Source organism: Perna viridis, chromosome 15 (assembly GCF_037379345.1).
Source record: "Perna viridis isolate PV_CMFRI_1.1 ecotype Kerala chromosome 15, ASM3737934v1, whole genome shotgun sequence".
Taxonomy (NCBI): domain Eukaryota; kingdom Metazoa; phylum Mollusca; class Bivalvia; order Mytilida; family Mytilidae; genus Perna; species Perna viridis.
Window position 1 is genome coordinate 12,764,146 of NC_142459.1, and position 72,089 is coordinate 12,836,234.

General features: G+C 31.6%; 2 protein-coding genes, 1 long non-coding RNA gene and 2 pseudogenes across 4 annotated transcripts; 3 read left to right on the forward strand and 2 right to left on the reverse strand.

The window, feature by feature from the left end:
* Positions 1-10,771: 10,771 nt before the first annotated feature.
* Positions 10,772-26,587, reverse strand: LOC148596976 (uncharacterized). Its single transcript, XR_015919119.1, has 5 exons — positions 26,451-26,587; positions 25,471-25,692; positions 24,010-24,140; positions 23,218-23,275; positions 10,772-12,640 (listed from the first exon to the last, which is right to left on the reverse strand). It is a non-coding gene; the product is annotated as an uncharacterized LOC148596976 (long non-coding RNA).
* Positions 26,588-28,924: 2,337 nt separating this feature from the next.
* LOC148596977 (uncharacterized) lies at positions 28,925-31,079 on the forward strand (annotated as a pseudogene).
* A 5,149-nt stretch (positions 31,080-36,228) lies between these two features.
* On the reverse strand, positions 36,229-37,984 carry LOC148596978 (uncharacterized; annotated as a pseudogene).
* Positions 37,985-38,792: 808 nt separating this feature from the next.
* LOC148596979 (neuropeptide S receptor-like) lies at positions 38,793-47,213 on the forward strand. The gene is made up of 6 exons (XM_088563831.1): positions 38,793-39,154; positions 40,683-40,818; positions 41,098-41,432; positions 42,177-42,279; positions 43,372-43,446; positions 45,100-47,213. The coding sequence occupies exons 1-6, from the start codon at positions 39,101-39,103 to the stop codon at positions 45,348-45,350; spliced, it is 954 nt and encodes a 317-aa protein (XP_088419957.1). The 5' UTR covers positions 38,793-39,100; the 3' UTR covers positions 45,351-47,213.
* Positions 47,214-56,444: 9,231 nt separating this feature from the next.
* LOC148596980 (oxytocin receptor B-like) lies at positions 56,445-70,332 on the forward strand. 2 transcript variants are annotated; one of them, XM_088563861.1, is made up of 6 exons: positions 56,445-57,255; positions 67,109-67,244; positions 67,508-67,842; positions 68,441-68,543; positions 69,362-69,436; positions 69,963-70,332. In XM_088563861.1, exons 1-6 carry the CDS (start codon positions 57,235-57,237, stop codon positions 70,211-70,213), a joined length of 921 nt encoding a protein of 306 aa, XP_088419987.1. In that variant the 5' UTR covers positions 56,445-57,234; the 3' UTR covers positions 70,214-70,332. The 2 variants fall into 2 exon arrangements, with proteins under 2 accessions (XP_088419987.1, XP_088419986.1); XM_088563860.1 differs by lacking the exon at positions 56,445-57,255 and adding an exon at positions 65,138-65,963.
* Positions 70,333-72,089: the final 1,757 nt, after the last annotated feature.

A 72,089-nucleotide genomic window follows, 5' to 3' on the forward strand; every position in this document is an offset into this window, starting at 1 on the left:
TCAAGGGAACCAAGATATTAGTGGAAATCGAAAGAATGTAATCCGGGAACAAAAATCAGACATGGAAAACAGACAAACACAACAAAGAACATAAAGTAACTAAAATAGTACATACTAAGAAACAAAAGTAAATGAGCAACTTGGACTCCACTTAAAACCGGAAGTATAGACTAGGTACCTCTACTTTTCTAGAAACACCCACCGAGTTGCTAATAAAAAGTGAAGTCCGGGGTAGACGGAAGAGGAAAGGAAAACTATAACACGTTGAACAAATCTGTTTGTTCATGATGCAGATTGATACACCGTAACGATCAATGATTACGACCATAAAACTTCTGTAGTGATGACCCCAATCTTGTAACAACATAACGCTGTTCGGGAAGCCTATTTGATAGAATTCTAGCGCGATACAAAAAGTCTGCGTAGTTCATGATGACGACCATAAAACGTCTGCAGTGATGAAGTACAAAAACCAAGGAAACTGCAGTTGATTTTCTATATCAATTAACCAAAGCATTTATATAAATCAGTGACAGACAAAGTTTCATTCATAATATATCCCAAGAAAGCTATTGACGCTTATCATTTTAATGTTCAGACACACTAATACCATTTGATTAATAATTGAAATGTCTCTTCAAATAGTTAACATACGCAAAAATTGACGTGTGTTTAGAAATGATAAAATGTTCAGAGAGGTACCAGTAAGAAGCAAGTAAGGAGGTAGACTTAGGTTAACGGACACAACTCTTAAAAATCATTGGAACGTTTGTATGCAGCATTGTACATCCATCTTATGCAACCATCAAATCAACTTGGATTCATTTTATTCTGCTTCAAAGCTTGAGATGCTTTGGTGAAATTGGATATGATACAAACATATCACTGATTTCAAGAGTTATGTCCCTTACCCTAGATCTACCTCCTTAAGTGTCCTTCATATACTTTTAATACATGCTTGATCCATCACTGTTACTATTGAATTTTACATTTACAAAATATGATTACGTGACAACTTATTCTCTGTCGTACCGTCATATTTACACCCGGACCTCCAGGAACTAATACATGTAATTAACCATTGTAGACAGGAAATTTATGCCATTGAAAGTGACAATTATGTACCTGCCTGTATAATGCTTAAATGTGCATATTTTGTATAATACAACTGTGAAAAAATAAAAGGACTTCTAATGACATTGTATTTCTACTGAACAACAATCAATATATTGACATTATATGATGATTATTCTCCGCATAAAACGCCGTAACTATGACGAACATCCTATTTGTCGAGGTGTTGTTATCGGGGTGACTAATTGAGAAGAAATGTAGTTCATGAAGTATAAACATCGTATAGACCCATAAAACAACTTAATTACAAACATAAAAATATGTAGCCTTTTTTTTGGGATGTATCACGTTTTTCAGATTTTGCATGATGCTTACAAAAACAGCTACTAAAATATAATTTCATGTATATAAATAATTTTTATACCTCTATAGCTGTTCTCCCATTGCAAACTCCCCACCCCTAATCCCCATTCAATCTGATCCATTGCTAATATTTCCATATACCATAGTAGAAGAAGTCTACCCATACACGTTCTGAACACACAGGAATGAAAAAGGAAGTTTTTGTTTTGTCCTGAAGGAATTGGGAATGTTGTAACTACTTGAATCTATCACTTATTACACTATTTATGGTTTTTCGTCAAATAATGTATTGGTATCATTAGCTATTCGAATGATGTTCAAATCTTTACCGGTGTTCCTTGTTCCAGTTTAATCAATGCAGATGATTCGTGTTTGAACGTGTTTAACTGCTTTCCCGCATGCATTACAATATTTGGAAATAGAATTTGAAACATGGCAGATCCGTTTTTTTTTATTTTATCTAATATCATACTATTTTAGCAAACAATCTGAAAGGAACGTCATCTTTTTGATGTGTTGCATAAGACGGTTGTTCAAAGCATACCTAATAAACTATTTTCATGAAAATTTTATTTGCTGACATTTCACATCACAAATGATTTCATGTTTAATAAAAAAAAGAAAAAAACAAGAGTGGTATGAAAATATTTTGGCGTAAATACCCGCAATATCAGAAGATAATGAACAATTCTCAATAGGAATCATAATAATCTGTATCTGTCATTTATGTGTGCTATATAACCAACGGGGTTAGGTTGTATTATGGTAAAGGGAAAGCTCGCTATCTTGAGGGATTAAATTTAAATATCATGAAAATATAAATGGGATAAAGTAGTACCATGTTGATTCTAAGACTGTTAATGTTGTACATTCGGGAAATACAATCGGCTTGTAATATATAATGGCAGAGTTCTAATTATAAATTTTGATAACTTTCATCGAGACTCAAGCAATGACATCATATTAAAATCGATATTAGATGGTATATTTATTACCACTATGTGGATATTCTAGGCATTAAGTTAATTGCTCTACTGAATTATTTTTTTTTTCGACAACACCCTATTTACAATTATATAATTCATATATATACATCCAAACCCTCCTCGCCTTTCTAACTTTTTTAATTCGTTTTTTTTTAAGTTATTTACCTTTTGCTTCCATTATGATATTGTTGGTTTTAATATTTTTTTTATACTGAATACTTTTTATATTGTCCTTTTAAATATTGAACTTGAAGTTTTTGATATTCATGCTGCAAATGATAAATTACTCCTGAAACTCTACTGCAGCTTAACAAATTTGCAATCAAATTCTGTTATTTGTATTTTTGTTGATTACTGTTCTTGTCATATCTATTACATAGGTATTAAGTTTTTTACTTCCATCCAGCTGAGATTGTGGTATTTGTTCCCTTAGGCCAGGAATATACTTTGTGTTCTCGAGTGAAAAAGATGGAATCATTTCATTCAAAACTTTTCACTTATGAAAAGGGAGATATGTGTGTATAGAGTTAGTGGTGTCCGTCTGTCCGTCCGTACCTCCTTCCTGGCGTTACGGAATAGGTATCTATCTCGTATTAGTTATTTTTTGAAACCACTAAATAGAATTTACTGGAACTTACATATAATATTTATTGAATATGTTCATTTTACAACTTCTATGTAAGGATCGCTTGCATTTTTTTCCAGTTTCCTATTTATTCCACAGTATATATCATAAATAAAATGTTGATAATATAATGCGATGGTTATTGAAAATGAGTTATGATTTTGAAATTGGCATTCCCCATTCTCCCCATCTCCATTCACTTATCCCTTATCTAATTCATACTGTATGTTCTCTTTATAACATATCTACATTGTAATTTGTTAACAGAAATCCCCATTTTTTTAATTTGTTTTATAAATTTGTATATAAATAAATACTTAAAAATATATTTCTAAAAACAACTCCATTTAAAATCCCTATTTCCAATCTTTACACCCAACATCCATTTTCCCAAACAAGTAATTTCTTTTTGTGGAATGGTTAAGTCAATACACCTTATCTGTGTTACGATAAAATTTATAAATATAATGATAATCTTGATTTAAGGTTTTTGTTTTTGTTTTGTTTGTTTTTTTGTTTTCTTTAAATTATAACATGTATTTTTGTTATAATGTTTTCAACTACACTTTCAAAAACAATTAATAACTATGACGCACTTTTTTAATACAATATTTATATTTAGATATGTACTATTTCTGGCTCCGTGAAGCTTCCTTTTTAGCCAAAGTTGTTAAATATCCCAAATCTTGAGTTATTACATGTAGGCAATCAAATGATCGTATAAAATGACCACATATTGAAGAGTGTCTTTGTTTACTTAAAAATAATCAAACACTTAAAAAATTGGCAATGTAATACGGTTAATGCTATAATCATATATCCATGTCTGTATTACAACCAACAGTGTTTGTATTGCGATTTTAGTCTCAGAAAAAAATCTGAATTGTAAAATGAAACGGTAGAAATTTCGTTTTTACCGAGCTGCGTATGTATTCCGACAAGATCGAAGTCATCAAGCATTTAGTAAAAACAAACCTAAGTTTACTTTGTATTGTAGCCAGTTAAAATAAACCTCAAACTGATTTATTCTTCAAGTCCTTTCTCAACTTGAAATTTTACCAATCAAATAACTTTACCATCTGTACGGGAAAAAATGTTCATTATTTATTTTCTTGATCTTAAAATCAAATTGTTGCATGGAGAAATTGGTATTTAAATATTTACATTTTTTTTTGGTATTTTTGGACGGATTATAAGTGCAGTCACAATTATTACACTGACCCAATCCTTGTTGGTAGAGTATAAACAGTGCCTATTGTAGTAAGGAAAGGAAAAGTATCAGTTTTGCTGGCAACACCAATACATTGCTCTACAGTTAATCGTGACGCATCACTGTCCACATTGATGGCAGGAGACATTGACACACTATCCAATGACCGCGACATATTATTACCAACATTGATGGCAGGACACATCAATGCATCGTTCTCCAGCTAGTTAAGAAATTTCATTGTCCACATTGATCTGAATGTAACACTGCCTTAATAGACGTATCGATATCTTGGTTTGATTTCGAAAACACACCACTTTAGCCGACAAACCCAAACATTTTATGATGCCATAAAATATCATAAGAATAGGTATGGTGTATATGTCAAAAAGACGAAACCCCATCGGGATGAAAATGTAAGCCCAAGGCCAAAAGTTTACCAACTCGATCAAAACTAAAGAAAAAAAAACAAAAACAAAAACAAAAAACAAAACAAAAGCAAAAACAAAACAAAAAAAAACCCCAAAAAATCAAACAAACAAACGAAAAACAAAATAGAAACAAAAACACTGCGGTCTAGCTGACCTTATCTCTGTATTAAAAAGTTAGTAGAAATCAGTACGCTTCGTTTTATAAAAAAAGAAGTTTCATCACGTGGTAAAACGGGTTCAAAACATAGTAAAACACGGAAATCATTTATCATCCTATGACAGTAAGTAACGACTTATTATTTTTGAAAATTGTGTGTTATGCTTCGTTTTTTTTTTAAACTAGTAACAGTAACAATGGTTTAAATATCGATAAAGTAATTGGGTTATATGTAATGGAATCTACATTTCATACTTGATTTTCAAAATGTTGGCTCGAGATTCGTTGATAATTCGAATTAATTTAATTAAAATTTTAATTAAAATGGTTAATTAACCACTGATAATTCATCTCCTTGCATTAAACATGGAACTGTAACAGTATAGCTCATTTGAAATACCCTGTTGGAACTTACCGATACTAGATTTGACTTCCTATTTCGATATATATGTATGTGTGTTAAAATGCTTATTGTAAACAATAACTTTTTAAAATTTTTTTATCATGAACTTCCTTTTTTATTTTACTCTAATGTACCAGGTAAGAGATTGCTCGTTGAAACATGTGTACAGAATAGACAAATTTGCAGTAGTTTTATGATTAATTTTGCATTTTCTATTTTTATCAGCTTTTGTATATAGCAATCACCGTTCATAAACCATACACAACATCCAACGTCTTTGCATGTTTTAAAGGACTTTTTGTCATGATATATAGATGTCATTGATGACCCATTGCTAGAGAAGGATATGAAAGGAAAAAAAATGTGTTCTCTCCTTTAACGAAATAATAACCAATTTTTTAATTTACTTTTTTCTTTAACAAAAGTTTCCATGTCCTTTAAACAAAGTGCTGATTTAGCATTTGTATTTAGGCTAGAAAGTCAATTATATGCATACAGAAACAAACTCTCGCAAGCAAACAATTTCAAAGAGCTAATTGCATCAGAACCGATCCTTTTAAGAAAAAGTTAAAAAGCGTCATTATAAAACATTGCTTGGGTTTCCATTGCAATAATTACACGATGCTTTTAAACCACTCTGAAGCTGACGAAATTTGATAACAATTGTGTTTCCAAAAGGAGAACTTAAATGATCGAAATTTAGGAGCAGATATTCCAAGCTAGATCTAATTCATAGATTGGTTTCACTAATTTAGTTTGCTGAGGACCTCAGAAGCCGTACTTTACAGAGGAAAAGAAAATATTTCACAAAAACACAAATGTCATTTTATGACCCCAGTGCAGCAAAACTTATATCGAATACTTAAGTATGAGAAAAGTCCATACTGTTTATGACGTGCTCAGTCTGAAAGACTTTAATTGGAGTTACCATGAAAGTTAGGATTATTCTTGGATTTCAGTGATGTTTTTAACTTGTGTGGCGCTTGAGCCTGGATTTTCATGAACAACAACATCACTGTGATTAATGTGTCAGGTTAAAATATGACAAACAAATAAATTGATGTTCTACCCATCAGCATGTTTTCAACGTCATTTTTATATTGTAACATCGATTATTTTCTTTGTCACAAAAGTAATATTCGATGAAGAGTAGACATTTTTTGTGAAATAGAAATCTTGCAGAAATCTACATAACACTATGACAAACGTATTACATGTAGCTTACTTTAGCCTGACAATGCAACACTGACTTACTGCATATCAACACTAATGAAGACTGTTTACAAACACAAAATACATCTGGAACATATAATGAAGAAAAAAACATACTACAGAGTACATGTAGTTTGTCCTGAAGTTCTGATTTTGTTTGGAATTTGAATCAACTGCTTTTGCTTAAAAAACAATGGACATTAAAAACCAGACCTACTATTCTTTTTTTAACAGTAAGCCAATTATTTGGTGCTCTATGTAGATTCACAAAGAAAATAGATATTAACATCTTCCATGGGGAGGTGTTTTTTGGTTACACTACACTGCTGCTGTACAAACTAAGCGACAGTTTGAGAATCTGAAAACAAAAAACAAAAACAAAAACAAAAACAAAAACAAAACAAAACAAAAAACAAAAAAACCCCAAAAAAAACCCCAAAAAAAACCAGACAAACAAACAAACAAAGAATAAAAACCAATATAATTTCAAGATAGAACAGCAATAACGTCACTTCAGGAATAAGACCTAATTCGAAAAAAATGCAAACAATAAATTCATATTTCATGTGTCAAGACTGTGCATGTAATATCGTAATTGTTCAGTGCATTGTGTGCAGTTGTTAAATTGTGATGTTCTTTGGCATTCTTTATCATACATCAAAATAATGATAATTAAGGTTGTTATTTTTATAATCCACTTTAAATGGGATGATATAGTTATTGATAAAATGATCAGCTGCTAACTGAATTATTAATGCTCAATGCAATTACAGAAAAAAAAATTAACATTGCATTTAACAAAGCATACAGATGAACCAAGATGTGTATTCAGTTAAGGTTAGTTATACCAAAGGGTTGAAAGTGCCGTCTAAGCTTATAACGCATGCGTTAATAGATGCATCTATTATAAAACTCCCAAAGTAAGATTTTATTCCAGAACTCAGGACGCCTTTCCTTCCGGATCATCTGATGTCAGTCCTGGTTTTTCTGTCATATAGTAAGTGCTTAAGATTTTTTTGTAATTACATCTTGTTTTCCTCAAATTTTAAGACGCAGTCCATGCAAAAACCAATCAGCTGGTGATATATGACCAAATCTGTTTTCAAAACATTGTCATCTATTTCAAATTGCAAATGCATCTTTTCGCAAATTGAAGTTAAATGTAAATTTTAGATTAACTTCAACGATTAAAAAAAAAAAATACATTGAAGTTCATTGAAAAGGGGAAAAACACTTTATTTCGTGCACATTTTGGTTGATTTTAACTTACAATATTTTTCTGTTTGTTTTCCCCATTGTTGATTCAAAAAAACTTTATATAATTTGACTAATATTTAATATTAACATTAAGAGTTAATCAAGACTCTAGCGGAAACTAAAGGAATGTAATCCAGGGACAAAGACCAGACATGGAAAAAAGACAATTAAAAACAAGAACACAAACAAAAAACTAAAATACTACATACACAGTAGCAAATGTAACTGTGCAACTTGGTCTTCACTAGAAACTGGGAGTATGGACCAAGTGCATCGATAGGTTAAGCGTCGTTTGCTTTTCTAGACACATCGGAACAAAATATTCATTGCAAAAAAAATTTGTTGTGCGGTCATATCATATGGATTGCCTAATGTTTACATGGCCTATTTTAAATGAACACTGTTCATATCGGTAGGCTACATAGAGTATGTGAATCTCCTTTGTAAAATTGTCAATTAAAACTGAAAATAATCCAGGAGGCTTCCGGTCAAACTATTGAAAAACAGATGATGATGGATTTGCATTTTGATTGTCCGTAATGTACTGCTTAGTAATGAAAAAGAAATCTGTCTGCACATCATGTGGCAATTTTAAAAATCGCAACTGTCATATTTTGTTAGCCATTTTACAAGCCAGAATTATTGATAAAGACGGAGTACAAAATATAAATATTCTTGTTCTACACTTTCAAATACAATCTTTGAATTCATACATTCTAACAAATTCTAAGTTTTACACAAAACTTACATCATATTAAAAGTTGTATGTACGAAATAAAAAGAAGATGTAAATTGATTCGGAATAATGAAGGGCATTGTACGGTGAGGCACCTTTTTGCCCTCCCCCTTATTTCAGAAAAACATACCAATTAAAAGAAGAAAAAGAAGGCCAAACATCTCAATTTTGTCATATGCCTAGTATTTTAAGTTTCACTTAAGTCCATCTTGTAAGACGTCAAAACACCTTAGAAACGGAAAATGAGGGGAAAAATGCGGTTTTCGTCAAAAACTTCTTTTTTTTAATACCTCCGCCAACGTGACCCACAGAAAACAAAATTTCTTTGGGCACTTCTCGTAACGCAGAATTATATTCAAAATACTTTATCGTGGCTCACATTGGCGGAGATCCTCAAAAGTTGAAAAATCGCAGCTGAAAAATGGACTTCCTTTGATATCACTGTAATAACGGAACGTACCCGGTGACGGGGCGGCACTTTTCCGAAGCGATGTCAACATGTACGTCTGATTAGTAAGTGGCTAATTAAAATATTAACTGTTTAAGGATTTTCACCACCAGAATCGCTTTTTATTTAATGGAATCCATAATCTGGTAGTTTTTTAGCATGATATATTTAAACGCGACATAGAAATGGTCAAAGGATATTTTTTACGGGGAATAAATGTGGTGAAAAATCATGGTCTTCCGTTTTTATATCTTTTTAGACATACCAATGCTAGAGATATGCAATCGCTTGAAACAGAGAGTGATGGACATTTTTATCATCAAAATACATTAAAGCGATTGACCGATACTTGTTATGTATCAACATCAATGAGGTTTTAAAATGGCCATTTGATAAAACATGCACATTTTGTCGGAAAAAAATATCACAATAATGGTTCGTTCCTATGATAATTAGAGGTTGCTATGTAATTTTTTTGGTAACCATGGAACACCTTGTTCATAGAAATAGTGTTTTGACAAAGTAATTAGGAGCTTATACTATTTTACTGATGTAATAAAAATATATTGTTTAACACTCAATAAAAATATATTTAAAAAAAGCATGAAAGAAATGATTGCTGGTTGCCATGAACATGAATGGTTGCTATGCGAAAAAGAAACGAGTTTGATATTATCCAATATCTAAAATCAAGAAGGATTTTTCTGAAGTATCATGGTATACATTAAAATCCGTTGCTAGGCAACTAAAGATTTTCATAAACAAGAAGAAATTGTCATTTTGTAGGGCTACTATACCTTGACTTTAATATGGAAAGTATAAAGTTATTTGAAGAGGGGACCAAAAATGGCCCTTATTGTACCTTCTCTTTTACTCAACCATTACATTTACGTCCCATTAACACAATAGCCCACTTAGTCCCCATTGCTTTCATTCAATTTCACACTGAGTCCTACTTTTTTTCTAAATTTATTGCCTTATAATTTTAAATCCCTTTTGCAAGATTCTTTAACATTTGAATGTATTCTTTTAATAAGGATTATTTATTCGATGTCCCCATCCTCCGCATTTAAAAGTGACATCCTGCAACTGGAATTTTTATCCTCTATTTCCAACTCCTTCTATCTAACATTTCCCAAATACCATATATTTGAATAATTACCCGAAACAAATTCTGTAGGAGAATACAGCGTACCATTATTTTATCATCAAGACGCATGCAAAAGGCATCTGTTTTGATAACCTGATTGTCTTGTAATGCTTGCTTCATCTGATGAAATGGATTGTTTAAATATATATGGAGACAAGATTGTATTTTTGTGACCGACAAAGCGAAACGAAACTTTTTATGAGCAACTCGGCGGGTGTTTCTAGAAAAGCAGAGGACGCTTACCCTACCGGTGCATCTGGTCCATGCTCCCAGTTTTTAGTGGAGTCCGAGTTGCTCATTCACTTTTGTTACTTTGTATGAATGATTTTAGTTACTTCGTGTTCTTTGTTGTGTATGTCGGTTTCCCACGTCTTGTCTTTGTCCCTGGATTACATTCATTTGATTACCGCTATAACCTTGGTTCCCTTGATTACTCTTTCACACTTGATTGTGATGATACATTGGCCACAATGATAGGTCATGATCAGTTGTACCATATTCAAACATTTGAATAATCAGAAAACAACCTGGAAGTGCGAAAAAGACCAGCTTTTCTCATGCAAGCCTGGAAATTTTCAGATACTCTTGGTATAATAGTTATCTAAAGAACTAATAAATATACCCTCGGGTGACCCAGATCTTAGATATTGTATTCTTAAAAAAAGCATTAAATGTGAATTATCGCTTCTAATAGGCCAGAAAATAATGAAACTAAAACATTAATTCTGAAAATAGTGATGATGACGCTAAATCATTTTGTAATGCATGCACAACTCATTTATTATTTCGGAAAAACAGAAAACTGTAGAATTTGTACTTGTTTAATGGTTCTTGTCTCTATTTCGAAAAAAAAAAAAAAACAAAAACAAAACAAAACAAAAAAAAAGAACAATTACATTGCCAATAGTAAATTGTTACACTTTTTGTCGTTAAAAAATAAAACGTCAATACCAAAAACAGCTACTAACTATTAAAATCTATTTTAGAGTCTTAGAAGTACAATAAATCTAAAAGGATAATCACCTTAGGTATCAAATCTAAGTGTTGCATTATGATATAGTTTTGATCTAAATATCAACATATCATTATTATGTAACTGTGTTATTTTAAGCACAACTTAACCACGTTGCACGTGTTTATATCGCCCCCAAAGTAAAATAGCTAAAACATCATAACATGATGAAGTTTAAATTAGTTAATCTACAAAACGTATGTTTTTGTTATCACTCTTTTTGCTATATTTTTAGAATTTTCGATGATTTACCATTATGACTGTTTCTATTTCAATTGTACACTAAAACTAAGAAACCTGATATGTCACACTTATTCTGCCTTCTTGTATGCTTCTCGTTTGGCAGGGGAATAGCATTTGCTACGGCTATGACAATACCTAATATCATTGTCAAAAATAAAAAAAATAAACAGGTATAAAATGGTAGATTTATAAACTTCATTTTTATAGGCTGTAATTAATTTTACGAAAAGGCATACTTGTACCCTATTTGAGGTTTATTTAAGTAGGTTACATATGAGAGAATAACATTGTTCAAAATTATGGGGCCGTGCGTATCGTACACGATATAGGTGAGGACTATTATTGTATCTGTATGCAGTATTTCAGAGAAGTGAAAAAAAATTGTTTAAAGTAATTTCGATAACATAAGAAAATGTGAATAAGTCCTGTATGAATCAATTTTAAATGTTGAAATGTCCTTTATATGATTTTAGGGGTTTTAAGCGATATAATCACAGTTGCCTTGTTTAAAATACATGAATTACTCAACCTTCTGTAATATTTGAAATCATTTTGAATTAAAATAAATATGAAAACATCACTTTCCATTTGTTTCACCATTCATACTTTTATAAAACATATTCAGCATCTACTTGATGTAAAGGTTTAGTATCTTTGTGGCTTTTGGTCGAATGACATGCATTATTTCACCCTTGTTCGAGATATGATTTCGTTTACTTTCTGGTTAGTATGCGAACATTTTCGTATATTAGCTTGTTTGCAAAAATCACAGGCAATCCGTGGTTTTAGTTTTAATTTTCGTTTTATTTGTCAATTATAAAATCAGCCCGCTATCGGCTAATTTTATGTTCATAATCTGAATAAAATATATGTAAGAATCTTTGACCTTTACCTGATAAGATTAAAACCTGAGTTTGCTCAGTACATATACCATTATAAATTTATCGAAAAACTTTGGCATTTGTCTTGAAACAGATCCGTATTCATAAACTCTTTGATTAATACCTTTGCTTTTGCTTTAATTTGGTGATTTGTACATTTCAGTTCAGTTATGCATTACATATTCACATCATTTGCTGTTTGTATCGTAAATGTGAGGCTGTGTTTTATTTATGGAATACATATAATTAATATATTTCTATACAATTGTTCATGTAAGAAAATTCCTAAAAGCTGGGTCTGATATAAACTTTGATTAAATTATACATTTTTATACTGTCTATTCAAACGATTAGCGTATATAAACATAGTTGATCATCAGCCGACATGGTAGTTACTACTTTGTGCTGTAAATGTTTGGCAAAATAAAATGTTCTCCCGTAATCAGGTCAGTCTACAAAACAAAATATCATTATTAAGTCTTCATTGCCAAAACATAGGGAATCAGAAAAGACATAAAGTTGTAAATATGTATATTAAGTGCAAAGTGCAAAATGCGCACTAAAATGCCATACATATAGAAAAAAACTATGCTGTACATAAGCCTTTATAAAGCAAGAGTAAATTTGTTGCGACCAAGCATTTCATTATATTTACAATTCCTAGTATGAGTCATCCAGTTTTTCCATTGTCGAAAAATCAATTGCGGGAATGTGATATTAACAGGCTGTTCAAATAAATCAGACCTTGAGCATACCAGGGAATAATAAAAAGAAACAATATTTTCATTTTTGTTGCATGCATGATGATGTCATAAGTGTTTAAGATTACGTTTGTCTTGTTTCAGACAAAATGTGTCCTGTGGATTTGTCTATTTCGCACCACCGTAGGATTTTAACATTAGACAATTCAGTTTTATTTAATTTCAATTATTTTAATTTTAGCAATTTTTTCCATAAACATGGGAGGGGAAAGTGATTTCTTTGTTTTAATTTCAAAATCGACCATCTTCACATAAATATGGTGCTAATTGTTCATTCAAATCTCCAGTCACATTACAGATTGCTCTAGACATTTAAACTACCTACTTGAAAATTGATAAGCCAACAAAGACAATTATCTTATTTATTGATTTTTAATTAGCCATACCATTTCCAACTCTTTATGGACAAGATCATTATAATGACGCATAAAGTTTTTTTTATAGATACTGTTTTGTTTTATGCTTATTCCCAGTGTTCCTAGAAATTATAAACTTATCAATTTTATTAAAAAAAACAAAAAACAAAAAAACAAAAAACAAAAACAAAAAAACAAAATATATTCACTTTTAAATGACAAATACATGTACTTTTAATATAGGGGTGTTGAATTTATAGCGCATGTTCAGATAAAAAAAACTCGTATAAATGTGAATAGAACGTAATATACCTAGGTGATTGGAGTGTAAATAAATGAACAGTCTCCGCCTAGTTTTTCCTAATTTTGCAGATGCCGACTCAAAACACTAGGATAACCACCGTACCTAATATTTGCTTTGAGATTTATGTGAAGCATTTAACAGAATGAATAGGAAAAAAATGTGATTTTTGTTCAGTTAACCACGTATTATTTTTCTTTTTCTAAACTTACAAGATAGGAACAAAACAATTACATTTTTTTTTCATTGAACCACGTTTTTCTTCTGAACAGCCTTTAATTAAGAAAACATTGTTCTTAAGTTACACCATTGGTCAGTTGAAAAAAAAATGAAATTATTTCGCGGATAAATATAACAAGAATGGAAATGCTGATTATGTAAAAGAGACAGCAATCCCAACAGAATGAAAAACACCAGCTAAAAGCCAGCCATTGGTATTGAACGACGGGAAAGCGATTACACTGCAGTGCTGGCCCACAATACAACATTTAACAAGGGTACAGCGAAGACGTTGTCCCTTTATACTCCTACAATATAAAAATAACCTCAATGTGAAAACCAAACAATACATATAGAGGCTAGAAAACCTGAATCGGGATAAGCAAAAAACAATATTTTGGGGTTAAAGAACCATCCCCCTTGAAATCAAGCCATAGTGTTACACAATTAAACACACCTAAAACTTTTTTTGAAAAGGTCCCATGTGAAAACAGACATAAAGAAATTGATTATACATTACACAAATGAACAAACAAGAGACTACTAGCAGCTAACATAAAAACCATCTCTAGACTTGTTTAAACACTTTATGAGCAACTCGGAGGGTGTTTTTAGAAAAACAGAGGACGCTTATCCTACCGGTGCACCTGGTCCATGCAGTTTTTAGTGGAGTCCGAGTTGTTCATTTTCTTTCGTTACTTTGTATGTATGATTTTTAGTTACTTTATGTTCTTTGTTGTGTATGTCTGTTTTCAATGTCTGGTCTTTGTCCCTGAATTACGCTAGAACTGTAACAAATAGGCTTCTGGAACAGGGTTATGTTGCTACAAGATTGAAGTCATCACTACAGAAGTTTTATGGTCGGCATCATGAACTCGTGGATCGTTATGATGAATCCATCAGCACCATGAAAACTGATTTATTCAACGGGTCATAGTTGACCTTTCCTCGTTTGTCTACCCCGGACTTGACTTTTTATTAGCAACTCAACGGGTGTTTCTAGAAACACAGAGGACGCGTACCCTACCGGTGCACCTGGTCCATGCTCCCAGTTTTTACTTGAGTCCGGGTTGCTCATTTACTTTTGTTACTTTGTATGTATGATTTTAGTTACTTTATGTTCTTTGTTGTGTATATCTGTTTTCCATGTCTGGTCTTTGTCCCTGGATTACATTATTTTGATTACCGCTATAACCTTGGTTCCCTTGATTACTCTTTCAGAAATATGTCCTCATTCCATGTTATATCAATCCCAATTCTTCCCATGAAGGGTGGAGAACCACTTTACATAATAAGTCATACGATAAGATTGCAATCCTAGGCATTTCGAAGTCTGCTTTTAAATATAGTTCGTAAATTTCTATGTTAAGACAATGTTAATACAAAAACGTTATCTTTAACGATTTGAAAACTATTGTGACGTAGTTTTAGTTAGATGACAAAATGTACAGGTATCATCATGGTATCAAAGATATTTCTCAAAAATATATATTTAAGACTATTTTGATAACATAATTTGAACTATCAATAGACTAATTAGAGTAATATGCACAATTATTTAAATAGATATAGTATTGAATAAATGAATAAATGTTTGAACGTTAGACAGTGTAAATATAACTTACGCATACCTGAATGATAAACTTTCAGAGTTCGTTTAATTTTCACAGGAGCAAGATTGAGTCTTTTACACTCCTAACGAGAAAATGCACCAATTCGATGGTCTTTGGGTAGCGTGTTCGCCTTGTCTGTGACCAGTCGTGGATACGATGGGGGGAGGGGGGGGGGAGTCATACCAAAGACTTTTAAATTGGAAGTAAATACTTCTCTGCAAAACAGACGGTATTGAGTGCTAAAGATTGATAACAAGTTGGCTTATTCGTGTTATGAAAAGTAACAGTGTTTAATGCGTATTTCTTAATTGAATTATCTTAAGCACAATCGGTGTTCTGTTTTAAAACAACAAAGATTTCATACGATTTTCAGATCGTTCATACGAGAAATAGGAAAACATATGAGTCATTGTGCTTGTTTTTGAGATATTGAGGATGTGAAGATACGCTTGTCCCTTAGATGGATTGCAGAATAAGAGTTTGTAGCGATGTATTTTTTTCCTTGTATGATAGAAGTATTCTTAAATGTTAAACTTCCGTATCAATATCATGTGATTATTTTTTTAACATCATAATAATGAAAAAATAGGAATTTCTGTAAATTCTATAGGGTATATTTTTATTTTAGGATGTTCGTCTCAAAGGTGCGTAAAGGTAATATATCTTTCTCATTTTTACTTTCATAAATTAACAAGAAATTTGATCATACGCAAAAATGTTTTTTTATGTTATATCCATTCTTTATATTAATTTTTCCTATGTTATACATGAACTTTGATTTCTATAATTTGCTTTTGTTTTTATTGTTTTATTTCTATCGTTGGTTTGATTACCCTACTTTATAATATTGTAACAACATCAACATTGTGTTCAAGTTTTGCCTTGTGAGGCCTCAACAAAAAAAAAATACACCATATTTAAGCGTAAGCTGACATTCTTTCTTTACTCACTTTATAAACACATTTGCTTAGATGTCGGAATTTGTTGAAGTCCTTAAAATTCATAATTTTGTCGTATAGATATTGCATAAACATGAATAAAATGTTTCTAACATTGTACTGTATTACATGAACCTTCTTAAAAAGTGAATTACTATGTAAAACAAGGCAATGTTATCAGTAAATCACACGTTAAAGCTGATTATAATGGCATTCATTTCGTATTAATTATTTCCATCGTTGTTTATTTATACATGTATGTACCGCCAATTAAGTTTTGATACGTAATAACAGTGCAAAACGAAAGCTGGGTGCGTTTTGGTAAATAATGAGTTCGTGTACTTTAACATCTGAAACTGTAAAACAGACACTTAAATGCGTAATTGTGTAACCTTACAGACACATATAGTCACAGGTGGCGGAAAGTGGAAAATTAATTTGAAGCAGATGGCAAAGTATTTTTGTTTAAACAGTTCTAGATTTTAAAGTGGGTCCGGGATAATTCGTTTTAAGATGATGAGTATTTTCTTTATTTTTTTTTTGCAAATTGCAAATAGATGATAGGAACAAGAACATTAAGATCTGAAAATAGAAAAGTAATTTCTACCTCTTTGTTTGCCATCATATATCAATACCACATGAATCATAAGTTAGTGATTTAATATAAAAAAAAAATTGAGTTCCCAATTTGGAAGTTCAATGAAGTACAATACTCACAAAATGTAGTGGATCGTTAATTTCTGGTAATATTTTCACAAGTTTATATCATTTTCGTACAACCTTCATTGTTTCATGAAATTTGGTGTAATAATTTCCAAGTATTAACATATGTACGACGAACAGACACACAGATAGACATCGAGATCAACAGGGCAAAATCAATATATTTCTAAACCAATGTGTTGAGAAATATAACTTTACAAGTTTAAGATAACTGGTGTTCAAAGAAGACAAACAGGACTACTACTATTTGAGACTTTTTGTCTGATTAGTGTAAATTGAATTATAACCGAATTTATAACAGACTTAATAATGCAAAATATGTTTGTGATTATTATTATTATTTTTTTAGCTTATTGGTCATAATAGTGGGTTTATTAACCAAAACGTGTTACCAGAGTACTTAATTTGAAATTTAAAAAAAAGTCGCCGTTATAACAATCGAATGAAACTAGCTACAAAACACAGTTGAACACATCCTAAAACAGAAAGAAATACACCAATTGGTAATTATTTTCAGGAATACAACAACTCATCTCTGAGACATAATTGAGCATGTTAATATATAAAAACCTGTTATTTAAATGTCAGGAGCTATCAAGTTCAGGCACTGTCAATGTTAAAACAAATGGTACACAGAAACCCATACTGGACAATGAAGCAGAAGAAACCCGTACTGGACAAATGAAGCAGAAGAAACCCGTACTGGATAAATGATGCTTCTTCAGTCAACATAATCTTACGTAACTTAAGGCCTTTCTGCAAGCGGATCTGTTCTTTGAGGAAAACCATGCATACACTGAGCATCCTTTTAAATCACTAGATATCTTTGAGAGCCAAACTTATTCTGAATTATATCTCTATAATCAATTAGGTATAATGCAGTTGATAATTAGTCAGTCATTGATACACATTTTCAGCGTAATATTTATACATGTATTAGATGAGCATTTTCTTTTTTTAGTCATAATCTACGTACCCCTGTATGAATGGAGCAATTTTAAAGAAATTAAACAAGTATTTGAAACAAAGGTTTATAAAGTCGAGGAAATAGCTGAGTAAAACATAAAATTTGCGTAGAACATAAAACGATTTTATCATTTTTATCTCAAAATCCAAATTTGTTTTTAAAGTTCGTTGAACAAAATTATTGAATTCTTTCACGATAAATATTATCTCCCAATAAATGTATTTGCCTTAGAAATGGAAATTAATTTTTGTAATCACGTAGCACTATAATTCTTCTTTATAGAAGTTATCCAATGTATGTCATTCAACTTCCAATTTATAGAATAGAATAACTGCAAGTTTTGACATCAAAATAAATTAGATGTTTTTGGAAGTCACAGTGTAATTGCATGTAATTTGCTTCCAATTCCAAATCGATAATTACTGAGGTTGAGTTGTATATGTATGCATGTGTAATTTGTTTTTTCAACATAGAAGTAAGTGAATGGCGGAAATCAGACATGGAACATCCTACTCGCATCAATACCTATTTCTTTTATGTGTTATATCACTATTGACCAGTTCCCATATAAAATGACGGTATTCTGACCAGTACCATTATCCAATAATAGTATCCTGCACTCTATTTTATAAAAACTGTATTAATAAAATCAATTAAAAGCTAACTAATAATTCAAAGACTGTTTTTGCTAAACAATAGAAATTACTGTATTAAATACACTTTTGCTTGATATTTTCGTTTAATTTCATACGGTATAAATGTATTCATAAAAATTAAAGAAATTAGTTCAACCTAAAAGTGAGGCAAATTTTATATTGGGTTTAAAGTTTAAAGTTTTAAAGATGATAAAGAAAACAATACTTCAGACAGTGACTCAATAAGACGTTTCGGTAACCTGAGTCAATAAAGAAATCAACAGGAAGTCTTATGACAAATGGTAAAAGCGTGTAAAGTAAAAACTACCGTGTTAATCAAGAAAATAGAAAAGAAAATACTAAATTTACTATTATTATTATAAAAAATGTTGTAGCAAGTACCGTAGAACATTAAGTTGTTTCGATGACTGGGGACATATGTAGAAGGTGTTTTTATCATATAGTATAGCAGGTAGTTCTAACTTCATACTCTTTTTGACTTTTGGCAGTTGATAAGACTCTCCACAGGTGATTCAAAAATCAAAGTATGTGCCTCCCTTAATTAAACAAATAATTTCGATGATGCTTCGTTTATCAGAATCAAATAATAGTCTTCTGAATCAAAATGTAATTTAAGTGTCAACCCGAAAAAAAATATATTCAACAATGCTCAATCAAAATGTTGGTGGAATGATTTGTTTGCATTTGTGTCTCACAAAACAAAATAAAAATTGTAATATGAGCAGAGATGAATTTATTACTTTGCATTGTAAACAGTTTCTTTAACAGCAGTGGTTTATGCAAATAAGCATTTTTTTTATTTTTATAAGAAAAACTACAAGAACTTTTTATATCTACGATATCTTTATCAAAATCAAGGTTTACCATATTATAGGGAATAAGTTATGTGATTTTCTCATTAAACAGACAAGAAAATTTCTATTTTTAGCTGTTCAAGATATACACCTGAACAATTGCAATATAGAGAAATCCCAGGTATCCGAATGTAAGATTTATTCGTCTTTTAATGGAGCTGCGTCAAATTTTAGAACTATTTTACCCAAGGGTCTCTGACATTTACCAATCTTGTATGAGAAAAGCAGGTTTTTTTATATTTTTCTCACTTCGAGTTTTTTTGATAAAATACTTGAGTTGGCCTGTATTTAACAGTTGATCGTGACGTCACAATATGCGTTTGAACAATCTTTTGTAATTTAATTATATATGAAGAATCTCGATGGTTGATTATGTCTTATAGTGAGTTTATGTTTTGAAGGGACCCATATTTCTCACCTGATAGTGAAATAAAACGGGCCGCAAATACGCCAGAAAAAAAAAATGAGACTAAAACTTCAATTCTGAACAAAGTGTTGAAGAAGCTAAATCATTTTGTAATACATGCACAAGACATTTGTTCTTTGGAAAAAGCGGAAAACGGCAGACTTTTTACTTGCTTAATGGTCCTTGTCGCTATTTTAGGCAAATTGTTAAATTAATGATATTGCCAATAGTAGATTGTTACAGGAGGAGGTAGATAACCCATGTCGGGGCCGCAAAGACAGTAGAAGTGAGGGCTGAATATTTTTGGACACAATTTGTTCTGGTATAATTGACAGGTCCTGGTACGAGTTATCCAGTTTTTATATTGTCGAAACGTCAATTGCGAATATGTGATATTAACAGGCTGTTCCATTAAATCAGATCATGAGCATAACAGGAAATAATGACGAGAAACTATATTTTCATTTTTGTTGCATGTATTAGTACGTGGGATAAGATAATCCCCCGTGCATCCAACTCATCAACCAAAATATGATTTTCAGATACCCTTATACCTTCCATTTACAAATATTTTTGTCGCCAAAAAATTAACTGAAGCACTTTTGTATGTTTTGGCTACTTTTTATACCTCATTGAAGCTTAAATAATTTTTTATTTTTTTTTATTCTACGAACTTCTTCTTTCTTCAGAAAGAAGTAAACTGGCATAGGCTCAATATCTCAGCTTTAAAATGGTACCAAGAAAGTTGCTAACGGTTTTGGGGTAAAAAAAATATGAACCCTTACCCGGCCGAAATATCGTTTAAATCGACATCTTTTTCAATATCAAAACTCAAAGAAAATCAAAGAGTATTAATACTTCAATAAAAAAAAGTCTTATTTGGTATTTTCTGTTTTGTATTTTCATAATTAATACCTCTGGGGTTTTTATGAATTTTGGCGATTTTCGAATCTGAAAGAGTAATCAAGGGAACCAAGGTTATAGCGGTAATCAAAAGAATGTAATCCAGGGACAAAGACCAGACATGGAAAACAGACATACACAACAAGAACACAAAGCAACTAAAATCATACATACAAAGTAACAAAAGTAAATGAGCAACTTGGACTCCACTAAAAACTGGATTTTCGATATCTCGGTCAAAAGTCATATTTATTTGACTCTGCAAGTTATTACTCGACTAAAAAGTCTCAAAGTTTGTATCATTCGATATATAATCTAATTTCTTACGTTAATAAACCACGAAAAACTCATTTTCAAGAAAAAATTTTTTTCAAAAATGTTACATATATTACCCATACCCCTAGAAAACTGGTCTCAGTGTAAAACATAATTCTCATTCATAGCATACTGACATTACAAAAGTCATATTTTAGGCATTCAGAATTAAGATAATGATAAACCCAACATATCTGATCAATTCAGGAGCTTACATTTTCCTTTTGGGGTGACAATTACTATAAAATCGGAAAAATGGGAATTTTCAGAATTTAAGAATTTTCTTCTATAACACCCGATATTGTCTTTTTTTTCAGAATATCGTATTTTAAATAATGTTTTGTGTGATACGGTACAATAATATATTGTCTTAAGCTCAAATTGAGCCCAAGTAACGAATATTGGAGCTTTTCCAAGTCTAGTTATGTGAAAAATTGCCACCTCTACCCATGATAAAAAATGCCTCAACATGAACTAAAATGTTAATTTATGGCATATAAAAGGTGCACAATAGACATATCTTTTCATTTTGGGCGCATTTTCTTCTTTTATGTTTCAATGTGACAATAATGAGTTTCATAAAAGGGGGGATTTTCGGAATTTCACATTTTCTTCTATTTGCCTATAATCAGCAATTTCTTTCAAATAACGTACTTCAAATAAGCTTTTTTAAATTCAAATACAATTACATGTATATATTATCTTAGCTTTCTAATGAGCTCAAGTAATAAATATTTGAACTTTTCCAAGTCCAAATATGTGAAAAATTGCCACCCCTACCCATGGAAAAAGTGCCTCAACATGAATGTTAATTTTTAGCATATAATCGATGTAAAATAAAAGTTGTGTTTTAATGTTTTAATTCAACATACATGCTCATTTCAGGCGCGTATTTTTCAATTTCAATGTGACAAAAATGAGTTTTTCATAAAATGGCGATTTTTCGGAATTTCATATTTTCTTCCATACCAAAAGTAATTGGCATATTTCTCTGTCTTGATACCATTGTAAAGCTGAAACATTGGGCCATACTGATACCTAAATGTGTTTAGTTTGTTCACACATGCTATCCCAGAAAGGCGTAGACGCAAAAGCATTTGAGTCATAAAAGTCTTGGCTTTTTGACCCAATGGGGAACAAATATAGTCTTATACTGAATAAGAATCCGAGAATAGTCGTTTGCAACAAATTGATTCGGCAATGGGAAGTATAAAGGTACCTAAAATCACCATGAAGTTGATGAGTGGGGATGCACGGTGGACTCTCCTAGCCCATGGACTATATGATGATGCCAAAAGTTTTTAACATGATATTTATCTTGTTTCAGACAAAAGACAAAACGTTCCTCTGTAGATTTGTCTACTTCTCACCACCGTAGGCTTTTAACATTAGATAATTCAATTTAATTTCAGTTATTTTGTAATACATAGGCAAGTAATTTGTTCTTTCCAAAACGCAGAAAACAATAAAATTGTTACTTGCTTAATGGTCCATGTCGCTATGTCTCTATTTCAGAAAAAAAAATGCAACTAATTACATTTCCAATAGTAGATTGTTACACAAACAGCTAAAAACTTAATGTCGTTAAGAAATAAACAGTTAATACCAACAACAGCTCGTAACTGAAACTATCTGAAAATATATTTCAGAAGTACCATAAAAGTAAGAGGATAATCACCTTAGGTATCAAACCTAAGCGTTGCATTATGATATAGTTTTGATCTAAATATCAACATTTCATTATTATGTAATTGTGTTATTTTAAGCACAACTCAACCACTTGCACAAGTTTATATCCCCAATAGAAAAGAAGCTATCACATCATAACATCATAAAGTTAAAATAAACTAATCCTACAAAACGTTATTTTTGTATTCAATCGTTTGGCCATACGTTTTGTAATCCCGATGATTTACCCTGATACATGTTTCCAATTCCGTTGTGCACTAAGAAAACCTAAAATTTCATACTTATTCCGCCTTGAAAGTTCTGTGTTTGAAAGGGTAATATCACTTACCACGACAGGTACGGCTATGACAATACCAAAAAATAAACATTGGTATGGCATGTGGTACCTATAATTGTTGTAAAAAATAAAATAAAATAAACGGGTATAAAATGGTAGATTTATTTACTCCGTTTTGATAGGCTGTAATAAATCATTTTACAAAAAGCATAATCTAACTACATCTGGGTTTTATTGAGGTAAGTTACAAGTTGGAGAATGTCGAAAATTAGGGGGCCGCTTGGATGGTACAGGAGGGTACTAAATCCTTTTGGACCAAAAAGTTTTTTTTTAATTTGTTTAATGGCGTTTTGAGTAATTTAAATAACAATCTCTGAATAAGACTTGTATAGATCGATGTTGAATTTCGCAATATTCTTAAGTGAATTTAGTGGGGGGGGGGGTCTGACTTAAAATACATGAATTACTCACAAATGATACACAACCTTTTGTAAAATGTGAACTCTTTTTAATCAAACTTAATTATACAAAACCACCATGTCTTTCTGCTTCTTCATTCATACTTTTATAACAAATATTCATCATCTACTTGAAATAAAGGTTTGAAATATGTGTGGCTTTAGTCGGATGTCATGAACTAATTCTCCCTTTAACGAGTTCTATTTTCAATTATTTCCTGGTTAGGACGCAGAAATTTTTGTATTTCAGTTTGTTCTGCCAAATCGCCAGTAATTCTTAGTTTTAATTTCCGTGGTATTTGACAATTTTAAAATCAATCCGCTTCAAGCTAATTTCATCTTCAAAACTTGAAAAAAAATATCATTTAAGAAGCATGACCTTTACCTGATAAGATTGAAACCTGGGATTACTGAATACAGACATCTATGCCATTATATATTCATCGAACAACTTCGTTATTTGACTTGAAAAAAATATACTCAATGTCAGGAAAAGTCACACCAGTACATACTTATCTGCAAAACATATGGTTATAGTGAAGTGCAGTGATTACAGGTTGGCTGGAAGTCTTAAACATTTAACTACTTCAAGACCTGCTCGTGTTATAATAAGTAATAGCGTTTAATGCGCATTTCTTAATTGAATTACTATAAAGACAATCACTGTTCTGTTTTACTTAACATAGATTTCTAAGGGTTAATAAATCGTTTAAGATACCCTATACTAGAACAAAAGAAAAAGAAAATAAGGGTCATTGTGTTTGTTTTTGAGATATAAAGGAGATAAAAAATATAGATGGTATTGAACAATTCAAATTGAAGGCGATAACTCTGTAAATGTCACTGAAATGCATTGAAGACCATGGATTATCGATGTAAATTATTTCCTAAGAACATAATAATTTTACATTTCATAATATACACCCAGAAAACAACTTAATTACAAAAATAAAAATGTGTAGCCTTCTTTTTATCACAAATTACATATTTGCGTGGATCGTTATGGTGTATCCATCAGCACCATGAGAACTGATTTATTCAACGGGTCATAGTTTTCCTTCCCTCGTTTGTCTACCCTGGACTTGACTTTTTATGAGCAACTCGGCGGGTGTTTCTAGAAAAGCAGAGGACGCTTACGCTACCGGTGCACCTGGTCCATGCTCCCAGTTTTTAGTGGAGTCCGAGTTGCTCATTTACTTTTGTTACTTTGTATGTATGATTTTAGTTACTTTATGTTCTTTGTTGTGTATGTCTTTTTTCCATGTCTGGTCTTTGACCCTGGATTACATTCTTTTGATTTTCCAGAAACCCCCGCCGAGTTGCTCATAAAAAGTCAAGTCCGGGGTAGACAAACGAGTAAAGGAAAACTTATTAACCAACGTGAAAGGACAAGAAACCGCAAACAATTAAATACTTATAACAACAGCAAGAAGATATGAGGCATACATAAAAACATACATAAGCCGATTTTTTTTCCTTTACTTACATGATCAGCACATTTACCTTAGTTTCGGACATGTTTAAATCATTTATATTTATAATTTTGTTGAATAGATATTGAGTAAACATGAATTAAAAAGATTTCTCTTGTTGTGCTGTATTACATGAATCATTCACAAGTGAGTTATCATATAAAAATAGGCAATTTTATCAGTAAATCACACGTATTAGCTGAGTGTAGAGGCATCCTTTTCGAATTAATTACTTCTATTTTTTTCCACATGTATCCCTTATTGAGCTATGTATCGAAATAACTATGCAACTCTAAAGATGAATGCGTTTGGTAAATGTTAAGTTCGTGTATTACAATATGTATATCATCTGAAACCGTAAAACAGATACTTACATCCATAATTGTGTAAACTTACAGACAAGTATAACCACAGGTGGTGGAAAGATGAACATGAATTTGAAGCAGATGTGTTTCCCAGCACAAAATTCCTTTTGACTTCTGATGTTGTTTAAACCGTTATAGACGTTAAAGTAGGTCTGACATAATTCATTTTAAAATTATGAATATTTATTTTTGCAAATTACAAACAGACGACAGGAACAAGAAAATTAAGATCTGAAAATAGAAAAAAATCATTTCTACCTCTTTGTTAGCCATCATTAAATAATATACCATGAATCATACGTTTGTTATTTGATACAGGAAATTTTCGAGTTGCCAATTTAAACGTTCGATGGAGTATACTACTCGGTGTAATAGTCCAAGTATTTACAAAAATTCGACGAACAGACACAAAAAAACAGACAGATCGACAGAAAGGCGAATAGGGCAAAATCAATATATTTCCCAACCAATTGTTGGGAATATGAATTTGCAAGTTCAAAATATTTAATCGTGCCCATAGAAGATAAGCTGCCCTAATAATAATGGTGAACTGACTTTTTAGTATAATTAGTCTAAATTGAACTATAACCATATCTATTACAGACTTATTAATGTAAATAATATATTTAATTAAGTTATTAGGGATATTATACATTATAGTGCCTTTTATTAACCGAATATTGTCACCATCGTAATTACTAAATTTGAAACAGACTTCCGTAATAACAATCGAATGAAACGAGCTACAAAACACAGTTTGGTACATGCTAAAAAAAAACAAAAAAAAAACAAAAAAACAAAAAAACAAATTACATTAATTGCTTATTGGTTTCATGAATGCGGCAAGTCTGTCCTGTGACATAATTGATCATGCCAATTGCCAATATATTATTACCTGTTATTTAAATGTCATAACATATCAAATTAAGGCACTGCCAATGTTAAAAGAAATGGTCGATCGACATAAATTTACGTATTCTAAGGCTTACCTGCATGCGGATCTGTACTTTTAAGAAACCATGCATTCATCTCTCATATAAATTAAGGACGCAAGAACGAGTTCACTTGTAAAGAGCAAATAACATACATTTACTAGACAACAGTGATTTAATTTGAAGATAAAAACAACTATAACACCAAGAGAATAAAAACGTGATATAAACTGTTATGCACGAAACACCGCCTAGTTTTATAAAGATTGTTTCTCAAGCAACTCATCCGTGGTCGTCAGTTTTTACTGTTCCGACTCATTAAACGCAGTTAAAAAAAAACGCTGTATATGTGGTGGTAATTTGGATTTTGAAGCAAATTAAACGTTCTACAGCCCCTGTACACCCACTTTGTCTATGAAAAGGGTGATTACCCTACCGGAACAACTGCTCTATGCTTTTTAGTGAACTCCGGGTTTTATACTTGTTTCGATAAACGTGTTTTTATGGTAAATCTTTGTTTCCTGCTTTGTGTGTCTATTTTTTATGTCTAGTCGTTATCCTTGGATTATGTATATATCTCACTTTCTCGTCATTGAGTGACCTGCCATTGTACCCTAAATAATCTTTAGCGGAAGTGGAGAAAAGTATAAATTAATGAATTGCTTTTAAATTTGGAAGATCATTTATCTAAAAAAGTTTTCGACATAATATGGGTTATGCTCTTATTGTCTGAGTAATAATATGCCGCGGTTCTTAACCCCGCATGGAAATTGTGAATTAATATTATATACGATGAGGACATAACTGTTTGAAGGTTTTAACTGGTATGGAGCTGGGCTGGCATGTTTTTTGTTCTAAACGTTTGCATCTGTGTTACGTATAATCTGTTTATTTCTGTTTTCACAATAGACTCAGACATTTTTGAACTGTTTTTCAGGTACCTTCTTGTGCAATATGCTCTTCATAGTGGCCACATTTAAAGGAGTATTGCTTTGATAACGCCAAACTACTTAAACCCCTCCGTTTAAAACTTTCATTTTTTTTTTATATTGGTAGAGTATATTGTGGCAACTATTTTTCTGTAAATGTGTATTATGATTTTTCGAAGGCTGCAATGTGGTGCAAGGGATTCATTGCTGCTCATTGATGATCGATGGATGGCCTTAAGCTGACATTTTTCCGTTCCGGTGGTGCTGTTTTCTGTTTGATACATTTGTCATACTCCTTCGTGATTATAGGCAATAAAGGCAAATACAAATGAATTTTATTCTTAGCTTCAAAGAAGTAAACAAATTCTCACTTAGCCAGTGTATAGTCAGTTGAGAAATTAGAACGTTTTCCATCGAACACATGTATGTTAAAATCAATAAATAGTTGTAATTAAACGTAATTGGATTCAGTACCATACACAATCGTTAGAATTATATGTGTGTGTGCATCTGCTACTATCTTCCACATATATTACTGGCGAATTATTACCTGGAATAATTGTACCGAAGGGCTGATGCCTTTTATCCTATCTTAACAAGGAAGGACTAATAGAACTACAAAAAGTCTCAAATAAAACAAAATCACTTATAGTGATGCTTCAATATCACTTTTTCCATTTTGTGATTTAGTTGAAATAGTTTCCAGCAATTTATTTGTTTCCATGGACATTAATGGAACAAATGAAATGTGAAAGTGATTGTGGATGTAGCCAAAGAGCGCGCATACATGATAAGAAGCGAAAAATAAAACATTGTTTTATCTACCTAATGGAATGTTGCTGCGACTTTCGCAACAAAATATATAGAACCTGTTAAAACCCAGCAACATATTTTTTCGTGGCTGAACCTATCAAACTTACATGTCATAACTCATCAACCTAAAATGAACATTAAATATAAAGTCAGTCCCAAGATGGATTGGTGAGATATTGGATAAAAATGAAAATTGACCAAAATTATGATATTAACATAAAATTGTTCAGGGAATCTGATGTCAATCAGGGACTGAGTTTGATAAATTGTAAATGTTCACATGTACACCACTTAATAATTTTCCTTTCCTAACGGGCATGAACTAATGGCATGCTAAAAATATGGATTTACCAATTATTTTTACCCATGTTTTCGTTAAACCAGATGTTTTATCACATAGAGTAAAACGGACCTGATGGTTAATATGGTGTCGAGAGGATTGTGCGTTATTTAATGTTTTGGTTAACATGTTGTATTGTCCGAGTATTTCTTTGACCAATTCTTTGAATGAAAATTAATGTCTTCACCAACGAAGGTTTTGTATCGTAAGGATAATTTTTGGTCGCTTTGATCCCTGGGCATTACATTTTGGTTCCAAAATTTAACATTGCATTTACGTTCAATTTGATTCAAAACACCATTTTTCGTTAAACCAGATGTTTTATCACATAAAGTAAAACGGACCTGATGGTTATTATGGTGTCGAGAGGATTCTGCGTTATTAAATGTTTTGGTTAACATGTTGTATTGTCCGTGTGTTTCTTTGACCAATTCTTTGAATGAAAATTAATGTCTTCACCAACGAAGGTTTTGCATCGTAAGGATAATTGCTGGTCGCTTTGATCCCTGGGCATTACATTTTGGTTCCAAAATTTAACATTGCATTTACGTTCAATTTGATTCGAAACACTTTAAGTTAAAATGTTTTATATCGCCACCACTTACGTTAGCGAAAGGGAACTGTATGTTGCTTTTATATTTAGGATTGTTCAATCAGTACTGCAATCCAATGATGTAACAAATTCCAAACATATCAAAGTCAAACGTTTGATCGCTGTACGAACTGATCCTTATAGATTTAGCGATATTCAAGACAGGAAGAAATTAACCTTTCTCTGAAAGCTAAAACAATCATTGTAATGATATTTAATAGTTAGTCAAAAATTTATATAACATATGTTACAATATACGATATCACGGGATATTAAATTTTCTTCACATATAAAAGGCTAAACTCTGAAATTGACTATAAGCAAATTTAGTTTAACATCAAATGATGAAGACCATTGTAACAACGCTGGTATTTTACGTTTGCGTCATGCTTTGAAAATGTCACAAGAAAGACGGTAAACACATCTTTATATTTTTAAGCAATAATCCTCTTGGCATAGTTACTTTGTTTCTTAAATTTCAGGTGTAATGTCAAAAGTGTAATAATATAAACGGTGAGTGCATCATGGGTTGAATGTTACTTAATTTGTATATCGTAATTAGTTGCAATTTTTCGCATGATTTCATATATTAAAACTCTGATTTTTTTTTGCAGAAGATTGTCGGTATCGATGGCGACGGATAGGAAAACAATGTTATTTGATTGTAAAGGCTAATGTTTCGCCAAATACAGCTTTCGTAAGTCATGGTGTACTGAAAATGTGGAGGTTTCTCTACGTACATAAAATAAAAAAAAAATTAAAGAATGATTATCATTTGTAACTAAGTGCTTTAAACATACAAGTCTTACTGACCGATAATTAACACTTGATAATCATAAATAAGCTGCAAGATGTCATGTTCAATTAATGTAATCATTGTATATTGCATCCTATATGATTGTCATATCAAGCACTTTTCGATATGTGTTGAACATTTGTTTACGTTTTTTGTAATATCTTAATAGACCCTTTTGTTCTAACGTTGGGATATTCGATGAGCATGCGTAGAGCATGCTCAATATACACTTCCGCGAGGAAAATTCTTTTGTTCTACCCAAGCCCTACCTCGCGGAAGTGTATATTGAGCATGCTCACCAACTTACCACAAAAGAGTCTATTATATTTTTTTACTTTTGTAACAATCATGTGTTTGATTCTGTCGATTTAATTAATCTTTATAAGTTAATAGATACAATGTATCAATCAACATTTCATAAAAGGTATTCACAATTATTTGATTCAGAATAATATTTGCATATTATCTTAACATACATGGTTATTTATCAGGCAGGTAAACACCAGTTTTAAAATTAAAATTTTTTTGTTAACATTGTGCTAATTAAATTAGAAAAAAAAGAACATATTGAGAGAAATTGTGGTTAATTCTAGGCATTATGTAGCGGCCGTGGAGCATACCTGATAAATCTCGAAACTGTCGAAGAAGCCATGCTTATTCAGTATGAACTCCAACGAATGAACCCAAGTATTGCAAGCCTTTGAAAAAAGAATAACTTTTCCTCAGTACACAAAGGGGGAATGAAGTACAACAACACTGTGACGTTACATTGATATTCGGTTTTATGTATACATAAATTTACAGATTAAGATAATAATATTTGTATGATAAGGATTGATTGCTATAATTTCTTGATAATTGTCCATTATCACTTTAGTTAATTTCAAATCAAGGACGTGATATTCTAACAGTTTCTTCTTTTTTTCTTTCGAAATTTAAAAAAATAAAATTCAAAATTGTCTTTGTTCTTTTTTAGGAATGAACTTTCACGTTGGGTCGCAACATAAATCGGTATAAACCGGGTGGGGATTGGAGATGGATAAAGAACGGGAGAATGTTCAGGATGAAATACTTTGCTTTTGGAGGAGGTGAACCTAATGGCAGTAATTTATCAGGGCAGGACTGTATGTTCTTTTATAGAAATGATCACTACCAGCTTCATAGTGTACATTGCTAGAACAATGTTTAAAACGGCGGTTATATCTGTGAAAAATAAAGACTTTCTTAAATATATTGTATTGTTGACCATGTTCAAACTTGTGTAAATATCAGTATATACTATGCATTTATGAAACTGCTTCCCACCTTTCTGGAAAACATAGCAAATAATATGTTTATGTCTTATCTGAACGGTAATATCGTATTCATCGTCTTTTGTATGACTCTGCTACATGAAAATAAAAATTTCAAACCTTAGTGTTTTACATGAATTTGCAAATCAAAATGCAGAGGTAAATATACGAAAATAAGATAACAATATTCGATATTTCGGCGACTAAATAAAAAGTCGTAAAAGAAAATATGTATTTGAACACAACACTAAGACGATAGCGGTCAAGTTCCAAATACATTTATCGCAGATTTCCAAACTGCCTATAAGATTGAATTCAAGAGGCCGGTCAACTTTTACTAAAAATGAATCTGCTAAAACGAGTAAAAATTTATACACAACCAAAAGACATTTTTGGAACGTGGTTATTTACTTCCAACAAGAAAATAAAACATTTCCAAACAATACATAGTTCTATAATACAAAGTAAGAATACAAATATTTCGAAGGAGGGAACATTTTATGACAACATTAATCATATATCTAAAAGAGGTCCAAATCCCTGAATTTATTCTCCTGCTGACAAAATTTATCATCTATCTAAAAGAGGTCCAAATCCATGAATTTAGTCACCAGATCACGCTGTAAAACAACTTGAGACTTCAAAATTCAAGTTACTTTTGAAGAAGCAATGGGAATTAAAATCCATATAGATTCTTCTTGATTTTCGTTTATAAACCTCCTACTCGAAATTCTTTCAAAACAAATTTTCAGTTTCTTTTACAGTTAATTTATAAGATTCAAAGCTCACGTATTACACATTTTCTCATACCAATTCGAGATAGAACAAATCTATATATTTGTATATTTTCTATTAATTAGCAACGCAAAATATACAACGGTATTTCTGTTTTCTCTAAATTAAATTTCAAACGTTTTGTGTTTAAGTTTCTCCATGATTTAATATCAAACGAATATTAACATATTCTGGCAGGTCATTTATAAAGACGGTGTTGTATTTTAATCCTGTTTTTTCTAGGTAGTAAATAAATGAATTTTTCTAACATGTAGTTTAAAAGAAATAGAGTTCAATAATGTATTCAATAATCACACATAAATATACAAAATACAAAATATGACACAGCAGAAACCGAACCAATATATATTCTATTCCTTCTTGTTTATACAGGACAAATTGACCAATTAAGAGTCGTTCTCTGTAAAAGTCAGGCAGTAGCTGTCAAACAAAAGAATTTAAAAAAAATCTATTTGATAGTATTATTGATTATTTGCACCATCGGAATCAAGGAATACAGACAAGATTTTTCTTTCATGCTGGACCATTGAGTTACAATTTCAATGAAATGTACTGTAAATGAACATTGCAAGGACAGATAACTCTGTCAAATACATAATTTTTCTATCATTCTATTGACATATTTCTGAGCAAAGTCAGTGGTAATGAGATATCGGTATAGATTTTAGAGACAAATCACACTAACCAGTTCTGACGTGAGGGATTTTGTGAAATTTTGCTGAAATGTTCCAAAGTATGAAGGCATTGAAATAAGCTTCTAAATAATATAGGTCACCCTGCTATTAATGAAGATATAGCAGTCCAAAAATTCGCAAAATCGGAAGATTTTGTCATTTTCCGAATTTAATTCAAACGCCTGTTATCTGGTCAGTATGATTACGAATGACATATACCATACACCAGTAGATCGGAAATGTTCTCTACTTCATTCTTAAAACATTACAAACAAACAAAAAATGAATTTTATCCCCCTAAAAGGAACCTTTTATTGTTTTCCACCAAAAGGAAACTAACTTTTGAACTACGTTCACAAAAAACTGAAATACTTGTAAAAGTCAGGCAGTAGCTGTCAAACAAAAAAATAAAAAAAAATCAATTTGATAGTACTATTGATTATTTGCAACATCTAGATCAAGGCAAACAGACAAGATTTTTCATATCATGCTGGACCATTGAGTTACAATTTCAATGAAATGTACTGGAAATGAACATTGCAAGGACAGATAACTCTGTCAAATACATAATTTTTCTATTATTCTATTGACATATAGCTGAGCAAAGTCATTGGTAATGAGATATCGGTATAGATTTTAGAGACAAATCACACTAACCAGTTCTGACGTGAGGGATTTTGTGAAATTTTGCTGAAATGTTCCAAAGTATGAAGGCATTGAAATAAGCTTCTAAATAATATAGGTCACCCTGCTATTAATGAAGATATAGCAGTCCAAAAATTCGCAAAATCGGAAGATTTTGTCATTTTCCGAATTTAATTCAAACGCCTGTTATCTGGTCAGTATGATTACGAATGACATATACCATACACCAGTAGATCGGAAATGTTCTCTACTTCATTCTTAAAACATTACAAACAAACAAAAAATGAATTTTATCCCCCTAAAAGGAACCTTTTATTGTTTCCCGCCAAAAGGAAACTAACTTGAACTACATTCACAGAAAACTGAAATACTTCTCACTTTAAGATTTGTTTTCAAATTTGCCCTGTGAAAAGGTATCCATTAGCTGGTGGTATAAACGCTTTATAAAATGAGGATAACCGATCAAAAAAGAAAGTTAATCACATTTGTGTACTATTTTCTGTAGAATTTTGTTTGCTTATATGACGTTTCCTATTCCAGATGTTATGTTAACAGATGACGTTACGTCATAATATCTTCCATACAGTCAACGACGGGACGACAAGCTTCGAGAAATAGAATAGTTTAAAAATAGCAATACAAAAACTTGGTTGGATGTGGATATATATTGTAAAAAAAGAAAGAAGGAAGAACTACGATTGGATTGGAATGGGAATGTGGACAACTCTTAAAGAAAGGTGCTAATTATGGTTCCATTATCGTGTCTCTAAGCGTGAACATATTATAATTCGTAATCATATTATAAGTTTAGGCAATGCTATATTTATACTTCAATAAAGAAAGAATTATCGGGATTTTTACGTGACAGTAGCTGAATAGTGAAATAGATCAACGTGGAGCATTTTAACAGTTAGTAGTATTTTTACTTATCAAGAGAGAGAGAATATTGCACGACAGCTGGTGAATTTTACATGTAAGAGAGTACCTACCATTTGTACTTGTACAATATTTGACTTCTAGTGACGTACTTTGTATTAAGTCACCTTTGTCCCGGAGAATAAATACAAATATGATAAAGTAATACGGCAGCAACTAGTGCCATATATATTTTCCTGATTGTGGTATATTCGATCCCGGATTAGAGGAAACCTGGGAATCTTGTTTTTTTTCTCAATATCTATATATAAAAATATGATTCTATAAAAATTCCCAGTCCAACAAAATCAAAAAGGCAGGAGAGGACACGGGAAAAAATAAAAAAAGGCTGGATCTATATCAGTCCTAATATTGTTGGTACAATATTTGATATTTCGGCAATTCATTAAAAAGGCGGAACAGGAAAAAAATGATCCTATACTCCCATAAAATAAAATGGTTGCTTCCTAAGTAATCCCGATTATATTGATGACAAATCCTACTCCCATTTCCTACCGTATGTTGATTAAATGAAGTAGGATATAAACTCGCAAAGGAGGGGGAAATTATGACCCACCCTTTGAAATTAAAGAAATATGACCCCTTTATCTAGTAACAAAGATTTTAGATCATCCCTTTTGATTTTCCGAAAAAAAAAACTTGATCAAGCAAATAAATTGGAAGCCCACCCTTATTGGTAAATATACATCCTGGTTGTAACGGCTGTATTAATTTTCCCGTGTTTCTATATTCTGTTGCTGCATATATGTTTTGGCAAATGTACGACAATCAATCTTGAGATTCAAAATTCAGGTAGGGCTAATATATAAAATTAAAAAGCCGAGCAAAGCAAAGCAAGAATCTTCATGGGGAAATAATTTGTGAAAAATCACAATTTTATGCAAAAAAACTTATCATTAAATTCCAGGTATCCACATTAAAGTATTTCCTCATTCTTATCTCAGTAAACGAACTTGCAAATTCTGCATTATTTGTAATTACATGTATATGGAACTATCTGATAGTCACTCGTTCAACAATTTGTCGGGATTATATAAACTAGGTCACATTCTCCAAGAAAAAAATACATTGTTCCATGTCTTCCCTCTTACCCTCGCTAATTTGTTTGATAATAAAAGGGCATAACTACCCTGAATACTATTGGACAATGCTGATTATCAATTTTATTCAAAGTCTTTGCATTATTAACTTTTGGTATGAGTGTCATTGGAATCCATTGTGAAATTGTAGAGGACAGACGGACACACGGACGGATGCCTGGCGTCTAAGTGTCTTTCATTGAAACCGAGGACAAGGGACTCCTGATTTGTTTAATCATACTGAATCTGTTAATATGCTCCATGTACTACAAGCTGCATATGTATATTTAAAGACAATAATAGACTAATAAGTAAATCTATTCAAACAACAAGGTAACTGCATTTGTAAACCACTAAATCAATCAGGGGGACGTCATGATTTTTTCATAGCAATATGTACATTTATGATAAAATATACTAGTCACATCTGACATTGATCCTTTGTTCCTTAATTTGTCACTCAGTAACTGGTTGTTGTGGCTAAGACAGTTCCCACTTCCATTTTTCTTACAAATGCCAGGTATTCGGAGAGTACGAACCAGGTGGACACTGAAGGGCCGGGCAATTTTTTTTTTCGAATAATATTTTAGGTCATGATTTTTATTTTAATTGTTGGTTTAAATTAAATTTTCAGATGCATCAAACAGAGGTGCCCAATCCTTTGCGCTTCAGTCATTTACCTATAAGTTCAGCTGAACGATTGCCCCTGTCCCTCCTTGGGTCGGCAAATACTAAACAGTGAGCTGTTTCTTACAAACATATTTTAAAATTTGGACGCAGTATATATATTGCTATTTAAAGAATAAAAAGACAATAAAAAATAATAATGTATTACATCTAAGATCATGATTAAAATTTAATTACACAAAAATTCAGTACACCTAGTTTTGAAAATGTAATTTACAGAGCAAATAATTTTTTTCATTCACAAATTCAGGAATTTGTCAGGAAATTATTTTGCAATTCATGACTCTTGGTTTCCCATTTAGATTCTTTTCTGCAAGGACAATCTGCACACCAATGTCCGGATTTCTCAGTTTTGCAACTTCTAATTGTTCAAGATTTAACCCACTATCGGCTATTCTTTTACCGATAACTTAAGTGACTATTTTTTCTGTCAAAGAGAGGTTTTAGTGAAGCACACCTGGTTTTGGAAGCAACGTTTTGCTTCCGATGAACTGCACAAGACAAGGGTGTGAATGAGGCAGTTGCCATGTCTGCTACTTCTATGACATAATGTTCCATCAGCTCCTTTAACATACGCCCTCAGCAGATGCGTTATGCGCTTCGTATATCTTCTTCAGCAAGGTTGTTACAAGGACCTCTTGTTTTTTTTTATTTATTATTCGAATATAATTAGCGGAAGAATGGTAAGGTGTATAAAACCAATAATTGTATCCTCACACGCATCAACACGTTTATATTTTTGTATAGCCAACAACAGTCTAGGTGCATCAAAGACTTTCATATTGTGTCCTATAAGAATTCCCTTCTCTAGGACAACTTCATCTAGCCAGAGTATAAAATTCTGGAGACCTTTCTGAGGTAGACAAGAGTCAACCTTGTGACCATTATGGCATAGGAAGTTATTGAAAATGATCAATCCCGTAACATCAGACGCATGCTTCTTAATTCCCGACGAGGACATGATATACTGACTGAAACATTTGTCCTTGTACAGTGCTGAAATTTGTACTATTTCACAGTTTAGAGAAAGTGACATTGTTTTTAAGTAACAAAATACTGGTGCTATGGAATCGCGTATGTTATGTATTTGTACAGGCTCCACGGGAAGCGCTTGTGAAGAGAAAACGACTGTATCCTGCTTTACCATATCGATGTCAGTCACGTAAGTTTCACCCCCTCTTACTTCAGAAATTACGTCATTCTTTCTCTCATTCAGTTCTTTTTATTTAATTTTTTAATTTTTTTTAAAGATTTTTTACTCCTTTTATACCCTTTTGATTTGCAATAATAAGCAAAGAGTTATCTTTTTTATGCTAAACACTCACTTGTTTGTTCAGTTATTTTTCCTGCAGATTGTCTACTTTCAAATTGGACCATGCTGACATATCCATAAGATTCATTTTTTTAGCCACGGCACAATTTACTCTTTTCGCAAGACTAGCAGATGACGAGTAATGTTTGTTTGTAAGGACTTTCTGTGTCAGCATATTATTAAAATTTTCATTTTCTTTGGCTATTGCATAATTTACCAGTTTCTCAACGTTTTCGACATACATTTGAAATATTGAAATGAGCTTTATCCGTATATGGACATTTGTCAATGATATAGATAGTTTGTATGTATCAGGATGTTGTAAGATGTTGTAACACCAACGTTAATTGCCATATTCGTTGAAAACATAAGGGGTAATGGCTAATATGGCGCTTTTTATCTGTTCTGCGTCATTTTTATTTCCGTGTATGGCATTAGTGAAGCATTTCATCAGATGCTTGATGTCATCAGTGCAAATTGCATTTTTATGCGTTTGTGGCAGACTGTACAGCTTTTTACCTAAATTATTCTTTACACGGTTTATGCATCTCCATTTGTCTATATCATGATCAATGTTTTGCCTTACTCGGGCCATAGTTGTTGTATCATCATCCATTATCAGCGTTGTTACCTCACATTCTTTTTCTTCAGGTCTGCATCAGAGTGACTCCAACATCTGGCTGCATCCCTTTAAACGTTCCAAACCAATTTTTACTACACTGGTGGGCTGGTGGATCACTCTCTTTCCTTTCCCAGAATGTGCAAATCCGATAATCTGTTGATCAGACTTCCCGCTCAAATATTTTTCCAGTCTCGTTACCGATAGCCAAACCAACTCCAGATTTCGAATTATACTGCCTACCACTCCCTCTTTTTTTCTGAAAATTACTCTCTGTGAACAAACTTTACCGGTAAAATCAATGTGGATATGATAGACTATTCTTACGGTTATATAATGCCATTTAGGTCGTTGCCACACTTTCAAACTACACGGCCGCCATATTGGTTTCAAGCGTTTATCAGTACGTTGTATTTATGAAAAAAAAACAATAATGTGATTGGATTGGTTTTCTACAATGTAACGTTTGCACTTGATAAAAAAAAAAATAAAAATAAAAATACCAAAGGACGCTTACCCTACCGGTGCATCTCGTCCATACAGTTTTGTTTAGTCCAAGGTATTTATTTGGTTTGTTATTTTGTATATATTATTTTAGTTAATTTATGTTTTAGATGTGTGTGTCTCTTTTTTTCATACCTGGACTTTGTCCCTTCATTGCATTCCTTTGATTACCGCTAGAATTTTGGTTCCCTTGGTTGCTCTTTCAAAATATTAACTTCGACAGATACTGGATACGTTTCCAAAGTAATCCCACTTGTGTAATGTTAAGGGTATTCTTTCTGGTTTTATAATTTGTAGTAAATGTTTGAATTATACTAAACGTAGTACACTAAAATTCTTATTTAACTAATATCCGAATTAACTATTTCAATAGCAACAACTTAGACTGGAATAGTTTATCAAATATGTTTTGACTGGAGGATCGGAAATGCAAATTACATTCGCTTCATTCATTGTAAACCATCGATCGATACGCAGACATTATTCTCCAAACAGTCGTCTTGTAATCGCAATTAAAGTGTTACTGCCAAGTATACTACACGTTAAAAACTATGAAAAGATAATTGTACTTTGGGTTGATTAAATTGGAATTTAAGATGAAAAAATAAATAATTGAGATGTGAAAAGTATTCTTTTCGTATTAGTAGTTACGTTCATTGGATAAAAGGGAGGTTTAGTGTAATTGATTAAAAAAATGAATAATACGGAAAGTAACCGTTCTGGACTATCGGATCCGTGTGAAAACGAGGTAAGTCACTCGAAAAATACTACGATTGGTTATAAGAAAGACATAGTTCATTCCATTCATGACAACTCGTCTTCACCTAATTACTAACGTGTGCACACAACATTTGCCTCTAACCAAAGTGTTCACATAACTAGACGATGCTGATATTAAAGAAGTTCTGATTGATCTGTTTGCTTCAATTCATGACATTTGGTATAGTTTTCGTTACTCCAACATCACTTTTGTCCATTATAGTCATCATTGAAATTCTACTCTTCAAAAGTTTCAGCCTCTCATATTAACGACTGATGCAAGAGTAATCAAGGGAACCAAGGTTATAGCGGTAATCAAAAGAATGTAATCCAGGGACAAAGACCAGACATGGAAAACAGACATACACAACGAAGAACATAAAGTAACTAAAATCATACATACAAAGTTACAAAAAAAATGAAATAAAGAATAGCGATTTTTGCAGATTCTCACTAATGCGTTATTTCATAGTGTAAAATCGATAAATAGTAATTATAAATTGTATGAATAAATGGTTGATATACAGCTATAGGCAGTTTCTGATTTGACTAAAGAACTCAATCTGGCATTGATGTGCATTCTGTAAAAAACGCTTGGCACACGAAGCGCAAAGATGACAAATTTCTTGCAAAATAAAACAAAACAAAACCAAAAGCGAAACCAAAAAAAAAACAAAAACAAAAACAAACACAAAACAAAACAAAAAAAACAAAACAAAAAACAAAACAAAAAACAAAAAAACAAAACAAAAAATTCAAAGAATATGACAAATAACCATATTGTGTGTATTCAGCATAAGAAACCCTTGCCATAGTCTGGTTATGGACCATTACTATGTTTATACATAATTTGTTGTTTGATTAAATGTAAATTTCAGAGTGTATCATGTCAATTATTGATTACTTTTCATGTTTTAAAAAACATACTTTCTCATGGTACCATGTTTTGTCAACGTTGGATGCGAACAGTGATATATCTTGTTTGGGAAATATATCGACAACCATTATTTGATGTTTGCAAATATGTATAAAATCAGCTTGCGAGAGTAGTAATTGCAATTGCAGTGGTTTCCATATTTCCGGTTTTTTCTACCCCGGACTTTACTTTTTATGAGCAACTCGGCGGGTGTTTCTAGAGAAGCAGAGGACGCTTATCCTACCGGTGCACCTGGTCCATGCTCCTAGTTTTTAGTGGAGTCCGGGTTGCTCATTTACTTTTGTTACTTTGTATGTATGATTTTAGTTACTTTATGTTCTTTGTTGTGTGTCTGTTTTCCATGTCTGGTCTTTGTCCCTTGATTACATTCTTTTGATTACCGCTATAACCTTGGTTCCCTTGATTACCCTTACACTGATGTTGGTATTTGGTATTCATTTTGTACAGAATTTCTCTATCACCTTTCATATTTGACTATTGCGTGGATCGTTTTGTCTGTACGGCAATTGTCATATTACCATTTATTTTCATTGTTTGTGATATGTACCATCAAGCTCCGAATTTGCGGCTTTTTTTACAGATACGAGTTGCTGGTTTTATCACTCTCATCGAGGGAATTATAACACTTATTTTGAATGGAGCAATCATAGTGCTGTTAAACAGACGCAAAAAGAAAACAAATATAGTTTTTCTTATCATACATCTAGCAATAACTGGTAAGACAGGATCTTCACATGTTTTAACATTAATAATTAAAATTGTTCAATTAGGGCAAACCTTTTTTTTTTTCTCAAACAATCAATCCAAGAATCTTTACTTTTTAACTGAAATAATTTCGCTTTAATTGTCTGCTTCATTCTCTCTTACTAATTCTACTTTTGTCCTCGCCATTCTGTATTTTTAATGATTACTTTTTATTCTCAGTTTCCTAACAAGGTTTTCGTTTGATGAACATTTATTATTCATTAACAAGGTTTCCACTGTCTTTCCTATAGATTTAGCTGTAGCAATACTGCACGACTTTACAAGAACAGTTCAGTTGCTAACAGATTGGACGTATGGGGAACATACCTGCCGGGCGTTTCTATATTCCCAACAAGTTGCTCTTTTTGCATCAACTTACATTCTTATTTCATTGTGTTATGACCGTTTAATTGCACTATGGAAACCATTATGGCCTGGCAGAACTAATAGAAGAAATAGATACGGAATGGTGCTATTTCCGTGGATACTTGCTGTCTTGTTTAGTTTACCATACCTCAAAAGTGGTATAATAACACATAACGGAAAAGTCTGGTGTACCCCTTTCTTCAGGGGACAATATGGAGATGTACGTTATCATCTTTTAAACATGATTCTGTTTTATATTTTTGAGGTTATAAATGAAGGAAAATCATCTGTTTTAATTGTGATATATGTCAAATCTTTCGTCATAAACAATTTCTCGAAATTTTACTTTTCTGTATCTCCCATTCCGCTTTGATTTCTCTTTTTTTTTAATCTCACACAAAATTAGATCCAAATTTAACAAACCACAAAAGACAAAATTGCACACGTTGACTTTCTGGTAAATATAAGGTAGTACATGTATGCTGTAGTTGTGTTGATTGTGAAAGCACATTACTTTTACAACAAAAATGTAACATTAAACATTTTGGTTATCCCGTGGTATATAGTAATTAGAAATATTAACAAGTCGAGTGTCGAAGATTTATTATGAAACCTTCTAAATTAGAGAGACCCGTCAATTATCGTTGTAGTTTTTAGTTGTCAGAATGGAATGTTAAATTGACATTTTGTTGGTTCGTTAAATAATATTTACAATGCAAATATTCTTAAATTACAAATTTACCATCATATAAATCTTGCAAATTCTGGAATGTTGTACACGTGGAATAACCTTTCATCAGCAGCGGTAAATAACATATTTGTTTTTACATATTTACGATTTTCTTACGGTTCCGTTATTGCAGAAAATGCAGTAAGGTTTTTAGCGGTACCGCTTATTCCTAGAGCTTTCAGTAAGACAAATGCAATATTGTAGACACTAATAACAGTATAAATCTTATTCCAGATATATTTGCCTATACAGATGGTATTGATGACATTTATTCCCGCTGTTATTCTAATTTCTGTGTACGGGTATATTGCCTTTATCGTCGGGATAAATACAAAAGGTACATGTACATTTACATTCTCTAATAATCTAATTACCATTTATACTGTTAAATGTCTATGGTTATTTTATCTTCGATAATACTGGGATAATTAATTAAAAAGAGTGAATGATCAAACTATTACCACGAGTCCCGAATAATACATAGATTTAACGAGTGTGCGGAACTTGCACGAGGTAAATTCTCAAGCGTTCTTGACACGAGTGATCATATTTTGCTTATTCATGATAACCAATTGATTATTCCTTTTATTATGTAGGTTTTCTTCATAATTTATCGATATTTTCAACATTAATATTTAATTCTGTGATTGGCTGATTGATATCAAAGTGGTGACGTTTTAACGGAAAAAAGTCCGAGAAATAATCACAGTTTTTCACCCAAAAATTAAATCATGTACTTTCGCAGAATAAAAAGCGGAGCGGTAAATGTTATAAGTCACTCGAACAAAAGTTCTTTCTTACAATATTTTCAGAAATAAGTTACATTTCTTTAGTAAAACAGGCGCAAAAAGGGATGTACATGGTACCGTGCAAGATTTACTTTCCTATACTTTTGCATATGTGAATAATACGATTGCATTCTTTACAAAAATTAGACAATTTTTTACCTTAGACCTAGGGTAAGAGACACAACTCTAAACAATCATTTGAACGTTTGTATTCAGGATTTTACATCAATATCATGTACGCACCAAAATAACTTGGGCTCGTTTCATTATATTTCATATGAAAGTTTGATGGGCTTTGGTGAAATTGAATATGATACAAGCATATCACTGATTTCAAGAGCTATGTCCCTTACCTCCTTAACCAAACTCCTTTTGAAATTTAAGGTCGATTAGCTTTCTTTAACGATTCAAATTGTGAAAAAAAACATGAATAAATGTATTAATTTATCCATCGCTATTTTAAATAAACTTATAAACTATATTTTTTAAATATGTAAGTAATTTCACTCAAATCTTGGTAGTTAATATTATCTTTTAAGGACTCTGAGTTTGTGTTTAGAAAAGGTTAATTAGAAGACATAAGTTAAATCATGAAATGTTTACTATTAAGCATAAATTTAATCAGAACATTGCTTTTTCAGTACACCACAATCAGTTTCATTCCATTCTGAGGGCAGAAAAACGAAGTATACTCATAGCTCTAGTCATAGGACTGAGTAAGTGAACAAAATACCTATTTACGTTCTTGTTCCCAATACATGCATTCAAATTTAGGTTTATATCTTTTTAGTGCAAATTTTTGTTGGCCCTTTTATTAACGGGGATATTTTTTGTGAAGAACAGTGCCTTTATAGGATAAACTTCATACCTCATTGCTCCATCCCCCATACTCCATGCCACATTCCCCATAGCTCATTCCCCATTGTCCCATACCTCATTCCCAATAGCCCCATCCCTCAATGCTCCACCCCCCATTGAATCGACTTATTCCGAAAAGAAAAACAATAAATGTTTTACTTAACATATATAAAAAATTAGGATGCAAAAGGTTTTGTGCCATCAATATTGATTTACCGAAATCACGCGATATTTGTATTGTTTGCATGTATTATCGCCACTCCGTGCTGCATAAGAAATAATCATTCAAAATATTCTTATAACTATGATTCTTAAAATTTGATATTCTTGTTTTATCTCAAATGTAAAATAGGGAAACACTTTTCCGAATGTATACCTATTCAGTCCAAGATCAACAAAAAAACATATTTCTGTAAATTGCATTGGTGCAGACAAATTTAATTTCAACGATGGACTGATATTGCTTCAGATGTAAAAATTGTCCAAATAAGCATCATATGTGTGGCTTATTTCTCATAAATGAGATGTTTCTGCTGATTGTAAGGGTGCGGACAAATTTAATTTCAATAATGGTCCAAAATTATTGCTTAAAATATTAAAAATGGCAATATCAGGTTCCGGGAGGTGGTTACGGCACCCATATTTCAGTCGAAAATCTTCGAAATGACATATCTTCGCAAAGTGTATGTGTGCGAACACTTTTAATATACCTTTTAGTCTAAAATAATATTCAAAAATGTTAATATTGTCTAAATCAGTATTATGTTGATGGCTGTGTTACATATATTTCAGATCAAATTCTTGAAAATGAGATTTTTTGTGCAGATTGAATGAGTGCAAACGCTTGAATTTATCTAAATGGTTTTATATGATTGTTTAAAATGTTAAAATTGTCAAAATAAGCATCATGCGTGAGGCTATGGCACATTATTTCCGTCCAACAATGGCATATTCCTGTAGATTGTAAGGGTACGAACTGTTTTTTATTTTAAAAAATGGCCCGAAATTATTGTTTGAAATATAAAAAATGACAGTGTTATTATCCTATTCGAGGTTGCGACATTTCAACATTTCATTTTTTTCAGATTTTTTTTGATTGACCAATAAGAATTATTCCCTCGCCCCTTTCCCCATTGCCCTATTCATATACCCCATTCCGAATGCCCCATTGCCCAATACCCCATTGCCCCATACCCCATAATTTATCCCATACAGGTACTGTAATTGCTGCACTTGTTTGATCGAAATGTTTTGTTGGGTGGATATTACTTTTCCGTAGTTTTCACACAATAACATTTTCAATAGATACAATTTGTGAATTTTTAATTCAAGCAGTAAAAACAAAATAACTAGTTAAAATCTGAAAATTATTAGACGTTTATATGTATAAACAATTATTAAAGAGTTTAATCTCTAGTTATGTAAATTATTTTAAAGTAAAGACTTTGCACCATTCCTTTATGAATTATTGAAGATTGCACTAAAAACTTTTTTTTTAAAATTCCTTACAGCATTTATTGTTTGTTGGATACCATACAGTTTTTCCATAATCTACAATAGATTCGTAAGGATTTCCAGCTGTGCTCTTTTTTACATTCCGAATGCATTTGCTCCTCTGAACAGTGCGGTTAATCCAGTGTTGATTTTAACATTTAATTGTCCAATGTTTATACAAAATGCATCGGAAAGGGGATCATCAGGACGATACGGTGCCTTAATGTCATCAATAAAATCACACAGTAAATCTGATGATAACAAATGATGTCTGTTGTGGGGGAAACTTACTTTGTACGATAGAAACATATTGTATTAATATTGTGATTCCGGTGAATTTTGTATTACAATACAAATTACCCAAATCAAATATATTTATTCGGTATAAATGTCTTGTGGCTATAGGTTATTATAATGACGTCAAAATGGTGAGACAACTGGCCGTCACTTTACAAACAATGCTCAGTTTTGAAATTCGACATTTTACGAACGCATTTACATTCAGAAACCGGTGTCCACAGCCTTATATGTTCACATGATATAATCTTTGTAATAATGAATGACTTCGTGTGTGTATGTGTTTTATAACCATTTATGTTCCAGACGTATGATCGTATGTTTGGAAAGTGTCTAAATTATAATGTGTACAGAATTCATGAATTTTTTAAACAGTTCAAGCACCATTTAAATGCACCGATTTTGCGTAGTTGTTTATTTGTTTGCCAAATAGGGGTCTCTAATGCCTCTCTTTTTATTATACGTTGCTGTAGACAGCGTAATATAATATCATTATGTTGCATATTTGCGATGCGAACTTTGTTGTTCCATCATGGGGATTCAAACCCATCTCTTCTTTTACATCTATGGCATCACCACCTACAATAAGCTCTAAACCGTTCGGCCAACTTGGCTATATTAAATATAATTTTCGTTAACTCAGCGATACGTCCTCGTAAGTAAATCTAGAGCGCGAACATTAGCTTGTTTGTTTGTTTATTGGGGTTTAACGTCCGAGCAGCAATATTTCAGCTATATTCAGACGATGAACATGAAGTGGATGATAAAATGAACATGTAATTATGATGAAATGCAAAATGGGAGGGAAACGTTCAGGAAAACATTGACAAAGTGAATTGAGAGGGGGCTATGATCATTTTCACTAACAGAATAAATCGTAAGCGGTAAGGGTTTTTTTTTACGAAGTATAAGATATACAAAACCTTTGTTTTTTTAAGACAAATTGAATCACAATATGGTATATTAAGTAGATTTATAACGAACTTAAACACGTCTGCTTTAATCGGAAGTTCAATCCGTGCTGCTTAAATTATTTGTTATATTTGAGGTCGTCACTATCCCTGCCTTTCCAAATTTCTACATCAGTATGCGATTTAGTCGAAAAAGTACAAAATGCATTATTAAATTTACTACCATCCTATTCTATTTTAGGAAAAAAACCATGATCTTTCAGTTCAAAATGCATTAGTGAATTAACTTCCATCCTATTTTAGGAGAAAAAAAAAACACATGTTCTTTCAATTGCCAATGCCACAAGAATCCTTTATATATAGCTGTCTGTACATCACGCATAATCAAAAGTGAACGTTATGAACATTAAGTCCACCTGAAGTACAACTTACAAGAGAACGCGTGTTCACTCTCAAAGAGACGTGTCTATTTTAGGCGTTTACATTTTTTTTCACTTCCGCATACACTCCGCATTTACTCTCGCGTCTACTCCGTGTTCACTGCTGCGTCCACTCCATGATCACTTTCGAGTCAAATATACGCATTTACGGTCAACTACTTATTATAATTTCATTTAGAAATTAATATGATTTAATTTCAATGACAATGGTACGGTAAAAATTCCGTCGGCTTAAAACATAACGAATAAATTACAAGTAAAGCTAATTATATTAATGAATGCCCGACAAAGATATGTTAGGAAGTAATATAGTTTCTTAATTAGAAGACATTCAGTTATATGAAGGTTTCAATCTGGAATTAAAAAGTAATAAGCAATTTCTAAGTAAAAAATAACGAATTGATGAAATGATATTAGTGAAGGGGTATATAAGTATAGGCACACATGCATGCAATATACTTTATATTACATTTTTGAACATCTTGTTCACTTAATTTTTTCACAAATCATTCAGTAATACTGAAAGCAAATATCGACTGCTGTGAGATTCGTGAAAGAGTAATCAAGGGATCCAAGGTTATAGCGGTAATCAAAAGAATGTAATCCAGGGACAAAGACCAGACATGGAAAACAGACATACACAACAAAGAACACGAAGTTACTAAAATCATACATACAAAGTAACAAAAGTAAATGAGCAACTCGGACTCCACTAAAAGCTGGGAGCATGGACCAGGTGTACCGGTAGGGTAAGGTCCTCTGCTTTTCTAGAAACACCCGCCGAGTTGCTCATAAAAAGTCAAGTCTGGGGTAGACAAACGAGGGAAGGAAATCTATGACCCGTTGAATAAATCAGTAATCATGGTGCTGATGGATACACCATAATGATCCACGATTTCATGATAACGACCATAAAACTTCTGTAGTGATGACTTCAATCTTGTAGCAACATTACCTTGTTCCAGAAGCATATTGTTAGAGTTCTAGCGCGATACAAAAAGTCTGCGTAATGTCGGCAAGCTCTGGCATAACGTATGAGTTGTGATATGAACACTCCATACGCAGGAGCCGAAGGGATGTTGCCACAGATGAAAGGAAAGTTGACAATTCTGAATAAAAAGTCATCACGTTTGTCGTAAAGTTTGGTCAATAGTTTTCCTTTACCATCAATTTCTAAGTGTAGGTCAAGATATGAGGCTGACTTCACAGTGTCTGTAGTATCCTTTATCTCAAGTTCTTTTTGGTAGATGCGAAGTATCAAGTTGAGTACTCAATACATACAGTGTGGGCGAAAAATAATTTAATCCTCCAACACCTTGAGGTTCGTACATGTACACGTACCACATACTGTGTGTCTACTTACATACCAGCATGGTCCGACTAAATAAAGTTAGAGACACAACGTTTTAAAGGATAATATTGTCATTAATCATTAATCTCCAATCGATTTTACCTTACTCTGATATGTCCCAACAAGCAGGTTATGTAACCTATTAATGAAGGTTATAACACAAGAACCCATTTAATAGTTACGTAGTGGTCTTAATGATAATCAGACAGGAGGTTATTTATGTACACAACAACATCGAACTAATCTTTATTTCTATGTCATAATCAGCAAGAGACCATAGATCCAGTTTTAGTTTTTTATTTCGGTATTGCACTTTTGGGATGAAAAAAATATATAGCTTGCGTATGAAATTGGCACGCTTATCCTACCGGTGCACCTGGTCCATGCTCCCAGTTTTTAGTGGAGTCCGAGTTGCTCATCTGCTTTTGTATGTAAAATTTTGGTTACTTTTTGTTCTTTGTTGTGTATGTCTGTTTTCCATGTCTGGTCTTTGTCCCTGGATTACATCCTTTGTATTACTACTATAACCTTGGTTCCCTTGATTACTCTTTAAGTGTTATACTTTATAAGGTCGATTTGTGTAGCAGATTAGTTTTCTCATGAACATTGATCTAATGACAGAGAGGACTATTGTTACGTAAAATAAGGCATTTATATCAGGACAAAATGTTTGGTGGGTTTTCATTAACGATGAATCACCTCTACAATAGACACTATCTGTTTTATATCGACTGGCACTTACATATTGGGAAAGCGATAATGATATAAATGGTTAACGAACACCCTATACAATTCCTTGAAATTTAATTGACTGCACGATATCGTGATAGCCATTCATCACAATTTCTAGAAATTTAATCGACTTAGCGGTTCCCGGATACATGTACCAACCCTAAAAAACGCCATTGGTAGTTTATCAAAGCAAACATTTCATTTATAATCAAATAAAACTAGAATATAATATTAAACGTCATTCTATGTTGCGTAATATAATGTCATGTTTTCTTTAAAACGGATATGAATTGTCTTCAATTACGGTATAAGTGAACGAGACGTCGGACATTGTTATATCATCCGAAGAGGGAAGGTTTGGATTTCCCAATTACAAAGGTGTACAAATGTTTTTTCCTGTTCGACTAAAGTGAATTGATAATAATGATTTTAGTAAATAGCTTTTACGGAAAACTCCAATAGTTATCAAGGTCAAGTTTTGGTCTTTAATTGTAATGTTAAATCTCAGTGATTACTTAAATCATATTCAATACTGAGGTATTTTTGAAATGTCAAGTGTAAACCAAGACGAAATTTTAAGGTGTAATTACCTATACTTAAATTAAGAACATTAAGAAGACGAAATGAATGGGAAATTGTCCAAGTTCTCAATATTGTGATAATGAAGCAGCGACATTCATAAATAAATGTGAACCACAATTGTTCTTTCCTGAAAAAAGGACATGCATATTACTTAAGTCTCGTTCTTTATATCTATGTCAGAGATTTAAAATAATTTTCCGACCGAGAGTAAGTAAATTAGTAATGGGAACTTAACTTTGTTAAAATATTGTTAAATTAGATTTCAAAGTGGTGAATTATAAAATACAAGGCTTCATCAATTGCCTGATTCGTACATAGACTGATACTTCATATAAACATTGAAGCCAATTATTATTGCAATTTATTTTCATAGGTTGACGACTGTAAGTGGATAATTACTTAAAGTACCAAATCTAAGTGGGGTGTCAATGTTTCAATGATATGCAATTTAGTTTTTCGTTAAACTATACATACGCATTAAACACATTAATATAGTCGTAAATCGTTTGCGAAAATGTAGTAAAAGTATCAGGAAATAATACAACAGGAAATGTTTATATGGTAATACTATTGGCTCTGAATATGGTAACCAAGATGATTTACTTCTTTACCTGTATTTGTACATGTATTTCAGCTGTTCATGGGAAAAACCTACAATGCTTGAATTATCTTATCTAGGAAGATTTTTCATTGATTCGTTCTTTCAACATGTTCAACATGAAAAGACGAGACACAGACGAAACACCTGGCGTGACATTCTGGTCAAATTTATTAGAATTACAAATCCATTAAAAATTTTAATTGATGTAGGATTCCTGTAAAGGAGATAACACCTTATCCCACTATTTTTTTAATGTGCTTGAAACTTTATTTCAGGCTTGTGTTGTATCATCAAGGTACATGTATCTTTAACATGTTTAAGAACCACTTCTCTGTTTATTTTTTTTTGGTTATTTTTGTTGTTTGTTTGTTTGTTTGGTTTTGTTTTTGTTTTTGTTTTTTTTTTGTCATTGTACATTGCCACCAATATAGATATAGTATAATATTTATATCGATGAACTCGCGTCATTTAGATACATGTACTACCCAACTTATAGGTTCATTCTGATATTTTGCAAGAGATGCCGAGCCTCCTCCATTATTTGTATCATGTCAAACTGGCTACCTTTTGACAAACTATAACACAATATTTTTGTCATGAACTTTGAGAATGATCTAGCAACAAAATAGTTCTTTTTGCACGAACAGGAAATGTATTTCAGTGATTTTTTTCAGACAAAAGTAATACTAAACTAAAATGTTTATATTTGTAACATATGAAACTAATCAATCCCATTGATATATATATTTCATCTAAAATGGTAAAGCTTATCTGCATACATCTTAGTTATCAAATTAGTCGAATATCGGAAAATCTATTAGATAATTGTGCTATTTTTACTAATATATTCTTATCTTATAATAAACTGATTTGGGTTGTGCATCTTAATGTTCAGACAACTCCTAATTTCTATAGAAAGACAAAAATCTATGTTAAAGAAAATGTTTTATCAAAATTAAATCTGTTTGACATACAGTCCTTTCACCGATTTATGCAACGATTTGACGGATCAATGACCGTTGACCGGTTGATCGCTGACGGATCGATGACCAATGACCGGTGACCGATCTGATCGCAGTTTTATTATGTTAAATGACGTAAGATCTTTTTAAATAAATGAAATGAAAAATGAAAGTATCAATTGTTATTTATTTAAATAACATTTTTCAAGTATGTGTGAAATTGACAAAGAAAACAAAACAAAACCGTTAAAATACATTGACCGCTCTGTGGTCACGTGATGCGATCACCAGTTAAAGGGATCGCTTTGACAGATCGATGACTGCCCGGAAACTGATCGTTGATTGATGACCGATCGCAATTTCTGTTGCAAGGATCGGTTCAGGTACTGTATCAATTTCTTAAAAAACTCGTCATGTCATACATTGTCGCCATCCTGATTTGTTTATTCTGTTTTTCTTTTTCTCATTATATCTGGAGTTTTTTTAAATTAAAAATCGATCATTTTATTAATAAAGACTTACCCTGATAAATATTTAGTTTTGTGAATAAATAAGCCAATAGTTTTAAAAACAAAAAAAAAAACAACAGAAACTGTCGAAATTGCAAGTTAACACACACAAAAGAAAAATACCGTGAAGTAAAATTGGATTTGGGAAATCGAAGATCCGTTTTAAAATGGAAGAATAATATAAACTATTTAGTTTGTAAAACTATTTCAATTAGTGATGTGTTGTTACATAAAACAAACAAATATACATACAAAAAAAATAAAAATAAAAATGCATTTAATAAAATAAGTGTTTAAGGATATATAAAGACTATGTCATATTTCAATAAGCGTATTATAAATTACCCTTTACTTGAAGAAGGTAGACCCAGGATAAGGGACATTACTCTTAAAATCAGTGATATGTTTCTATCATATTCAATTTCATCAACGCATATCAAGCTTTAATTTGATACAGAATGAAATCAGTTTAAGTTACTTTGATGTTTACATAAGATTGATGACAAATGCTGAATACAAACGTTCCAATCATTTTAAAGAGTTGTATCCCTTACCCTTATCATTTTGGTCAAATCAACACACCAAGTAATAAAAACTTATTTATATCAATAAATATATTGAGTCTGTTTCTAATATGAAAAAAAGAAACTGAACCCCATCAACAGGCAGCATGTAGTCTATATGTAACATTTAAGGAGCTTAGAATTATTCCGCGTTCAACCCGATTTCTCATATATTTATTAGTGTTATTCTGTGTGCACGTTATAGTTCCTTTTGTGATTTGTAACATGTTCTTTTGTTTTGTTTTGTTTTGTTTTGTTTTTTTTTTTTGCAGTTGTTCAAATCAATAATGGCCTTTCCAATAAAACAAAGGCTACATCTACAAAAAATGCCTTTCGGCCTTGCTTTGATTATGTAGTTAAGATTTACAAGAGACAATGTAAGTTTCAAGAGTATGTTTCTATAAAGAGTGTGGGACCATATGGTGTGATACATGCCTTTTTTTGTAAATTAAAGCAAGAACTATAATTAATCATACTGAATCCCGGGCTATTCCGACTAACAACCGTGTTTCAAAATGTTTCGTCTATCCGGAAACGTGCAGATATTATCGGAAATTCTTTACAAATAACATATACTGCTATAGGGAAAACTTGCATACATTCTGAATAAAAACTGATAAAAATGTATTTCTCTGCAATGCACGCATTGGATAAAATTTCTGCTGAAAGCCATATACCGGTAGATCGATTATCTTTGTCGGTTCCTAACAATGCCTTCTCTTGCTAAATTGAGGGACAAACATAGCATAATGAAGAAACATATTTTCTGGTCTCTGTATAAATAAGGATCAATATCTATAGTAAATTGCCTTCTTCATTATTTTTAACTCTAAGTAAAGTAATCATTTGGACTCCAACATGGATAAAGCACGGATTATAAGAATACGACAAATGCACTTACGTATGACTTTAATCAAAACCACAAAATACCTTCAGCAGTTACCAAAAAGGTTGAAGTGTAAACGGAATTTAATATGGTCATTTGTTATGAGGAATTTTGCATGGAGTTGACTATAACTTTGGTAATTTCATTAGTACATTATTGCCGCTAAGTTGCTTTGTTACTGCCTTTCCTTACCTCATTTGTCTACCCCGGACTTGAGTTTTTATGGGCAACTCGGCGGGTGTTCTAAGAAAAGCAGAGGACGCGTATCCTACCGGTATACCTGGTCCTTGCTCCCAGTTTTTTAGTGGAGTCCGAGTTGTTCATTTGCTTTTGTTACTTTGTATGTATGATTTTAGTTACATTATGTTGTTTTTGTATGTCGTTTTCCATGTATGGTCTTTGTTCCTGGATTACATTCTTTTGATTACCGTTGTAACCTTGGTTCCCTTAATTACTATTTTATAGCAATTCAATGTGGCACAAAACATGATTTTTATAGTACTGTGACTATTGTCTTTGAAAAACACACTGCATAATCCTGGAATAAAAATGAAGATAAAGACAAAAGGAATCATAGTGCCTTAATTTACTTCGACGACATTTGATCATTTTACTTAATAATATAACGTTAATGTACTAACGAATGGACCATTTTCTTTGTTATTGTCGGATAACTGATTTTTTTTTCTGTCAACGCAATCACCATTTTTAATATAACCAAACTGTTGTGGCTTACATGTATATTGCGCAAGAGATGTATTAAAAAGGGGAACAAAGAAAACCGTTTTATTTCTTCACAACAATATCATTATGTCCCATCACGATATGGACTAACTCTCAAAAAGGAAAAATGACTAAACAGATACATTATTTGGCATTACATTGCATTCTCGATTGTTTATTTAAAGAGGTAAACGTAGGGTAAGGGAGATAACTCCTGAAATCATAGACATGTATTCATAATATTCAATTTCACCACAGCCTTTGAAGCTTTCCTTTGAAACATAATAAAAACAGTCCGTTACTTTGATGCTTAGATGAGATTGATGTATAATGGTTTATACAAATGTTCCAGTAATTTGTAAGAGTTATGCCCATCATTTAGGTGTACCTCCATAATCACTTATTCTAGTACAAAGTAATAAAAATGAAGGAAATTTCTAGAAATAACTAAACCTATTCAAAATCATTTTGACATCAATGACACAATAGGGCTAGAAATGATTTAACGCAAGAAATGTGGTAAACGAAATAGGAATAGGTTATACCAATGTACAGTGTTTACACCTAACAAACCCCTTTTGGATATACGCTTAGTTAGACAGATGTTTGGTTTACAAAGTTTCAAAATGCGTTCAAATTAAAAAATGTGTCATGTCTATATAGCTTTTTTTTTCTTATCAATTGCATAGCACAGTTTGCAGCATGGTTAAGACATACATTATTTGTTTATTTTCTTTTTTTTTGTTAGGGTTCTTTTATACTCCTAAAAATAAACCAAATACATCAATAAATAAGAGTTCTGTATCATATCAAAAATACATAAAATAGTTGCAATCAACATTTTTTTTAAATTTCGTTTGCAATGTTTTGGTGTAATTCCAACATTTGTACAATATAATAAATGGCGTTGCTGGATTCATGACAATCTTCAATTTAGCTTAGCATTTAAATTAGCAGTACTTTTGTTCTATCCAAAGTGATTCCTTGGTTACCAATCTCCCAACAGAAGGATTCATAGTTACTCACCAGTACGTTTGGGTCGTTCTACACAATTAAACGTAATCAAAATCATTTAAAATGCTGATATTTCTTATTTGATTCAGTTATATTTATTTCTGCAAAGTAAAGATCTACAGTGTATATGAAGTCTCTTATATTTGTTTTTACAACAGACAATTTCTGTGTAGAACGATTAAACCACATGTGGTATCAAATGTCAATTAATTTTGGTTTATTATACAAGCAGCAGTGATTTACCGAATGTTCCCGGTGTTAAAAAGTCGATAAACCACATTGTGAAATAAATTCGGTTATTTCACTCTCGCACATTTCCCCGTCAAAACTGCACAAAACGAATATCAATCCCTCGTTTACAAATTATAAAATTGATATTCAAATAGAAGAAATCTATATGATAAATAGGATAATATATTGATTATCGTGAAAAATAAAAAAAAATGATCACTCGTTCCACTCGAGACTTTCGTCTCGGCACTCGTGATCATATTTTAGTTCTTCACTCTTTCCAATTATATATCCCATTATTATAACATTATTCTTTAAGTAATTTATCCAGAAAGAATATCAAGTGTCATCGCAATAGACAACTGAAAACTGGATAAATGATGTTTGCTTTCATAGTGTAAGAAGTAAAATGATCGTTACCAATTAATCATGATTTAAGGGAAACATAATTATACTGTAGTCAATAAACTTTTCAATTTTAAATTGATGTTTATTTGTTTTATTTTTCTTTTAAATGATCATAAACAGAAATATACTGTAGAATAACATGGTGTTTCCTGATTTGTTTTATTTTTTTTAATTACTGCATTTATTACTTATTTATAAGCTATGTAAGCTAATGTTGTACGTTGATGATTTTTCAGAACTTGCCCATAATACATTAACACAATTTAGGCGATATCATGTTGATAACAAAGATTAGGCGATATTATGTTGATAACCTTCGTTAACATAATATCACATACGTATAAGAAACCGATTCTTTTGGCATTTTATGCTTTGTATTTTATTATGTATTAAAACAGATCAGACGTTGATTTAAACATTTGAAAAGTTAGGGGAAACATTGTCAAAATGATTTTAGAGGGGGGCTATGACCATTTTCACCATCAAACAATATAAATAGTACGGCAGTAAGTTCTAACGAAACATAAGATATACAAGACATTTGCGTTTTTTTGCAGATAAGTTGAATCACAATATGGTATATTATAACACACTAAAACACTTCTGTTTTAATCAACAGTTCAATTCATGTGGTTCAATATATTTGTTATATTTTAAGTTGTCACTATCCCGGTCTTTCTACATCAGTATGTAGTACAATTGAAAAAAAAAAGTACACAATGCATTATTGAATTAACTTCCATCCTATTTTAGAAAAAAAACCATATTCTTTCAATTCCCAATTCCAGGACAATCCTTCATATACAGCTGTGTATAGACCAAACATTATCACAAGTGAACGCTCAATTAACGTTTAATAAACATTAAGTGCGCCTGAAGTACAACTTTTAAGAGAACTCGCGTTCAAAGTGAAAGTATCTATCATAGGCGTTCCTTTTCGTTTCTATTCCGTGTTCACTGACGCGTCCACTCCGCGGTCACTTTCGCCTCAAATATACGCATTTACTATCAATCACATATTATAATTGCATTTAAATATTGATATGATGTTTAATTCCAATGACTGAAAAGCTTAAAGCATAACAAATAAAATACAAGTAAAGATCATTAAATCAATGAATATCCGAAAAAGATTTGTCTCGAAGGAGTGTAATTTCGTCATTAGAATGCAGTCAGTTATATGCAGGTTTCAATCTGGAATTGAAAAAATAATAGGCAATGTCGCAGTTGAAAATTACAAAATGATGAAGTGATATTAGTGAAGGAATAGAGAAATAAAAGCACACATGCATGCAATATACGCCACAGGTTCGATTTTGTTTATCAACGTGTTATTGTCGAATATATTTCATACCGGTTGCTTTCTTCACAGATCACTCAGAAATACTGAAAACAAACATCGGTTGCTGTGAGATTAATTAGCTATCAATACATACTGTGTGGACGAGAATTTATTCAGAAGTACCATATATCGGCTGCACTGAGATCCGTTAGTACTCAAAATATATAGTGTGGTGCGAGAATTCATTCAGTTCATCAATACTTTCGGTTCGTATATGTACATGTACCACATACTGTTTGCATAATTACTTACTAGCATATTTCGACCAAATAAAGATATTGAGAAAACGTTTTAAAGGTTAATATCATTAATTAATCACCAATCAGTCTTCTTTCTTCGATATTTCACAACAAGTAGGTTGTATAATCAATTCCTAGTAATTGAAGGTAATAACACTAGTATCGAACTTATGGTTAAGTAGCGGTCTGATGAAAATCAAACAGGAGGTGATCTATCATATGTTGCGTAATATAATTCCATGTTTTCTATAAAACGGATATGAATTGTCTTAAATGAAGGTGTAGGTGAACGAAACGTCGGAAATTGCTACATCATCTGAAGAGGGAAGGTTTGGATTTCCCAATTACAAAAGTTATACAAATGTTGTCTTGTTCGACTGAAGTGAGTATTTAATAATGATTTAGTGAGTAGTTGTTTTAAGGAAATCGCGAATAGTTATTAAGGTCAAGTTTTGGTCCTAAATTGTAATATAAAATCTAAGTCCTATTCAATACTGAGATATTTTTGAAATGTTTAATGTAATCCAAGAGGATATTTTTTTTACTTTAATTTTATTCAATACTGAGATATTTTTTTAAATGATAAGTGTAAACCAAGACGGTATTTAAATGTGTAATTACCAGTACTTTAAGAACAGTTAGCAGACGAAAGGAATGGGAAAGTGACAAAGTTTTTTAAAATAGTGCTAAAGAGCGACATTCATACATACATGTGAACCACATTTTTTTTTAAATCGAGCAAATGAGAAGAATCCTGACACTTCATATAAACATTAAATAACCCCCACGAAGCCAATAATTCTTGCACTCTAATATCATAGGTTAACATTACCAATACAATAAGTGGTAGTGGATAATAATAACATTAAATACCAAATCTAAGTGGGGTGTCAATGTTTCAATGATATGCAATTCAGTTATTCGTTAAACTATACATACGCATTAAACACGTTTATATAGTCGTAAATCGTTTGAAAAAAAGTAGTAAAAGTATCAGGAAATAATACAACAGGAAATGTTTATATGGTAATACTATTGACTCTGATTGTCGTAACCAAGATGATTTACTTCTTTACCTGTATTTCAGCTGTTCAGCCTTCGATGCTTGCACTATCATTGATTCGTTCTTTCTAAATAAGAAATATCATGAGCAAAACAATTAAGTAACATAATATTTTTTTTTCGCAGGACAGGAAATGGATTTTCAATGATTTTGTAAAGACGAACAGAAATATTAAACAAAAATGTTTTAATTTGTAAAATTTGAAACTAATCAATATCGTGTATAAAAAAATATTTCATTTCAAACAATAAAGTTTATCTAAAGACATCTTAGTAACTAAATTTACCGAATATCGGAAAATCTATTACATAATTGTGATACATTTACTGATATCTTTTTATCTTACGTATAAAATTGTTTAGTGCTACATCTTAATGTTCAGCCGACTCATCATTTCCGTGGAGAGCAAAGATTAATAAATGCAGAGTATTTGATGTAAGGTATTAATGGTCTGTTACACAGTATATTTATTGTGACAAAAAATCACATCAAAAGGAAATGTTTATCCAAAAAAATATGTTCGGCATTTTAATTTCTTACAAACTTGTCAATAGACAACGGAAGACACGTTGGTGAAGACATTGAATGGAAGTACACTTGCGTCATTTGTTGTCATTTTGATATTTTTATTCTGTTTTGTTTTTATTATTATTATTATTATTATTGATTACATTAAAAATCGACCATTTCAATAATATAGACTTAATCAGGTAAATATTTAGTTCCGTGACTAAAAAAAGCAATGGTTATACGGAACCGACCACAAAATCAGAAACTGTCAAAAGCAGAAGTTAACACACGGCAAAAAATAACGGTAGCAGAAAAAAATCCGGACTTGAAAAATCGGATTTCCTCTGTAAAGCGGAAGAAAATCACAAAATATCTAGTCTGTAAAACTAGTTTTATTAGTGATGTGTAGTTGCAAAAATAAATAAAATCACAAACAAACAAACAAACAAGCAAAAAACAAAAACCGAAAATAACAATATAGCAAAATAAGTGTTAAAGGGGAAATAACGGGTATGTCATAATTCAATAAGCATATTTTAAATTACATTTTGTTTTAAGGGCTCGATATGGCAACACATCAAGTATTAACTTATTTACATCAATATATATTGTATGGTTTATGTTATTACAAAACCTTTTTTCGCTTATGAAGGGAAAATAGTAGTATTTATTTTCCTGCATTAGGTTGACTATTTAGATGAACGATAGTAGAACTTAGAAAGGACAGATTGGTGTACTGATAAAGTTTGTAATGATGATTTTTCTCTCTCAGATTCTTAAATGATTGAAGTTTAAAAAAGATTAAGTTTATTTGTTTATCCTTCAAATTGCATAGTTTACGGAATTCTAAAAAGACTGCCTATTACAAACGAGTGCGGAACCAAAAAAAAAAAACAAACTGAAAAACTTCCGATAGCTTCAGACTTTTGATGGTGGTTGAAACAAAAGATGGTCAACATCTATTCCCATGGTGGTTTTTTGATCTCAGGATATAAATTCTACAACAAAAATGGTTTTTGAGTTCTAGTTTTAATAAGAAATTACTGAAAAACTTGAAAAGTTTAGTATTGTCGACTATGGGAAAATAAATACTACCGTTTTCACTAAAAGATAAAGGTTATAAACTGTATAAGTGAAGATGTCGAGATCTTATTATTTCGAGATTCACCCGGTTTTTCAGGGTGTCTATCTTGTGTATTTTATTAATGTTATTCTGTGTGCACGTTATACTTCCTTTTCGTGAATTACAACATGTTGTTGTTCTTTTGTTTTTTGTTTTTTTGTTGTTTTTTTTGCGGTAGTTTCAAATTATTATCGGCCTTCTCAATAAAACATTTGCTACATCTCGTTCAATTATATTTCAGAAGTAAACAAAAACAAAGTCCTTCGGCCTTTTCTTTAATTGTGTAGTTCAGATTTACAAGGGACAATGCATGTTTAAAAAAATGTCAACGTAAGTTCCTTATAAACAAGATATCTTGTTATATGGCATACTTGCATACATTTTGAATAAAAATTGATTACAATGTATTTCTCTTAAATGCACACATTTGATAAAATTTCTGCTAAAAGCATTATACAGGTAGAACCATTCTCATTATCGGTTTCTTCTCTTGCTAAATAAAGGCACAAACATAACATAATTGGATGAAGAAACATATTTTCTGGTTTATCGAGCTTTTCTTCAAGCAATTTGAATAATTTTATGTTTTTCCAAAATCATTTCCTTTGCAACATCATGGGGACTTTGTCCACTATTTAAATTTTTAACTGCCTCATTTTTTTTTCAATTAGTGTCAAAATCTTTCGTTAAAATCAAAGCCAGTATAAAAATTTGCCTAGAACAATTTCATCATCTCCATTCAACTTCAAGTCTTTTTATAAATATGGATCAATATCAATAGAAATATAATATTATATACCATTTCCTTCTTATTTATTTTTAACTCTAAGTAAAATAATTATTTGGATTCCAACATGGATAAAGAACGGTTATGGAAAATACAACAAATGCACTTGCGTATGCCTTAAATCATAACCACTAAATACCTGCAGCAGTTATCAAAATATCGAAGTGTAAACAGAGCTTTGAGCAAGTTCTGAAAGACATAGATATCAGTTGGCGATACTCAAAAAGTTCTTTTTATATGACAACTTTATAACTGCCTGTTTGTATTGTAGTACACGGGGACATTCAACATAATGGGAGGTTAACACGATATGAAGCCTAGTTTATCCTACCGTTTTCATTGGTAATACCACTACCGAAATTAGTTCCGTTTCCTATTGTGTTTGTTTGTTTGTTTTTGTTTGTTTGTTTGTTTGTTTTGTTTTGTTTTGTTTTTGTTTTTTTAGGAGAAGTCTTCATATGGTCATTTGTTAAATGAACTTTTCTTTTTTTATCATACTGTTTTCAATTTTGCCAAGAGTTTGATTATAAGTTTGGTTACTCTGTAAGTGCATTATGGCCTCGAAGTTGATTTATTATTGCCATTTTCTAGCAATTTTACGAGGCACAAAATAATAACATTTTAATCGTACTTTTTTTTTTCTCTTTGAAAAACACACTGCATAACCTGGAGACATCAATAAAGATAAAGGCAAACGGAATCGTAATTTTCAATGTACTTCTACGACATTTGATCATCTTACTTGATAATATAACGTAACTGTAATAACAAATTAACCGTCTCTTTGTTAGTGTAAGATAACTAAAAATAGGATCAAAACAAAACTACAAGCTTTCTACTTCCACGGCATTTGATTATCTGCCAGGTGATTAGGATGTTATAAACAAAATCTTCATTGTCAAAGCAATATCCAGTGTTAATGAAACCAGACGGTTGAGGCTGACATGTATATTGCACCAGATATGTAATAAACAAGAGAAAAAAGGAAACTGCTTATTATTTCATTACTCCACAACTATATCATTCTGTCCCATCACGATATGAACATACTCTCAAAAAGCAACGATGAATAAACAGACACGTTTTACTTTGCTTTGCTGTATGTTCAAATGCTCATTTAAGGAGGTAGACCTTGGGTAAGGGACGTAACTCTTGAAATGAGTGATATGTGTGAATATATTTAATTTCACCAAAACCTTTCAAGCTTTCCTGTGGAACAGAGAGAAATCAGTCCAAGTTACTTTGATGCTTGCATGAGATTGATGGAAATGTTTAAAAGAAAAGCTCCTATAATTTGCAAGAGTTATTGCCCTTACCCTAGGTCTACATCCTTAATTGCTTACTCTAGTAAAACAGTAAAAATATGACAGAAACAAGTGTTTCAAAGACAGGTGTTTGATTTACAGTTTCAAATTCGTTTAAATTAAAAAAAAAGAGACTTCAAAATGTGTAGAGGTTTTCGGGTTTTCATTCATGGTTGAATAAAGACAGATTACATTTTATGTGATCAAGTGCAAAATTGTGGCACATTTTTTATGATAGAATCTTTAGAAACGGATAAATAATTGATTAATTAGTTCTCATTTGTTTACTTTTATTTTCAATACACACCTATATGAACTTAATACATAAAATTTCCCTATCTGATAAAAAAAATACATGGAAAGGTTTCATTCGATTTTTTGTAAAAACAATCAAGGGAACCAAGATTCTAGCGGAATATCAAAAGAATGTAACCCTGGGAAAAAGCTTATAAATGGAAAACAGACGACCACAACAAAGAACGTGAAGTAAATATAATAATACATACAAAGTAACAAAACTAAATGAGCAACTCCTACTCCATTAAAAACTGGAGGCATGGACCAGGTGCACCGGTAGGGTAAGCGACCTCTGCTTTTCAAGCCGAGCTGTTAATAAAAATCAAGTCCAGGGTAGACGAAAGAGGAAAGAAAAAATATGACACGTTGAACAAATCAGTTTTCATGGTGCCGATGGATACACGGTTACGATCCACGAGTTCATGACGACGACTATAAAACTTCTGTAGTGATGACTTCAATCTTACAGCATCATAATCTTGTTCCAGAAGCCTCATTGTAAGAAGTCTAACGATATAAAAAATCTGCTAAGTTTTGGCAGGCTCTGGCATAAGGTATGAGTTGTGATATGAAACTTCATACGCAGTTGCTGAAAGGATGTTGCCACAGATGAAAGGAAATTTGCAATTCTGAATGAATATTCATCACGTTTGTCGAAAAGTTTGATCAATAGTTTTCATTTGCCATTGATCTCTACGTATAGATCAAAATATGAGGCTGGCTTCACACTGTCTGTTGTATCCTTTATCTCAAGTTCTTTGGGATAAATGTGATGTATCAAATACACAAAAACTAGGATTATTTAACGAGAACACGTCATTTATTGAGGAAGACTTTATAAAGAATCATAACCGTCCTATATATTTCCATGTGAATTGAAAAACTGAACTCATAATGAAGTGTTTTCCACATTTGAAAAACCAATAGGCATCTATGTTACGATGTTTGTTTTAAAAGTTTGTTTTCGAGTTGAACAAAATAAATAAGCAAAACACAATAAAACATTTAAAGAACAAACAAATAAAAGGACAGACACAAGATAAAAAAATCAAAAATACAAAACAAAAATGAAAACTGGACAAAGACTTAGGCAACTGAAAACTGGGTAAATGATTTATCGTGTAAGAAATAACATAAATATAATTCATTATTGTAAAGTCAATTAACTTTACAATTTTTGACATTCATATTTTTCCATTAGTATGTTATAATTTAATGGGAAAAACTTCCCATCTTTTATCACTTCATTAATATATATTTTTTGATAATACAGGTTTATAAACGATATAATACTAACTTCATCATTAATTTTGACACAATTGATGTTTTTGTATCATTCAAAATGATTATATAAAGAAATATACCGTTTCCCGATTTCTTTGGTTTTCGTGTAAACACTGCATATAAGCAAATTTTATTTTGACAGTTGTACGCTGGCGAGCATAATACATTTACAAAATTAAGCGATATTATGTCAATTACAAAGAATACTGGCCTTCGTAAATATAGTTTTACTTTTTCGTAGTAGCTTTCATTTTATCTACTTTTATCTAGATAAGCATACTTAACACAACTAAGAAAAGCATTATAGGTCAGGATTTGCGTTTTTGGAAAATGCATTTGCACACCATATGGTATTTCGTACTAGACAGTTTTTCCCAGACTGTTCGTATAAGTGATAGTTGTATCTTTCGATGAGCTGGATGACATGTACAACTGCATCAGCACATGTCAGTGTCATTAGCCAATTTCCTAGACCACATAAAAATATGCATTGCGTCAAATAATAGAGGGCATAATAAGAATTCTTAAAACGCGCTATGTAGGATCATAGTTTACACATAAGATATTCCAGAACTCGACGACACCAGCTTCTTAAACAATGATAATTTAGTGTTTCCGTGTACATTTCAATAAACAGGTTTTTAAATGTACTGGAGCAACTCGACGGGTGTTTCTAGCAAAGCAGAGGACGCTTACCTTACCGGTACATCTGGTCCATACTCTAAGTTTCTAGTGGAGTCCGAGTTACTCATTTGCAATTTTTACTTTATATGTATGATTTTATATACTTCATGTTCTTTGTTGTGTATGTCTGTTTTCCGTGTCCGATCTTTGTCCCTGGGTTACATTTTTATTACTGCTATAACATTGGTTCCCTTGATTACTCTGTACAAACAGATGGTAACTTGTTTTAACAATATATTGAACAGCACAAAATCGTCATTCCTTCTATCAAGTGATCTGACAACAGGTTTTAATCCAGTTCATTTGAAAAAAAAGATGTTATTACTGAAACAATCATAAATAAAAATTAAAAAAAAAACAATTATTCGTAAATTATATCACTGACGCGATGTCAATATAGTGATATACTCGTAAAAGATAGGCGCAACTACAGAGATTTCTAGTCGTAATACCCCTCTCGAAAAAGAATATATAACTTTGGAAATTGGATGGTAATAATTATTATAAGTATCATATTAAGTTTTATATTCCGAGAGTATTTGTAATTATAACTGGTATATTGCTCGGGAAGTTCACTAGAGAATATGTACATGTCTAATAATATCAAGTACCAGTCCACGTAAAATTTAGACACTACCAATGTTAAAGTGGTTCATGGTTAAGAAAAATCCACCAAACAACCGATGTTTTTCTTTCTTTGTTTTTTGTTTTCGGTCTACATATGCTATACTTTCATATTACAACTGTTACAATCTTTTATTCATTCAGAGTTGCACTTTTTAGAAAATCATGCGTTCATCTCACACTAAAATCAACCAAATCAAGCCGAATCAAGAACAACAACTCTTACAAAGTGCAAATTTCATGTACTATCTATGTAATTTTTATGTCCAAAGCGCAACAAGCAAATGATAAACTAAGACTGGTTGTATGATCACTAACTTTCTCTGAACAAGAAACAAAACTGAATTTGGTGGGTTTTTAACATAAATGAATCACCTTCTGTCTGATTTTTATAAAGACTGCTACTTAAATATCATATTAAATGAAACTGATTGCACAATTACATCTAATTGTATAAAATTACAATGCAATCTTCAAGTTTATATGACATCTGTATTGTTACCCTTCCCATTCTGAAACAATTTATATCTGCTATTTAAAAGCAGAATAAAATTTGACCTTTTCCTTTATAAGCAGAACATGGTATTGGCAAACCTGGACATTAGTTGTGCCTAATTAAAATAAAGTGTTTGAGTTCAAATTATTTGAAAACCACGATGAAAGTGAAGCCTTTATCAGTGACAAAAACGTGTATAAAATGTATGTTGCGGTCTGTAGTATGATTGCTCTAAATTGCTCTAAATTGGTCACGTGATTCCTTGAAATATCTGTCGAGAGTTCTTTAATACAACTGAATATGTTACAAATGAAATTATACATGTAATCTATTTAGGACATCAAATTATGTTTCATATTTAAATCAGATGGTTTTTTTATGATATACGTGACTTAGACTTACTTAATTTCTTATTTAACAAGATCAGCATAACCTAGTTAAATGGCGTAAAGATAAACTGGAACATTTAATAAAATATTTTTTTACCGGGAGATAGAGAATGCGAGTTTGCTATTATAGTTATGAACCACTGATCGATAATGCAGACTTAATTCTGTAATCATGTGTTCTTTACAAGTGTACCAAACGTCTTTATAAAACGAAATGAGAAATTGGACGTTGAATAAGAATGGAACCTTAAATGAGTAATTACATTATTTCATATTTAAGGAACATTCTTTTTATGAACGGCGACTTTAAGTTGATCTCTTATAAAAGCAAGGTGAAAATAATTACACTGAAATAGTAATGTAGATTTTGTATATATTGTGAGTCTTTAAAAGGTCACGTGCCGCTGTGGAATTCGACTGATTAATTGAAATAAAAAAAAAAATATTCAACAAAGGAATTGTTCATGTGTAAGCATTCAAAATGAACGTGACAGATGGTAACAATTCTGAAGTGTCATGTGAAAACGAGGTAAGTCATTCGGATACTATTACTGATTGTTTGAAAACTGAAATGCTTCTAGTCTTTGCATATGTTTTCTCAATTCCATAAATTCATATTTGTCCTGTAGCTTTTTTAGATTTTGACATCACTTTAGCTATGCACATTTAATTTACATACAAACATCAGTTGATGTAAAATAATTAAATCTGTTTATAGCCGACTTTTGTAAAATTTTATATTCATCATAACCAAAGTTTATGTTATTGTCGTCAACTTTTCTATAATGAGGAAAATGTTTTTCTTAGAGTGTTTCCCATCTGAAATTTCCATTTTTTTATCGTCAATCGATGAAAGAAAAGAAACATGCACATTATCGTAGTCTTTAATCGTTTACAAAACATATGCATCCATCATGCATCATTGTATACATGAAAGATATATACTATCCTACACAATAACACATAGATAAGCTGTCCCGCACAACCATACATCATGTGGTAAGTTACAGCGCTAGATAAATCCTACAAGGAGGCACGAACCGCCCAGCGAAACCCATACTTTTATATAGCTTAGCTGGGCAAGTGGTGTAGGGTGCTGGACTTTATGCAGGCGATATTGTTGTAGATGTCGAGCATGCAGTGGAACGACCAAAAATTGCATCGCAAATTAAACAGTTCCAACGTCGTTTTTCAGGCTTTTCTATAAGTTAAAATTATCTTTTCTGTATCAATTTGATCCGATGGAGCAGTGTAGCGAATAGAGTCGTCACATTCTGAGACGTTTATATATATATATATATATATATATATATATATACAAAATTACAATATCTTGCTTTAAACAAATAAAATAACAAACAATCTGTAAAGTTGTATTGATCATGAATAACTATTGCAAGATTTTGGTCATGAATTATTGCTATTTTACGCAAAATCCGTTGTTTGATCAAATGTAAATTTCTGGCGTGCATCAAGTCAAAATTTAATTCTTCATTTGTTAGCTTACCAATTAATTTTTGAATGTTATTTTCTCACAGGTATGTTCAACTATCGCAATTGAATGGTGATAACTATGATGTTTTCGAAAATGTGTCGAAATATTGATTTGACGTTCGAATTTGCAATATTCAAAGTAACGGTATGCGATGCATTTATTGAGAGATTTTTTTACAGATACGAGTTGCCGGATTTATCACCTTCATTGAAGGAGTCATCACGTTTATTCTGAATGGAACAGTCATTGTGCTTCTAATTGGACGAAGAAAGAAAACGAATATAGTTCTTTTAATTTTACACCTAGCCGTTGTTGGTAAGACAACATTTCCACAAGTACATAATTTCAAATCATTAACATTGATGATTTATTGTAGATGAAGTAAAACTTATCTTTTGCCTCAATTAATCGATCCAAGCAGCTTTGTTTTTTTTTGTAATAAATACTCTGGTTCAATTTTTGTCTTGTTATTTCTGACGGTTCTATATTATTAAAAAGATACTGTTTCTTGTTTTTTTTTCCTAATCAGGTTATCGCTTTATAAACCATTTACAAGGTTTTAACTATCGTTTATACAGATTTTGCTGTTGCAGTACTGCACGACTTTACAAGAACAATTCAGTTGCTTACAGATTGGACGTATGGGGAACACACTTGCCGGGGATTTTTATATTCCCAACAAGTTGCTCTTTTTGCATCAACTTATATTCTTATTTCATTGTGTTATGACCGTTTATTTGCACTTTGGAAGCCATTATGGCCTGGCAGAACTAATAGAAAAAATAGATACGGAATGGTGTTATTTCCGTGGATATTGGCTGCAGTGTTTAGTTTGCCCTACCTCAATAGTGGAATCAAGACTCATAAAGGGAAAGTCTGGTGTACTCCTTTCTTCAGGGGACAATACGGAGATGTACGTCATTATATATCGAATATTTCTGCTGTTTTTTATCAAATATAAGGATAACTTATGTGTCGTAATGCCTTAAATCTTTCTCCAGAAGCAAATCCAAGCATAATTTCCTTTGTCTCAAATTTTACATTGATTTTCATTCGTATTCAAATTCAAATTAATCAAGACAAATATTGAAGTAGCTGTGATAATAAGTTAAATGCTTTAGTTGTGTAATGATATCGCCATTTTACATTCTCAATGAAAAGGTCTTAGATTTGCAACATTAAACCTTATCAATGATTAAAACTATTTTAGCAATACGAGTGATGAGGGTTTATTATGTACTGTACACAAATTACATCACATCAATGTTGCTGTTGCTTGAGACCGAAACTATCAAGACTTTATTTACATTAAATTTACATTTCATTTGGTTCGTTAAACTTTGTCATCGATGCTAATATTCTTAGGCGAAACGATTAGATGTATGATTAAATTGAACATGTTTACAACTAAGTTACGATACAGTTATCACAGATATCTTTCTGGTAGTATATATGTAGTAAAATTCGTTTGTGAACGTAAGTCTTTTTAAAACATTTAATTCTTATTCCAGATATATTTGCCTATACAGATGACATTAATGACATTTATACCCGCTATTATTCTAGCTTCCGTGTATGGGTTTATTGCCTATATTGTTCGGATACACACAAAAGGTAATTTTACATTCTCTAGTAAACCAGGTGCGATACAAAAAACAAAACAAAAAAAAGCAGAATAGACCCCTTTTTGCTTACTGTAGAGTAGTCGTTTAAAATTAGAATGAGGAAAATTATTTTGTTCTACACAAGCCCCACCTAGCGGAAATGTATACTTAGCATATTCATCAACTTACCACAAATTAATCTATAGGTACACTACAAGGACCTTCCTTGTTTTTCGTTAAATATGACTGAATGAAATATAATAATTTTGGTTTAGGTTTAAGTAATAAACATTTTTTATCAAAGGCATTCAAACAGATAAATATAGTTTTCACATGTACTTATCAATCAAGGGAAACAAATTTCGTCAACCAAATACTGGACAAAATTTAACATGAGGTTAAAACGGTTCGAAAAGATGATTGCATGTATGAATTAATTAATTGTTATTGAAGTTACATGTATCGCAGGTAATTTCGGGCGAACCGTAATTGAAAATATAATCTCGTGGGAATTGGGCTTGTGTGTTTAGCAAAAATCAAAAAAGGAAAGAAGAATATTGTCACTTTTTTGCTCGCACAACTTGGTTAACCTTTATTTAAAAATCAAATATTTAAAAAAAAAAGTGCTTGTCACATTTCACTGAAACTTTGTAAATTCATTCACTATGTGTATAGGAAGGTACTTGCATAGTTGTTTATTTATGTATTTACAAATTTAAAGCCAAAGATATCACCTTTTGTGAAAATTTAAAGATTTGAGGTTTTGAACAAGAAAAAGGGGGAGGCATGTCAGAAATCTGATAAATCAAGACATTATTTTTTTTTCAGTGAACCACAATCAGTTTCTGTCCATTCTGAAAGCTGAAAGACGAAGTATAATCACTGCTCTAGTCGTCGGACTAAGTAAGTAAATACCACATTTACCTATTCGTTAGATTAGAATGCATATATTCAAATTTTGGTAAAAACAAATTGACGAGATTGTTCATGATGATATTTAAAAAAAACAACCAAAATGAAACAAACAAAAGAAACATGACTACAGGTTCATGTTTTAGTGGCTTTTTATACAGTATTACTTGTACAGTTAAAATTACATTGTATGTGTATATTGTTTGGGAAATCAACTTTGTATAGTTAACATATGAGTATTTATATAACAGTTAAATTATAAATAGTTCCATGTCTTAGATTACCATTTACAGGAGAGTAAAAATAGCACTAATTTAATTAGAAGATATAATTAGACATTTTATATTCATAGACACTTATTCCATTCTTAATTAGTTTCATCTTAAAATGTGAATGTTAAAGTGTGTAAATAATGCATGGTAAAATGTGTAAATAACATTTTAAATAAATAATTCCTCTGTGTTGTGACAGAGAATATTGATAATAGTAGTACATTTAAGTTTTTATTTTCTTCCAGCTTTTATTGTCTGTTGGGTTCCATACAGTTTTTCTATAGTCTACAACAGGTTTGTTGGGATTTCCGGTTGTGCTCTCTTTTACATTCCGAATGCTTTTGCTCCTCTGAACAGTGCAGTCAATCCAGTGTTGATTTTAACGTTTAATTTTAAGATTTTTAAACAGAACAATTTTCAAAGGGGATCTGCAAGACGATACGGTGCCCTATTGTCATTACGAAAATCAAACAGTAAATCTGATGAGAAGAAATGACGTCATCTTTTGATGGGGAAAATAAACTTTACACATAACAAAATTTTAATCAGCTTAATTTCTCTGTATATCGATGTATAAAAATGGAGTTTTTTATTCTCTAAAAATAAACATATAAATGTAGAGTAATAACTCAGACTTTCTTTTTTTACCTTAAATTAATTACTTTCATGTTAACTCAATTGAAAGACAAGTTCGACATTTTGTGGAAGTATGCAGTTGAAAATATTTTGTATGGATGAAAAGAGTTTTGCATTTTAATCAATCAAAATTTATAGTTACACAGACTTTTTTTTTATTACTGATCATGTGTTATATCTAAAAAAAACATATAAACAAATGGTTTTAAAGATTCATCTTAGACCTACGCATTTAAAAAAAACATTGTATACGAAACATAATTTTTTTGCGGGTTGTTATTTTCTTGATTTGCTTGGTCAAATATTTTGCACGGTAAACCTTTCGTGGTCAGACCTTTATGTTTAAAACAAATTTTAAAAAGACAATTAAATGCCAAGGGTATTTTTGCGGTTGTTGAATGATGGACAAATGGATCGATCTTTTTTTCTTGTATACATTTCCAAACAATGGGCAAAATTGTATCTTACAGAATTGAATGTTCTTAATATTAATCTGAAAAGATTATTATGAACCAGCTGCATGAAATATCTCAATTAATTACTCATCCTCAAGATTAAAATAGACACTAAATGAAATCGCAGTAATATGTTAATATGCTAAGCCAAACAATTAACTTTACTTTTGAGAAAAGCTAGTCGAGATAATTCTTCCTATAAATACTTCCAATCACTCAATTACTCAATTACTGCAATAAGCGCCTTATCTTTCTACTTAGTTGTCCCCGAAAAATACTAATGAATGAGGATTTTACCGGATTCTTTGCTTTTGATGCAAACACTTATACAACCTTCGAACAGCGTCTGACATTCCGAACTCCCTTTACAGCCAGCCCTTTCAGAAATTTCAAGAATATTGAAAAGTCGAGAAATAGTTAATGATTTTACACGACGCTATCCGATTGCCAAACCACGTTTGATTCGAATAATGTCCGCGAATATCGAAAGACCTGTCTGCAGCGGTTAGTAAGAGAAGAAACAATCGACTACAGCGGTGTGAAGCTTGACACCTATAAACATTTTGATACGTAAAAGTAAAAAGCAAATGGTCAATACTACACATAATGAACTGTTTCAGAATGTCACATACTTGCCAGTATACCAAGAAATGTACTGCATATTTCTAACATTTTAAAAGTGATATTGGTCATATTCTAGTTCCATACTAGTATTTTGTTCTCTCCATGTCCATCAAAAACATCATTTTCATATTGCATTTATTACACTGCTAACTGTTGGTGCATACAAAGAGGATTTGGTACCAACACGAATCAGAACCTAGGTATAGATTTTTAACAACGTATAACAAAAAAACTCTTATTGAAGAATTAGCCGTAATCACAAACAAAATGATGCTAAAAACTATACAATTATTTAAGAACATAGATTGACTCTAGTATTATTCTATTTGTTCTATTTTATATATCGTCCAACATTTATTTTATCAGTAACGACATTATTGTAATTGCATGTGTTTTACAAATAACATAATGAACTGAATCAACTGATGTTTAATCTGGAGTGTAAATATGTTTGAATATAACATTATGAACTGAATCAACTGATGTTTAATCTGGAGTGTAAATATGTCTGAATATAACATTATGAACTGCATAAACTGGAATTTAATGCAAGTGTTATTATATATAACCTTTAACTGATCAACAATATAGCGGATGAAGTATAGACAAACCTCAAATGACATTATCTGATAAAGAAGTTTTCTTTGTTTTTGATTT

Excerpts from the sequence above, each read along its gene's own strand:
- LOC148596979 (XM_088563831.1), top strand. The coding sequence starts at position 39,101 with ATGAATAATACGGAAAGTAACCGTTCTGGACTATCGGATCCGTGTGAA. Across the intron at positions 41,433-42,176 it reads TCAGGGGACAATATGGAGAT|ATATATTTGCCTATACAGAT; the intron begins GTACGTTATCAT and ends ATCTTATTCCAG. Across the intron at positions 42,280-43,371 it reads CGTCGGGATAAATACAAAAG|TACACCACAATCAGTTTCAT; the intron begins GTACATGTACAT and ends TTGCTTTTTCAG.
- LOC148596980 (XM_088563860.1), top strand. The coding sequence starts at position 65,916 with ATGAACGTGACAGATGGTAACAATTCTGAAGTGTCATGTGAAAACGAG. Across the intron at positions 67,245-67,507 it reads TTTACACCTAGCCGTTGTTG|ATTTTGCTGTTGCAGTACTG; the intron begins GTAAGACAACAT and ends TCGTTTATACAG. Across the intron at positions 67,843-68,440 it reads TCAGGGGACAATACGGAGAT|ATATATTTGCCTATACAGAT; the intron begins GTACGTCATTAT and ends TTCTTATTCCAG.